This window comes from Myotis nattereri (genome assembly GCF_964212035.1).
Source record: "Myotis nattereri genome assembly, chromosome: 4".
Classification (NCBI taxonomy): Eukaryota; Metazoa; Chordata; class Mammalia; order Chiroptera; family Vespertilionidae; genus Myotis; species Myotis nattereri.
The window spans coordinates 36808645-36869592 of NC_138079.1; the positions used below are offsets into that span (position 1 = coordinate 36808645).

General features: G+C 39.5%; 2 protein-coding genes across 2 annotated transcripts; both read left to right on the forward strand.

Moving 5' to 3' along the window:
• Nucleotides 1–21170: 21170 nt before the first annotated feature.
• SLC30A5 (solute carrier family 30 member 5) lies at nucleotides 21171–47005 on the forward strand (the record flags this gene model as incomplete). Its single annotated transcript, XM_081090013.1, has 16 exons — nucleotides 21171–21265; nucleotides 27127–27249; nucleotides 29458–29524; nucleotides 30549–30634; nucleotides 31585–31672; nucleotides 34007–34094; nucleotides 35663–35739; nucleotides 35975–36145; nucleotides 36655–36943; nucleotides 37110–37318; nucleotides 38020–38177; nucleotides 39252–39381; nucleotides 42772–42973; nucleotides 43588–43814; nucleotides 44242–44370; nucleotides 45346–47005. 16 exons carry the CDS (start codon nucleotides 21171–21173, stop codon nucleotides 45514–45516), a joined length of 2310 nt encoding a protein of 769 aa, XP_080946139.1. The 3' UTR covers nucleotides 45517–47005.
• Nucleotides 47006–51648: 4643 nt separating this feature from the next.
• On the forward strand, nucleotides 51649–59661 carry CCNB1 (cyclin B1). Its single transcript, XM_081090014.1, has 9 exons — nucleotides 51649–51822; nucleotides 52488–52658; nucleotides 52754–52933; nucleotides 54803–54985; nucleotides 56118–56276; nucleotides 56401–56637; nucleotides 57004–57144; nucleotides 57794–57904; nucleotides 58384–59661. Exons 1-9 carry the CDS (start codon nucleotides 51802–51804, stop codon nucleotides 58489–58491), a joined length of 1311 nt encoding a protein of 436 aa, XP_080946140.1. The 5' UTR covers nucleotides 51649–51801; the 3' UTR covers nucleotides 58492–59661.
• Nucleotides 59662–60948: the final 1287 nt, after the last annotated feature.

Sequence of the window (60948 nt, forward strand, 5' to 3'; positions counted from 1 at the left end):
GGGCTGACATCCAACATGCATGAAAAATGTTAAATGCAAAGTAGAGACCAAGGTAAAGTATGTTTCCATTTCTTATGAAAAATGTATATATGTATATGTATGCATTTGTTTACCCAAATATAGCACATATCTGAAGGAGGGGAACTAGATGGCTGGGGGATAGGAGTATGAGGGAGACTTTCTTTCATGTTACACCCTTTGTACCTCTTGAATTTTATACCATGTGCTTTACTAATGAAGAACACACAAATAGCATTGCATTTTTTAATGCGTATGATTTTTTACTAGTGCATTGGATCCACAAGTATAGACACAGTGGGGCTCCGGACAGCTGGCCTAGCTATTTCCAAAGTCCCCTCCCATGCCCAAAAGCTGTGTTGTGCCCATCAAAAGGCATCATAGTAGGAATGAGGAAACCTGGCTTCAAGTCCAGACTCTCTATCTGACTCACTGGGCTAACCTGGGCCAGTCACCTCATCTCTGATCATCCCTTTCCTCTTCTGTAAAATGGAGTCAATAGTGCTTTTGAGTTATGTTATGTAAGATAAAATAATGTTACTGTTACTCTTAATGTCTCTGGGCCTCTTTCCTCATCTGCAAAATCAAAAAAGTTGGACAAAATGAGCCCTAGCCAGTTTGGCTCCGTGGATAGAGTGTCGGCCTGCAGACTGAAGGGTCCCAGGTTCAATTCCAGTCAAGGGCACATGCCTGGGTTGCAAGCTCAATCCCCAGTAAGGGGCGTGCAGGAGGCAGCCAATCAATGATTCTCTCTCATCATTGATGTTTCTATCTCTCTCTCCCTCCCCCTTCCTCTCTGAAATCAATAAAAATATATGCATTTTTTAATGCTCTTAATAATGGTTGAGTGTGGGGGTTTTTAAGTTGGACAAAATGAGCCTTTCAACTCTCAAATACATGATTTTGTTAATAAACAGTGTTCAATTACAAGACTTCAGGCAGAAGCACGTACTTGGCAAGCCAGTGAGGAGATCTTCTTGCTTATCTCAAGAAAGTGACTTCCAAGTCCAAAAAGAAAATAAGATATATGTTTGCACTTAGAAATTCAGTCCAACCTGGAGGTGGGAAGGGCTGCCTTCCTCCCAGGACACCACCTTTCCTTGGCCCCGTCAGCCCACCAGCAGCTGTCAGTAGGCAACTTTTTTTTTTTTAGCTGCCACTAAGTATAGAACAGGCCCTGTTGGAAAAAAATTAGGAAATGTCACTCATCAAGAGGATGCCCTAATAGTATCAAATAATAGACTCGTGAGGGCTGGCAGGACAAAGAAATAGACAGATCCAGGTCAGGGGGGCCAGGCAGGGAGGGCCTCCTGCCCCATCCTGACTTCTGGCCTCTGCTCAGAGCCATCAGTTGTATTATTTCAGGAACTCCAGGGAGATGACAGGATGGTGACAAGGAAGAGCAGTGTTGCACTATCCTCCTATTTCTGAGAATTTCTGGTTATTGTTAAACAAAAGTTTGGAGAAGTTAAACTGACAGGAAATCACACACATGTTGAGTTATTAGGTGGCAAATGTTGTGAAATTCGTTTTCAAGAAAGGCCAACTGGGTGAGAGTGTGCGGAGGTGATAAGGAGCAGAGCTCTCAACGCCTCGCAGCCGGTGGGAGACTCTTCCCTTTCCTTTCCTTCCTCAGTTCCACGGGCTTGGGAGCAAGCACTCAGATGCTTTGAAGAGAATGTGGCAAAGACTCTTCATGTCCCTGGCTTTAAAGAACGTTTAACTCTGGAATCAGCCATTTTTGTCCTTTCAATCTTAGGACCAAGGCGGCCAGTCAAATCTAAGAGGTTTTATCAAATCACAGACTCTCCCCAGAAATGCAGAGAGCACTGTGAGCTGGGACAGGGGAGAGGGACTACGGTGCAGAGAAAAAGGAGGGGGGGGTTTCCAGTGAGTTAGAGAATTGCACTTTCTCGCTGAGAGGCGGATCTTAGAGGGGGCTTACTTTTAACTTGCCCAAATAGCACTAAATTATTTTCCAAAGTGGTTATAGCAACTTATCCTCACACCCACGCCCCACAGGATATTATATGACTTTTCATTCCATTTTTGCCATTCTAATGTGAATGAAGTGCTTTCTTGTTTTAGTTGCAATTTCCAGATTACTAGTGAGGTTGAGCATCTTTATATATGCATTTGCAATCTGTGACTTTGCCCATTTTCCTACTTGTTTTGGTCTGTTTCACACTGATTTGTAGGAGTCTCTTATATATCCTAGGAGTCTCTTATATAAGGGGGGGGGATTTTTTACACAACAATTTGGAAAACAAAATATAAGTAATCTGTTCTATAGCATAAAATTCAATTAATGGATGTTCTTGTGAGAAAATAATCTCACTTGGCTTTCATTCTTTCTTTCTTTCTTTCGTTCTTTCTTGTATAATATCTGAGCATTTATTCCAATAATGCCGGCAGTATGGGAGAGCAGCAGGTCATCCACAAAAATCTGCTCTCTCACTTTCTGATCTAAAAAATTTATAAACTATTTTATATTTTTGACTGTGATGTGCCAAAAATTCTACAAAGAGCCAATTCCTAGCGTGTCCAATAATATTTCATCATATGATCCAATAAATCTGATACAATAGAGGAAACTTCCCTCAGCCTTGTTTTAAACTTTCTATATCAGTCACACACAAAAAATTGGAAACAGATGGTCCATTCAAGTTAGGAAAGTTTGAGGGACTAATTACAAAAGGGTGAGTGGACACTGGGAATCCATAAGAGATAGCAGCAGTGGAGCTGTCACAGTCCCCAAAGGGCCAGAAGCTAGAGAGAGAGAGTAGTATAGAGTGGGCTGCCTAGACAAGAGCAATGACCTTCTGTTGAGAGACACGCAGCCTATAGCAACCTCGAAGGAAAGAACCGGGAATATAAGTACCCCAACCCCATGCTCCCCTGCAGAAAGCCAGGGAACATAGGTGCCTTTGATGTGATCCATGCAGGACAGCCTTGCAGGGCAAAGAATAGAATGAAGAAAGATGGAGAATGGGTCCTGAGGGGAACAAGGAATAAATTCAACACCCTTGCCCAGCCAAATCACTTCAAATTCTATACCAGGTGTATGAAAGGCAGATAACGTAATGAAGCTATGAGGAATTTTGAAACGTTTTTCTTCATTCCTGAGTATGAGTTTAAATCATGAGTTGCACCCTAGCTGGTTTGGCTCAGTGGACAGAGCGTTGGTCTGCGGACCAAAGGGTCCCGGGTTCGATTCCAGTACAAGAGCACATACCTCGGTTGCAGGCCCTTTCTCCACCAGGTCCCTGTTCAGGGAGCTTGAAGGAGGCAACCAATCGATGTGTTTCTCTCACATCGATATTTCCCTCTCTCTTCCACTCTCTCTAAAAATCAATGGAAAAATATCCTTGGGTGAGGATAATAAATGAATGAATGAATGAATAAATAAATAAATAAATAAATAAATAAATAAATAAATAAATCATGAGTTGGTAAGGTAAGAGATCCACTTGAAACTGTACAAATCATAGGTTTGCAATATGGCAACCCAATAAAAAGCCATTTAATAAAGATCAGAAATGTTAAATAACACAGTTCCTTGTAAACCCAAGTGCTCTACATGTTCTTTTTACTTAAATGTTCAGGATAACTTTTTGAAATTATATAGAAGTAATAATAACAAGAAGGTGAAAGATTGATAATTGGGGTGGATACATAGTTCACGAATCCTTCATCTCCTATCTTCCATCTTCCATCTCTATCAAGGAGAAAGATGATTGGATAGAAAATAGTAGAGCACCCATTCAGATAAGACTTAAAAGTCTAAACTGGTGGAGAGAGTTAAGAGAGCACCTGGTTCACTACATTAGTGCAAACCTCCTGGTCCCAACGAACTCCATCCCTGCCTACTACTGGAAGTACATGGTGATCAACTGAGTTGCTATTTATTATCAAAAAACAATCTTAGAAACTAGGGCAGGGATGGGCACTGCAATTTTCAGGCAGGTTATCAAACATCACTTTAAACACAGAGAGAATAACAGGGAGCATTAAACATGCCTAGGAGTCAGGCATGATTTAATGAATTAACAGCACTTCCCCTCTTATCTATCCTCTGCCAGACGGGCAAATCAGAGGAAGCTGTCAACACTCTGCTAGAGCACATGATCTCAGCATTTGACAGAGACTCTCACCTTGTGAACGAGGTGGAGGAATGTGGCCCAGATGATCACAAAGATAGATGCTAATTATGAATCAGTGTCAGCCCAGAGTCTCTAATACCCCAGGATTCTGTCTTCAAACTTGTCCTGTTCATTAAGTAAGTAGCTGAGAAGACAGCTGGCTGGCTTTTCTCCTTCTTTAATGGGTAGGAGAGGTGGCCAATAACTTGAATGGCAGAGTGAAGATCCAAAGCCAGATTGAACAATAAAAATTTTAATTGGAATAAATGTAAATCTTATCCTATATAATAAAAGGATAATATGCAAATAGACCAAACGGCAGAACAACCAGAATGCCCACAGCACCTCCCCCCCAGCCAGCCCGCCCCCGATGGCCCCCATCAGGCAGGCTGGCTGGACCCCACCAGTGCATGAATTCATGCACCAGGCATCTAGTATAAATATAAAACCCTATACTTATTAATTCTCTCTTCTAAAATCTACCAAAATGACAGTAGATAGATTTTTCTTTAAATAAAAATGTAAGTCCACAAGGACAAAGAGAATGAGAGAGGAGAATTAGTAGATAGTGAAACAGGAATTTGGGGGGTAAAATAGAACAGGTTTAGGAAATATTAGACATTTTGGAAATTAGGGGCACCATGGAGGAAGCACAGGGCTGCAGAGCAGCAGAAGGTATATTTCCATAGAATGGGGGAGCTGGAAAGCTGGAACAGGTACATTTCCATAGAATGAGGGAGCAGGGAACAGCAAAAGGTCTATATTTAGAAAATAAAGAGAAGAAAGCCCTTCATTCAGAGGGAGAAAAAGAAAGCCCAAAGGGGATAGGAAAACAATAAGGAAGGATTTGGGGAAAACCTCACATGTCCCATGTAAGGTTCAACCTTTGAGCCCAGGAGTTACTATAGTAACCAGTCTGGGGGAATAGTGGCCAATCAGAGGGGATATCAAGGCAGGAAGATCTGCAGCCTTTATAAGCCATAGGAAAATGAACTCAGTGGGACCCTTTCCCCGTCCCTTCTTGGGAGCCCATTCTGTGGGACTCTTTCCCTCTCCCCATGTGGGAGTCTGTACTTGTTCTTCAATAAATCTCCACCTTTGCTATACCAGTTTCTGTCCGTGGACTCATTCTTCAATTCCGGTGGACAAAGAATCCGGGTTCCAGTCCAAAAATTCCGTATCAATAGGAGATATGAGCAACAATTAGAAAGATGGAAAGCAAATGGTAACAGATTTGGCAGAACCCACCACTAAAGTGTCTGCAAAGAGGGATGCCAATGAAATGAAACCAAGTCACCTGGAAAGACCTAAGATTAGGAGGTCCAGATTCTGCAGAGGGAATGGTGAAGCATGGAGTGAAAAGTAGAAATCTGTGAAAATATTAATAGAATGAACTGTTTAATGAGTGTTTCCATTCATTGAGGAGGCTCAACAGAAGTTAGACAACTGCTGATAAAATATGGTATAAAAGTGATTCAAGCATTGGGTAGAAACTTGGCTCAATGACTTTTAAAGTCCCATCATTTCTGTGATTCTAATTGTGGATGCCAAAGGACTTGGGTAACTTATGCATGTAGTTCCTACAAGAGTTCTATAGGTGGCGCTGCGGTACAAGATGAGACTCAGCAAAGGGCTATACTTACCTGATTCTCCTGGGTTATAGTAATGTCTGTGGTGATAGGTAAAAACTAGAATGTTTCTGGATTTTTTAAAAAATATATTTTATTTATTTTTTACAGAGAGGAAGGGAGAGAGATAGTTAGAAACATCGATGAGAGAGAAACATCGATCAGCTGCCTCCTGCACACCTCCTACAGGGGATGTGCCCGCAACCAAGGTACATGCCCTTGGCCGGAATCGAACCTGGGACCCTTGAGTCTGCAGGCCGATGCTCTATCCACTGAGCCAAACCGGTTACAGCATTGTTTCTGGATTTTTTAAATCAGAAACCTGACCAATAGATTCACAGCATCTAGGCACTACAGTGTCAATATCAGCCCAGTAGTAGGTACAGTAGTTCTAGTACCTAGTATGAGTCTTTATGCATTCATTTGTCATTCTTCTTAGCTCTGGCCTTCTGCCTTATGCATATCTCAGCTGTGACACGTCTCTTCAGTGTATCTGTCATTCTTGGGCAGCAAAATAAGTCACATGCCAAAGCAACTGCTCCTTCACATCCCAAGGGCCCTCCCTCATTGTGCATACCCTTCACCTAAGGACCCCTGGGAGCGTGAGGCTCTCCATAAGCCTTATCTCCCTCGATTTAAATAATAATAAGGGCTCGCTTGGACAGCACTTATACTACAACTGGAACGATACAGAGAATAGCATGGCCCCTGTGCAAGGAGGACACGAAAATTCGTAAAGCATTCCATGTTTTTTGTGGTACATATGCACAATGGAATACTACTCCTCCAGAAGGGAGGATGAAATAGCACCATTTGCAACATGGATGGACCTTGAGAATATTCTGCTAAGTTAAATAAGGCAGGCAGAAAAAGCTAAGAACTGTATGATTTCACTCATATGTGGGATATAAAACTGAAACTTGTGAACACAAACAGCAGTGAGATGACTGCCAGAGGGAAGGGGTGGAGGGAGAAGGGGGCCTAATATAAGGTGGCAGGACAAGATTTGACTTTGGGTGGTGGGCACACGGTACAATATGCAGATCTTGTAACATAGAAACCCACACCTGAAACCTATATGTTTATGTTGACCAATGTCACCCCAATCAATTTAATAAATAAATATTTTAAATAAAAAAATAAGAAAAACAAAACAAAACAAAAAACCATTTTTCCCCCATACAATGTTAGGCCAGTATCTCAAATATGATTGTCTCTGGCTCTCCTCCCTTTCCCACAGCTAAAGGAGATTTATATTTTGCTTCTTAAAAGCTAATTACTCAATAGCTAGCTCCTCCTGACAAATTTTGCCACTCATAGAAGCTGTAAATTCTGATTTATTTATTCCTCTTACTGGCTGTAGATTTATAAAGTCCATAGGAAATTTTTGCTCTGCACCAAGGAATACCTACATCAATTCCATAAATTCAGATAACCTTGCTTCTACATTCAGGTCCCAATTCCAGGAAAACTTTCTAACATTAGGAATTTATAAAACTGTCAAATCCACTGACTTTTGGTATAACTTGCCTCTTCCAGAACACACTGATTTTTTTTTTTTCCCTAATGCTATTAATCCGCCCAAAAACCCAGGTGACTTTTTTTATGTTGGGTATAGTCTAGCTGACAAGAAATCGTGAGTTGAGTGGGAAAAAACTCCACACTCATTCTTCCAGTGACTAGATTTTCAATAGTAATGGCATGCTTTCACCTAATTCCAAGTACATGTCCTAATTTGGCCCATTATACACTATTAAAGAACCAAAAACTCAACCAAGTAAATTTAAAGGTTTAATTGGCTTTATTAAACAATTCATGAATTGGGCAGAATCCCATCTAGTAAATAAAAGGTGCTCTTAGCAGCTGAACAAAGTAGAAGGTTTTTTATAGGCAGAAACTGGGACAAGAAAATTATTTCAGACAATGTTACCTCTCCTTAGAGGAAGGCAGGGTGTTTTATCGGGCAGATTACCAGGAAATCCCAAATGACTGGTTTAAAATTCCACTCCGGAAAAAAGGCTGAAACTCCACTTAAATTAGGTATTAAGTGGGACTTAGAACAAGTGATTCCTGTTTGGGGTCTGCTGTTTCTTATCAAGAAGGCACAGGTCCCCCAACATCTGACTGACTCTGGTTGTTTTGTCTGTTTGGGTTATTTTCTGAAGTAGCCTCTATACTAACTTGATCTGAACTGAAGAATAGGATGTAGTATCTCACATTTCCCATCTGTCCTAATTCTTATACCAAGTTTCTAGATTTGATCTTTCTGTCCTTTGAAGAAAACAGAAATAACTTACTGTATAATTAATTAATAAGCACTAATGGAAACATCTTTGAATTGTTTGCCCCACAGAAGAAACGGTAGCACCTGGCTAGTAAATCCTCCAACAAAATCATTTCTATGGTTTCAAAAATGTTCTCAGCACTTCCATCACTTGTGTAAGTGATCCATATCACAAAATAGAAAACTTTCAAAGACATACTATGCAATTCATTGGACATGTAGATTCTGAAATGTTTATTTTATATTTCATATATTAATAGTACATACTTCATTTCTTAAGGAGCTTATAAAAGCAGGGAGTGGTGCTCTAGTGATCCTTGTAATCTATAGCTACCAGGCAAATTACAGAGTTTATTTGTTGAAAAGGGGAAAATTTTAACTTTGTGGATTCAAATTCAGCATTCAAGCCCCTATTCAAGCCAAATTCATTAATACTGTATGATGAAACTGTGTGCTGGGAGACCCTACGGATAAAACAAATCAGTAACTCTATTTCTAATTCATATATTTTTTTACATGTGTGGGGAAGGGAGGCGGGGGTGGGGGAGCCGGGGGCCTTGGGGCATGCTCCCTGAAGAGAGAGCACCTAATTCATGCATTTTAAACATAGACACGGCTTGTATCACACCAGAGTTACAGATGAGATTAAGAGAAACTTCAAAGCTAATAAAAGAGCTGCTCAAAAAAAAAAAAAAAAAAGAAAAGAATTGATAACATTGAACAATGGCAAGGTCATAGGGACATCTGTGCTCTCTTCATTATAGGTGGGGATATGAGTGAAATAACTTTTCTTGGAGTAAAATTGACCAATTATTATTAAAATTCCAATTATAAGCACTGTATGACCCAATTGCCTAACTTCTCAGAAAATATTCAATGAGATTATTGAAGTTCATAAGCTCTATGTTCAAGATGTTCATTGTGCTTTGTTTGTGACAGAAAAAAAATAATAAAATAGAAGACTGGTTAAAAAAAAAAACATAAAAGTGTTTTGGTTTCAAAGGCATAAATAAATAAATACCTTGAGCCTAAACTTGCTTCAAGAAAATTTGCAATGAGATTTAAAACAAACAACCAACAAAAGCAGTACAACAGAGGCTCCAGAATTAGTTCCTCATTAGGGCACCAAGGGTGCTAGGTCTCTCCAAAGATCCATTCAAAGAGGCCTATGAAGAGTTCCCCAATTTGGGACTGTTACAGTGTTTATCTCCTGATGTTTATAGTAAAAATAAGGCCAAGATTATAAAGATAAGAGCTTTGACTGGGGTTCTATGAGATTATGTCATTTGAAGTATAATTTTATATAAAATTTTACTATGTTGACCAGCTTGGTCAACTGATAAACAATTTGGAAAGCTTAATACTGTACAAATATAGTTTTGGGGGGTCTCTCATTTAAAAAGAAATTAGCCCAAAGCAAAAATATCCCTAATTTATGGTTGTTCTATGATTCAGCTTGCCTTACTTCATCTTACAGAAACTCTTCCTCATTCACACCCATCACAAGAGGGATTTAACTCCTGTATGGTACATAAATAAAAACGTAATGCAAAGTGTAACAGAATATCTGTGCCTGTTTTTTGGTGTCAAGGCAATTTCAGGTTACTCTAGGTTACATATGAGATTAGGAAAAATCAGAATCTCGACTATATAGCCAGGTACCATGGGGCATAGTCAAGCTGAACAGCAGGTACTACAGAGCCTGGGATGCAATTCCCAGAACTGGAAAGCACCAATGCAGCTGCAGGGACAAGGGACCCAGGTTACCATGCTAACTCCTCAGCAGCTGTATTGATCAACCCTCCATCATTATCGTGATTCAGCAACTGTCTTTCTCTGTTTCCCAGCTCAGCTGCTAGCAACCAACCACCTCACTCTGAATATCTTTTCTCTACCTCCTGGCTTATGTTACTCATAGCTTCTACTAGTTCACACCCATCCTCTTGGCAGCTATGTGCCGAGCTCCGTCTGGGGAACCCAGATCTGCTTCCATTACCAATTGCCTGTCTCTTTCTCTTTGTTGCCACTATAAAGTCTTGAGAGAAAAAACCTGATTGATTTAACTAGTAACCTTAGGCCACCTCATTTGGCCTCTAGCCCAGTGGTTCTCAAACTTGGACAAGGAGTCACCTGGGCAGGTTTACTAAAACACAGATTGCTCCAAGCCACCCCAGAGTTTCTGACTCAGTGTAGCTCTAATAGGGTCCAATCGTTTGCATTTCTAACAAATCTCCAGGTGATTCTGATGCTTTTGATTTTGAGATCACACTTTGAAAACAACTGCTGTATCTCTAGGTTGGTGGTCTTTAGATAAGTTATAGGATTTAGGATATGGCCACCTATGAATAAGGAACTTTCAAGTGCCATTCCGCTCAGCAAGAGGCCCTGGGCATAAAACTTTTCGTATGGACTATGGACTATGGACAGGCAAACCATATTCTGGCATTTTCCCTGTCCACTCTTTTTCTAAGTGAGGTTCAACAGCATTTATTGAGTGCCTACCACGTGCCAAGCCTTTAATGTAATAAGCCCTGGAGATACAAAACCAGGTAATTTTAACTTGCAATAATCAAAGACTCAACTAAATTATTTTAATAAGTTGTGAAAATCAAGATAAATGTCTTGGTTCTCTTTTGAATATAAAGACACAGTAAAAGAAAACTACAGAGCCCTAGCTGTTTTAGCTCAATGGATAGAGTGTTGGTCTGGGGACTGAAGGATTCCAGGTTCAATTCCAGTCAAGAGCATATGCCTGGGGTTTCTGGCTCGATCCCCACTAGGGACGAGCTGGAAGCAGACGATCAATGATTCTCATTATTGATGTTTCTATCTCTCTCTTCCTCTCCCTTCCTCTCTGAAATCGATAAAAAAAAAAAAAAATTTTTTTAAAAAGAAAACTACAGAAATTCTCAAAAGTCTCCACTCAAATCATAATTGTGCTGGAGACAGAACAGCAAGCAAGAAAAGCACATTAAAAAATAATTAATATAAAAGAATTACTTATGAACTACTTAGAATTTCTAACTCTGAGAAAACAAGCAAAAATAAATAAAAATACAATAATGGAACACAGTAGGCTCTGTGCTCTCAAAATCCAGCTGCACGCAAAGGAGTAAAATAGGCTTATCTGAAAAGGAGGAGGTGTTCAGCAGATCTGCGGGAGGCAGGAAAAGGGGGAAAGCCAAGTATGCAGTGGCTTTAGGAAAGGTCATACATAACCAGCCTGTGAAGCGGGTTCTGTGAAGACAGTGTGCACTATTTTTCCTTGACTGTGGAACCCCAGAAGAGAAAGGCTACACACCTGCTCCGTCCCTAGTCATCCCAGCTTGCAGCACCCTACCTTTCCTTTTCTGGCTTTGGCCACAAGCTCTGTCCAAATTCACAGTGGATTGTGTTGTATTATACCGTCCTCTAGTGGTTTCAATGATGTCTTGTCTTCCTTTTTTAAAGGCAGTATTTATCAGAGGGCCACCCAAACACATGGTGCTCAACAAATGTCTGTTCAGTGAACTGGAATGAATGACAGAGACCCTATGGGAAGATTTTGACTACACAAGATGACCTTGCTCAGCTTCCCTAGGAAAATAGGTAGTTATTTTAGGCTCAGGCTACTTATGCCATCATTGACTTTTTCTTTAAAACAGATGATGCAATATAGTTTCCCACTGCCTCTTGTACAGTTTCAGGAAATCCAATGTAACTCTTTTGGGTACTATATTACCTGGGAGAACAAAAGTTCCCATGCACCGAAAGGTCGCCAGTTCGATTCCCAATCAGGGCACATGCCCAGGTTACAGGTTCTATCTCTGGTTGGGGTGCATGTGGGAGGCAACCAATTGATGTTTTTCTCTCACATTGATGTTTCTCTCTCCCTGCCCCTCTCCCTTCCTCTCTCTCTAAAATCAATAAAAACATATTTTTTCTATTTTTATTGGTTTCAGAGAGGAAAAGAGAGGGGGAGAGAGATAGAAACATCAATCATGAGAGAGAATCATTGATAGGCTGCCTCTTGCACACCCCACACTGGGGATGGAGACCACAACCAGGCATGTGCCCTGACTGGGAATAGAATTGTGACTTCCTGGTTCATAGGTCGACACTCAACCACTGAGCCACGCCAGCCGGCCAATAAAAACAAAATAAAAATTACAACTACAGCTGAAACCGGTTTGGTTCAGTGGATAGAGCGTCGACCTGCGGACTGAAAGGTCCCAGGTTCAATTCCGGTCAAGGGCATGTACCTGGGTTGTGGGCACATCCCCAGTCGGAGGTGTGCAGGAGGCAGCTGATCGATGTTTCTAACTATCTCTCTCCCTTCCTCTCTGTAAAAAATCAATAAAATATATTTTTTAAAAAAATTACAACTACAAATTCTCTATTTATAAAGACAAATATAGCGAGTTGAAGTGTTTAAAGCTGTTCTCTATTTCAGAGTATTGTGTGTAGTCCAATCTCAGTCATGTCCAAAATGCGAACATCTTACTTATTAAGTAAAAAAACTGTGTAAGCCCATGTTTCATTAGTCTTTCTTTTGTATTAACTTAGTATATTGTGTGTGGGGTTTTCTTCTATGTATTCATTCAACAAGTGTTTGTTGCTTCTGCTATATGCAAGGTACTGTGATGGTCAGTTTGGGAAGGGTGGGGAAAGAGGGATGAGACATATCTTTACTCTCAAAGTGCTCACCATGTAGGGAGAAACCAGAGTACACACAGTTTTTAAAAATATCTGCACGTAGCAAAAAAAAAAAAAAGTGTAAATACTGCAAAACATGTATAGTGAAAATCAAACCTCCTTCATCTTTGACTTTCTCTCACTGATACATCTTTATCATTTCAGACATGTTCTCTGTATACACATGAATCAATAAACCCTTATTTTCTTTGTGTAAAAAAGAAGCATAAAACAACACATTGTTCTGCCTCTTGTATTTCATTAACTACAAGTAAACCTACCTCATTTAATTGTATAGTATTCCATTGAATAAATATACCATTATTTATTAGGAATAATCTCACTAGCTGTGTAATATTGGGAAAGTTGCTTAAACTTTCTGTGCTTCCGTTTTCTTACAATAAAAAAAGAATAATAATAGTACTATCTCATAGAGTTGTTGTGAGGATTGAATTGTTACACAAAAAGTTGCTGAAAAGAGTGTTTTAGACCTTATAAAAGCTAAATAAATGTTATTCTTATTAGCACATATTACAGTCTTTTGCTAGCAATTATTACTACAATTAATATCCCTATATTTATATCTTTCCTAGATCATACACATACTACATTTTGATATATGCTGCCAAGTTGCCCTTGAAAGGGGTAATATGAATTTATAATTCTGCCAACAATGTAAGAATCCCTGTTTCCCCACACCCTTGACCATAGTCTATCAAGAATTTTATCATACAGCTTATTAAGTAAACTAGAGTCCCGGTGCATGAAAATTCATGCACTGGAGGGGGGCTCCCTCAGCCCGACCTGCCCCCTCTCACAGTCCGGGAGCCCTCAGGGGCGGGAGGCGACCCAGCAATCAGGGGAAGGCGATGCCCCATCATACCTTTGCTGCTGCCACTGCCGGCAGCGCAAGCCTCGGCCAGCCCTGGTTACCTGAGCCTCCGGTGGCCCTGGACAGCTGGGGGGCTGAGGGGACTGGGCGCCGCCATCTTGTGGTTGTAGTGCCGCCATCTTTGAGAGTGGGGCAGTCAATTAGCATATTCCCTCCTTATTGGCTGTGGGCGCCGCCATCTTTGCAATGGCATGAGGGTCAATTAGCATATCCCCTCTTTATTAGATAGGATGATATTAATTTTGTGGGTAGATGTGTCAAGAACTGTAAAGGGACAAAGATTTTTCCCTGCTTGCAAACTCACAATTAGCCTGCCACAGTTGCCTGGACTAACACAAGGTCATCGGAAAAGACCTCAGACTGTCCTGAAGACCTGAAGAAATGATTCATTACCCATACCTCACCTCCAATCAATCAGTTCTCACCCCAACCCCAAATCCTAACCCAGGTGTCTTGTGATTTTGCCCTATACAGTGGGGCCTTGACTTATGAGTGTCCTGACTAATGAGTTTTTCGAGATACGAGCCGTCTCTCAGCCGATTTTTTGCTTTGAGTTGCGAGCTAAAATTCGGGTTACGAGCCAGCTTCAGATACCCCACTGCTAGTTGGCGCAGCAAACGTCACAGTGAACACCACAACATAAGCCCAGCATCATGTGTCTCACTCGTTCACATTAAGATTTGACATACGAGTAATTTGAGTTAAAAGCTCCGTCACGAAACGAATTAAACTCGTAAGTCAAGGCCCCACTGTATAATCTGTAACCTACACGCCATCAGAAAGTTCAGACTTTTGTGAATCAGCTTCCTATCCTCCTGGTTTGCACCATTCATAATAAAATAGTCAACATTTCTCCACTGCAAGTCTCGATGTGCTTGGCTCTGCTATCAATGGGGGGTGAACTCTTTCTGTTCTGTAATGAGTTGAGTTTGAGGTAGCTTTCTCCACTAACGTGCAACATATTAGATTGTTTTAATGAGTATTGCACTTACTGCTCCTTATTCTGAAATAAAATATATTTACAAAGTCTATGAGCCACTTACTGTTATTCAAAGTTTGGTGCAATATCACCAGTACCATTCAGTGTTCTTAATTACCAACACTCTCCACTCTGACTAGCTCATGCAGAAATGTAGTAAGGGATATTGGGTAATTCACAGAATCTCTTGGAGGACAAGAGAGCCAGGCTCTGAAGCTAGACAGTCAGAAGCAAGACCCAAATACAATGGCGGCCACTCTGCCAAAAACGCATATGCCACTGCCACTCGGCACCAAAGATGCTCAGGAATGGACACCAGAAGCTCTGCCACTGCTACTCCCAAAGGACCGCATGCCTCCCTCACAGTGGAAAACCAGTCCCCACTTGCTGTCTCCTTTGCTGAAGTCACCCCTGGATATGTCTGATTGGTGAAACCCAGGTCACATGTCAGGACTCTAGCTACAAAAAAACTCTGGGCATGTGAACTTTCTGGTTTTAACCTTGAGAAGGTAGGGGACGTAATGTGGGAAATGACTAAAATATATGAAGCCTTGTAGTATACACTGTCAGTAGGTCCTTTGCCCATCTCCCCTTGGGTCCCTTTCCCACTTTTACACATCCCAGGAGCTCTCCTTCAGCCAGCACCTTCTTCTTTTTGTTAGAAAATTGTTCCCCAAATATCCAAATTCCCTAGTGCTATGGTCTGAGTGTTTGTGCCCTTCCCCACAAGATTCATATGTTGAGATTTTACCCTCCAAAGTATTGGTATTAAGTGATGGGTGATGGGCCTTAGGAACAGTATCAGATCATGGCAGACAGAGCTCTCATGACTGGGATTAGTGCCCTTATTTAATTTAAAAAAAAAAAAAAAAAGACCCCAGAGGGCTAGCTTGCCCCTTCTGCCATGTGAAGACACAGCAAAAAGCTGCTGTCTAAGAGCCAGGAAATAGGTCTTCCCCAGACACCAATTCTGCCGGCACCTTGATCCTAGACTCCCAGCCTTCAGAAATGTGAGAAATAAATATGTGTTGTTTATAAGTGACCAGTTTATGGTATTCTTTTACAGCAGCCCAGGTGGACTAAGACACCTTGCCATACCCTTCTTGCCTTTCCTGTCCCATCTTCCCATTCTCCTACCAGTTTTTCCTGAAACATTTACTAATCACTTTCACACAAATCCTTCTCTCAGAATTTGCTTCTGGGAAACCCAACAAGTACCTAAAGTTGGACCTAACACATGGTAAGCACTCAATAAATATTCTTTGGAAGGAAGGAAGCCGGCACTAAGTTGTCACTCATGACAATGTCCACCACACTCTCTGATCCAGACTCCTGGACATGGCTTAAGAAACAGCACCCGCCCCCAATCTGGTGCTCTTACATCATTGGAAGCAGTTGTTATTTATGCAGTCAGGAAGAACATTGCAAAACAGCTGACTCTGACGTGCACTTTGCCCATCTCAAGGGTGATCTTGTCTTACTAGTTATATTATACTAGAGGCCCGGTGCACGAAATTCATGCACGGGGGGGGGGGGGGGAGGTCCTCAGCCTGGCCTGCGCCCTCTCGCAATCCAGGACCCCTCGCAGCTTACCGCCTGCCTGCCACAGAGGCGGGAGAGGCTACCGCCACCCCCGCTGTGCTCGCCACTCCCACCTGGGCTCACTGCTCCTTAGCGCTGGCCCCGCCCCCCACCCACTGGTCATTCCAAGGTCATTCAGCCATCTGGTCTAATTAGCATATTAGCTCTATATTATATAGGATTATATTAATTATATTATATTATATTATATTATATTATATTATATTATATTATATTTATGATATAACCCTTTTGGGGGCTAAACTCTGTAACAGAAAATAATGGCAACCTTGAAAGGATTTTCTAAAATTAAATGAAACAAGAGAATTCCTGGTACATAGTAGCCTCTCTAAAAAGTCAGCTCCTTTTCTTGCTCCTCCAGCTGCCTGAAAGTTAAACTAAGAGAAAATGTTTCATCTCCATACTTGTCACTGTATGCAAATGAGTCAAAACTAGATTTTTATTTTGTTAATATATCTTCATTGATTTCAGAGCGGGAGAGAAAGAGATAGAAACATCAATGATGAGAATTATTGATCGGCTGCTTCCTGCAAGTCCCACGCTGGGGATCGAGCCTGCAACCTGGGTATGTGCCCTGACTGGGAATCAAACCGTGACCTCCTGGTTCATAGGTTGACGCTCAACCACTGAGCCACGCCTGGCTGGGCTCAAAACTAGATTTTACAATAATAACAGCTGTGGTATTCCTACCAAAAAAGCATATCCTAAAGTCAAACAGGAGGAAACATCAGACAAATCCAAACTGATGAACATTCTGCAAAGTAAGTGTCCTGTCCTCTACAAATATGTCAAGATTGTGAAAGAGAGAGAGACGACAGAACTAGAGAGACAGAACCTAGGCACAGAACCTACACAGAACGTTCTCTAGAGACAGAAGAACTTCGCTGGAGAGAACATGGCAAAAGATCCTGGACTGAACCTGACTACAGAAATTGGCAAGAGAACCTGACTAGAACCTGGTGACTGAACCTGGCTTGAGAACCTGGACAGAACGTGGCTGGAGAACCTAGCGAGGGAACTTGGCTACAGAACCTGGCTGGAGAACCTGGAGAACCTAGCAGGAGAGCATGGACACGGAACCTGGCTGGGGCTCTGGACCAGAACTTCGCTGGAGATCCAGACCAGAACTTGGCTGGAGATCCTGGCTGGAGATCCTGGCTAGGCTACTGATCAACTGAACGCTGTCTCTGTGTCATTCCTTCTTCGCCGACTCCGTCCGCACCTTTGGGGACCCCTGGACCCGCTGGGGCTGGACCCCGGCAACACCAGGTTCAGACTTTGTCCCAACACAAATCAAACTCCTGGTAATTTCAGATACTATAAGTCTCAGAAGTGTGCGAATAAGGTGTGTATCTCAAGCCAGCCACTATCATGGTTTTAAGAGGAAAAATTTATCTTTAATCCATTTAAGTTTTAAATGTCTTAAGCTTCAATTTTTGCAATGTTTACTGCATTCAGTTCTAAAAAAAAAAGTCTGAGATTGGTGTCAATTGGAAAGTATTTGTATATAAAAAAAATAAAATAAAAATAAATATATAAAAAATAAAAATAAAAAAAAAAGAGAGAGAGAGAGACCAGGACTGCTCCCAATAGGAGAAAACCAACAAGACATGACAATTAAATGCAACACATCATCCTGGACTGGATCCTGGAGCTATAAAGCACTTTATTGGGGAACATGTAAGGTATTTCTCAAGGACCATTGTAATCCAGAGATCTCCATGAGGTCCACGGAGGCTTTAGTTGGACCCCCCACTTCTCAACTCCTCTCGCGGCCCAGTTGTTTCCTTTCCCTCCCCTTCACAGCTGTTGCTCTCAGAAGCACTCCTTAATAAACATCCTGCACACTAACCTTCGTCTCAGAGTCTGCTTCTTGGAGAGCTCAACCTGTAACAAAAAGAGTGAATAGGATTTTTTTAAAATATTTTTTTATTGATTTCAGAAAGGAAGGGAGAGGGAGAGAGAGATAGAAACACCAATGATGAGAGAGAATCATTGATCAGCTGCCTCCTGCACGCCCCCTACTGGGGATCAAGCCTGCAACCTCAGCACATTTTCCTGACCAGAAAGGAATCCGGGATCCTTCAGTCCACAGGCCGATGCTCTATCCACTGAGCGACACCAGCCAGGGCTGAATAGGATTTTAACAAGTGGCAGTGGAGGTAGTGTATTCTGGGCATGAAAAAATAGTCCAAGCAAATTATTTTATTAGAAGATAAGCAGAACAACTGGATTGGGGGGAAGAGTGACTGGAACCCAGAGATCAGAAGGCAACTTGATGTGAGATGAAGCCCATATGGGATGTTGTTGGCCATGTTAATGATTCAAGTTTGTCTTAAATGTAATGGAAAGCCACTGGAAGGCTGGAGGGTGGAGGGTGGTGCATTATAAGATTTGCATTTGGAAAATATCACTATTACTGTAGCACATGTGAAACACAGATTGCTACCCAAAAACTGCTACAAAAAAGTCACTTGGTGACACAGTGAAGCAAGACTGTCACTCCCTTTCTGGTAAACTTGGGAAAACTAGTAAGGAGGGTACTGTAGTGGTCTAAACAAAAGATGGCAGTAACCTAGACTTTATGGTGGTGATGGAGATGAGAAATTTTGGATTGATTTAAGAAATACTGATAAGGTAAACAAAATTGACATGACTTGCTGATGGGCTGGATATATAGCATAAGGAAGGGGAGGTGTTAAGGATGCTGCCTACATTTTTGGTTTGCTTAAAGAAATAAATGGTGCCAGATTTAGGGGAAAGATCATGCATATACTTTTGGACATAAAGAACTTGAGCTTCCTTTGAGACAAGCAAATGTGGGGTTCTAGAAACCAAGGAAAGAGAAGGTTCCAAGAAGGAGGGAGAGATTAACTATGTTGAAAGCTATAGAGAGGTGAGATAGCATTCTGCTGAAAAATCTCCATGAGAGAGCTGCTTCAGAGGAGTGAGGAATGCAGAAGCTAAGCTGGAATGGGTTGATAAGTGAGTAGGAATAAGGAAACCAGAGACACTTTTCCTTCCAACACACACACACACACACACACACACACACACATCCCTCAGTTGTAGGAAATGTACTTATATTGGCATAAAAAAATAGTGTCACAATTCTAACCAAATCAGAAATATTAAGTGAACTCAAGCTCCACTTGGGATGAAATTGAACTTCAACTTACACATGTCATTTTACCTAGTTCTCTCTAGGAATGGCACTAGCTCCAGAAAAACATGATAGTTGATGCTACTGTCATTCCAATTAGAAAATAAGAATTCTACAAAGAAATTTGCTACCCAAAAATTGCTACCAAAGAAGTCACTTTGTGAGACAGTGAAGCAAGAATGTCACTCCCTTTCTGGTGAGAAGAATTCCCCCTGACGACATGCCTCTCGCTAAGAATCTCCTTCTTCCTCTCCAGAAGGGAAGAGGAGGGGCCTGGTGCAGAGCCCCAATTCCTACCTCACGAATGTGAAACGCCAAGGATGGCATAAAATCGCTACCATCCTTAGCCGCACAAACGATAGCTCTACGGTCCTCTCTAGGCCGACAGGAGGAAAAGCAAGGCTTCCATAGGACACTCCTTCAGAAGGAAGCAGCACTAAAAACACCGGAATCAAGGAGAGTGGGAACTGTCCCAATAAACACATTTTGGATAAAAATAAAAAAGAATGCTACTCTTTGGTGGGCTTTACTTGAACTATCCCACTCTGGGCCAACAAGTATCGCCTGGTGCCGGTAAAAGATAAGGACATTGTTGTACAATTCAATAAACAGACAATGCTATGAAACATTCTGAACTTAAAACCTCCCCACAGCCGAGGAGTATTGTCCATTTGCTCCCTCATTTGCCTCAGCTGGGAAGATATGCATCGCTAGCTTTAAGCGTCAGTCCTTCCTCTGTGTCCTACACAGCCTTCGGCTTCCCACGGTGCCATATCCACGTTTTGCCGGTTCCAGGTCAGGTGCTGCCTATCGGTGAGTCTTTTCTGGTTACACCCATATCACACATTGTTTGGGAAACCTTCAACACGAAAAGCCAAGAACATGAAATGTTGCCACCCAGGCCTTGCTCTCAAATGGCTAAATGTTGCAGAATAGATCATGGCGTTCCAGCAGGTAGAGGCTGTGATTCTCATTCTTCTGTATGTTACTCAGACTCGTTATGTGTATTCAAAATAAGTAGAGGATTGTGAACTAATCATAATGTACACCGCTCCAAACCCCCTTTTCCCCTCAAATTTCCCTGAGCAATAATAATGTATTGATTACTATATTCGGTTCACTGCTCTAGACAGTCTTCACATATTAACACATACAATCCTCCCAACAAACCTATGATACAGGTATTACTACGTCTATTTTACAGATAAGAAAATCGAGGTACAAAAAGCCCAAGTGACACAATTACTAAGTGGCAGGACTGGGGTTTGAACCAAGACACAGAAAACCACGTTCCTAGCCTTTTAGTAACAGAAAAATACGGCCTGGTCCTCCCTCTGCGCGACAAGACTCCGCTGTATCCCCGACGGCCCCTAGGCGGCGCTGCAGGGTAAGCGCGGGGGCCGGGGCGACCGAGAGGCGGAGCGGGACCCCAGTCCTCACCCCGCAGTGGGCGGAGCCTAAGGGAGGGCGGGGCAGCGAGGCTTCTGTACGCAGGCGCGGGGCCGGGCACTCCCCCGGGAGTGGAGGCTGCTGGGCCCGATGACGTGGCCTGGCAACGTCCGCGCCGGTGCACCTCCCGGGAACCCGGCGCCCCCGGAACTGCCCGCGGCCTAGTCCCGACGCGATCGCGCTGGTGAGGCGGCTCCGGGGCGGCGGTGGCCGGGCCTGCGGGAACCGACGAGGCCGCTGCCATGGGGGAGTGACGCGCTGCGCCCGCTGTTCCGCGGCAGCGGCGAGACATGAGGAGACCGCGCGGCGGGGGCAGCGGCGGCGGCTCCTGAGCTCGGGATGGAGGAGAAATACGGCGGGGACGTGCTAGCCGGCCCCGGCGGCGGCGGCGGCGGCGGCGGCCGCCTCGGGCCGGTGGACGCGCCCAGCGCTCGGTAAGGGACCGGCCCGCTCCAGGGCTGCCCACGTGCCTGCGCTCGCAGGCGCTCACTCGCGACCCCGGACGACAGCCTGGCCGCCCGGACACACCTTCCCCGCCGCTGCCCTGGCTCCCCGGGCGCGCGGGGACCGGCGCGCCTCCCGACCCTGACAGCCCGGAGCGCCTCCTGGGCTCGGCACGTGCCCAGCCCCCGGCCGGCCGGCGCCCATTGGCTCCTCGGTCCCCGCCGCGGAATGAATGGTCTGGAGTCAGGACGGCTCTCGGGCAGACCGTCTACCGGAGAACTGCCGGTCCGTCCACGGAGGTGTTTCTGATGCTGTTTCTCCCCAAAATAGTAGTTTAGTGACGGCTTAACCTTCCTGACATCTTCCTGTGTAAATTAGGGGAAGGTGTCACCATCGTGTCTTCAGGCGAAGAAACCAAAGTACAAACAGGTGAACTTCGGGAGTTCAGGTTAACACCACACGCCCGTCGCCTGGTTTTCTTTTCCTTTCGTGGTTTATTGTATTGTTAAATAAGATGTGTGCTCATTGTCAAAAAACCCACAGTGCAGACATTCAGAGTAAGAAGTGAATTTCCCCTCTTCACATCCCGCCAGTCCTCCCAGCGACCCCCTCCCTCCCCCACCCACCCAGGACGGACAGTGACCACTCTGGAGTGTGCCCGTGGCCCGTCCCGAGTCCTGAGTGTCAAAGATGACACTTCGTTTTCAATGAGGTTACGGTTTTCTCGTTCTTGAATACTTGCTTTGAGACTTAAAAGTTGGGTTGATAAATTCTTTGAAATCATAGAAATAGTATTACTAACAACTATTTTCTGTGAAAAGGAAAGAACACAAAATGCTGGAACAACTTAACTGCATTTCTGTAGTACAAGTTTAATTTTTTCATCTGTTTTGAGCAACTCACTTTATAAATGACAGATATCAGATGTTTACTCTGACATGACAACTAAATGCAATAGGCGGTTCCCGTCTGGATTTGGTACTAGGCAGGAAAAATGCTAAAAAGGACAGTATTAGGTCAATTGACAAAATTGGACTATGGACAATAGATTAAATTATATTAATGTTTAAGTTTCCTGAAGCTGGTAACTGCTGATTTTATAAGAGAATGTCTATATGTTTAGGAAATACAGGTATTTAGGGGTAAAGGAGCATAATGTATGTAACTTAAATAAATACTTCAGAAAAAAATTAAGTCTGTGTATTTAGGGAGAGAGATAAGGCAAATAGGACAATACATTAACAATTAGAGAATCTAGCTAGGTAAAGGTGTACTATTCTTGCAACTTTTCTGTAAACTTGAAGTTATTTTTAAATAACAGTTTAACCTTGTTATTTACTCAAGAGCTTATTGTCTTAGGTTGATGTTGGAAATAGTCCTTTGCTTCATTTGCATTATTTACTTAGCAGAGCTGCCCTCCTATTGATGTCTGCAGACAGTCATCTCTCTTGCAATCCAGGACCGCTGGCTCCTAACTGCTCGCCTGCCTGATCGCCCCTAACTGCCTCTGCCTGCCTGCTGGCCTGATCACCCCTACCTTGCCCCCCTGCAGGCCTGATTGCCCCTAACCACCTCTGCCTCAGTCCCTAGCCTAAGCCACAGTATGGCCTCCCTCAGCCGGAGGCAACCTGGCGGATCAGGGAAGGCACTGCCCCCATCACCTTGCTGCTGCTGCCACTGGTGGCCACCATGGCTGCCTGAGCCTCAGGCCAGCCTTGGGCAGCAGCAGCCACCATCCACGGCTTGCCTGAGCTTCAGGCAGCTGCTGCAGCTTTGTCCGGATGGTCGTCCGTAAGAGGTCCACCCTAATTAGCATATTACCCTTTTATTAGTATAGATATTTTTTATTGATTTCAGAGAAGAAGGGAGAGAGAGAGAGAGAAACATTGATGAGACAGAGAATCATTGATTGGCTGCCTTCTGCATGTCCCCTGCTAGGGATCAAGCCCACAACCTGGGCATGTGCCCTTGACTCGAATAGAACCTGGGACTCTTCAGTCCACAGGTTGATGCTCTATCCATTGAGCCAAACCAGCTAGGGCTTTGTTTGTTTTTTAAACTGAAGAATTGTGAGCTGTTGCAGTGGTCAAAGCCTAAGAAACAGGTTTGAACCCAAAACCCAAATTTCAGTAATTCCAGGTTTACAGAACCAGAGATTTTTCTAATCCTTCACAGAAAAGGCCAGTGATATGTTTGATGAGACAGTTAAAGGCAAATAATGATTTTAATTTGGGGAGGTGGATTGGCTCCCCCTCAGTTGCCCAGAGAGTCAGTGTCTCAAGGGTCACTGCCCTTGTTCAAGAGCCCTTCCCCTCCCCCCCATCTTTCCTTTTAGTAAATGAAGCTGTTCATTATTTCCCTCTGCAATATAAACTAGGAATGTCTACTCAGCTAGTGTGTCATCTTTAGCCCAACAAGACTTCATTAATTGAGACTTTAAAAATCAAATTATCCAACTTTTAAAATTGGAAAATAAATTTTCTCTTTTTTTTACCCCCCTCCTTTTTTTTTTTTTTTTTTTTTTTTTCAGTAGGGAAAGCTGGGACTGGGTGGGACCACTGTCCTCTGATGGAGAGACAGGGGCCCAGAGCCAATATAGCACGTTCATGTTATACAAAAATGAATTTTCTAATTTAATATGGTAACAAAAGATCTTCAATATTTACTTTTAAAGTCATATTGCAATATCAAAAAATATGTACATTCTGGATATATGAATGTATCTAAAAGACGTGTATTAATTTATGGAGATGCAAAGTAAAAGGTTTGGAAGGATATACAAACCCAGTTGGTCACCTATGAGGGGGAAATTGGGAATGACTTTCTTTAAAACTTTTATAACAACCAGCTAGCTACTTAGGTGTGCTTTTGTAATCTCTGGTGTGTTTTTTGCTTTGTTTTGTTTTTTATTAAAAAGGAAATAAAAAATGGAATAAAGAAAATTAGTATCAGAAAGATCATAATAGTAACATATTATCAAGAAGTATTTAATGTTCCATATGACTAAATCTTGCCATTAAAGTGCCAAATTTTTATTTTCATTTTTTTAAAATATATTCTTATTGATTTCAAAGCGGGAGAGGGAGAGAGAAACATCAATGATAAGAGAGAATCATTGATTGGCTGCCACCTGCACGCCCCACACTCGGGACCGAGCCTGCAACCTGAGCATGTACCCTGATGGGGAATCGAACTGTGACCTGGTTCATAGGTCGATGCTTAAACACTGAGCCATGCCAACCTGGCTGAAAGTGCCAATATTTTTACGTTTTGTTAATACATTAAACAAAAATTATTTAGAAATAATTTCATATTGCTCCCATCTTCTTAAAACTAATGTATTAAATATAATTTCCTTAGTGACTTCAGGTCATTTTGAGCATAATCTGATGAACTGGGCTTAAATACAATCATTTCTTCAATGGCTCCTTCGTAGTGCCAGCGTTTTGCATATGTTGTTCTCTGTACTTTGAAATACCCTTCCCTTTTTCTTGCTTCAGGATTCCTCCTTTGCCCTCGTATGCACATTTGTACATCTCAAACTCTGAAGATGATCTTTGCTTTCCTTGTTAACAATTACATAGTTGCTTCCACATCTAGCCCTTTAAATTCTGTTATTTCTTGGGTCACATAAATACTTGTTTTTCTGCCTACCTAAGATCTTAACTCCTGGAAGACAGGGTCTCTTTATTATTTAGTGTCTTGGATAGTACCTAGAAATGTGTTTAGATGTAAGTAACCAAAGTAAGAGTTTTCTAAACAAATAGAGACATAACCTTATGTCTAAGAAACCATTGGTTGCCTGGCCGGGTAGCTCAGTTGGTTCTGGTGTCCTGGGCACCAAAAAGGTTCCAAGGTCAGGCACTTACGGGAGGCAACAGATTGATGTTTCTCTCTTCTCTCTCTCTCTCTCTCTCTCTCTCATCAATAAAAACATATCCTTTGGTGAGGATTTTTTTTTTTTTTTAAAGAAACCATGGAACCAGATTCTTTATCTTTGCTCTCTGCCTGCCTAAGTGTGGCTTTCATATTCAGGCTTGTAAAATGTGTTACATTTTTTTAGGTAAGTTTTAGACAGAAGCCCTCCCTGGAAGGCAGAAAAAAAAAGGTAAAAGGATTCCTAGCTATATCTTGCCCTTTTATCAGGAAGAGGGTAGGTTGTACCTGAAGCCACCCTGTCAGGTTTCTCTTGGGTCTCGTTGGCCACATACGGCACCTAACATATAGTAAAGTATGCAAGCAATATTTGAAGAATGGCTAAATAGCCCCATGAGGAATGTATAAGGCTCTTGGCTGACATCAATATTTCCCAGACTGCTGTGGTTTTTAATGTAACTGTTTTTCCTGGTCTTTGTTTTTTTTTTCTTTTAAATAGAACATGGTTATACTTAATATATAAGTTTGCTACAACCAAAAAGTGAAACACCAGAATAAAATAATAATAAAAAAACAGGATGTTTCATTTGCAATGTATGAGAAATGCTTAACATCTTTAGTCATAAACAAGCTCTTAAAAACCAGTAACAGAGACACTATAATGCAAGGAAACTTTTTTCTTTTTAAATATTTTTTTCATTGATTTCAGAGAGAAGAAAGGAGAGGAAGAGAGAGATAGAAAAATCAATGATGAGAGAGAAACATCCATCGCCTGCCTCCTGCACGGTAGGGGGTTGAGCCAACAACCCAGGCATGTGCCCTGACGGAAATGAAAACGTGACCTCCTAGTTCAGGGGTCGATGCTCAACCACTGAGCCACACCGGCTGGGCTCTTTGGTTTTTTTTCTCTATCTTGTCGACGGTTGTTTTTTATGTCCGTGTTTCTATCATGTTACCTTATTTTTACACCTAGTTAAGAGTTTTAGGAGGTTTTGACCTTCCTTCTACTTGATTTCGTTCTTTTATTTTGAATTTATGGCTGAGTTGCTGGTAGTTTAAATTGCCAGAAGCTTGAATCCCTCTTATGTACTGTATTACTGCACTATATATATTACTGTACTAAATATTACTGTATCACATAAGTATAATTGTAGAGTTATCACTTTTTCATTTGGTAAATGTTTACTGAACATATGTTATGCAAGTCCCTGTGTTAGGAGCTGAATAAACAAAGGATTTCTAGCTCAACTATTATTTTTATTGGCTAATTATGAATTGCTACCACGACAAGAGTATTTAAATAGCATTAGTATAGCCCTAACCGGTTTGACTCAATGGATAGAGCATCGGCCTGCGAACTGAAGGGTCCCAGGTTTGATTCCGGTCAAGGGCAATGTGCCTGGGTTGAGGGCACATCCCCAGTGGGGGCTGTGCAGGAGGCAACTGATCGATGTTTCTCTCTCATCGATGTTTCTAATTCTCTATCCCTCTCCCTTCCTCTCTGTAAAAAATCAATAAAATATATTTTAAATAAATAAATAAAATGGCATTAGTATAGTTAATTTACTTACATCTCTGATATTTTCCTCTAGTTTAATTAATTACTAAATTAATCTTAGATTTTAATATGCATTTTATTTCATATTTAAGATGATTTTATTGTTCATGTGGACCAGTGTGATTGTGTAATTGGAAACAGTTTAGAGGATGGGAACTTTCAAAATCTTTTGGATGAACTTTGATTTTCTGTGTGACATATCACAAAGAGCATAAAAGAGACATGGGCTTGACCATAGCTACCTCTGTGGATTTCAGCTTCCCTTCTTTGGGTTTTTGTTTGTTTCATTTTTGGTTTATGTATGTTTATGCTTTTTATAATGATCCCTACTACTTATATAGAATAAGAAAAAACAAAGATTACAGAATCATTGTGATTTCAGTGATACTGAAACTTGTTTCTGCTTTTATTTTTCAGATTCACAAAATATATTGTGTTACTATGTTTCACTAAATTCTTGAAGGCAGTGGGACTTTTTGAATCATATGATCTCCTAAAAGCAGTTCACATTGTTCAGTTCATTTTTATATTAAAGCTTGGGTGAGTGTATATGGTTCTTTTTTTCCTTAATGTTTTTTATTTCTTTGAAAATCCTGTTTTAACTGAGTATATTTAGGAAATTTTATGTGGAATATTTTGAAATAGAATATCTAAGGTTAGCAGTACAAGGAGATTGATTAAAACAATAAGTAAATAAAAAGCCCTGGCCAGTGTGGCTTCATTAGTTAAAGCGTTGTCCTGTATACCAAAAGGTTTCCGGTTCAATTTCCAGTCTGGACACATACCTGGTTTTCAGGTTCGATCCCCAGTCGGAGCACATTGATGTTTCTCTCTCTCTCTTTTGCCCTTCCCCTCTCTCTAAAATCAATAAGCATATCCCTAGGTGAAAATTTTTTTTACAAAAGGGATTGTCTAATAGCTTGCCAAAAACATAGACTTTTACCTTCATTTGTGTTAAGGAGGGTTTGGCAAATTTCTGCTTAATTGAAGACAGCTAGATTCTCATTCTGTTTCAGCAACAATTTGTTGCAGTATCTTAATGTCAGCTAGCCTCTGAAAGCTCCCTGTACACCCCTGAGGGAATAAGAGGCAAGCAAATAATGTATTAGTTTGTATAGAGATAGACGCCCTAAAAGGGTCTTGGGGGCCCTAGGGATTCCCAGGCCATACCACCAGTATAGTCCAATCTTCCAGCAGGCATAGAATGTTACCTGAGACTTGTCTTGGCACAGATGTTCCTTATTTTCTAAGATAAACTATGCTGGGCTGTTTTTACTACATGTTTCCTTCACAGTACAGGGTCCTTATCCTATATAATAAAAAGCTAGTATGCAAATTGACCAAATGGCAGAATGACCAGTCGCTATGATGCACACTGACCACCAGGGGGCAGACGCTCAATGCCGGAGCTACCCACTGGTGGTCAGAAGCCCTGAGCTGGGCTCATGGCTGGCGAACGCAGCGGCAGTGGCAGGAGACTCTCCCACCTCTGCGGCAGCACTAAGGATGTCCTGGAGTGGGCCTAAGCCATCAATCCGACATCCCCCGAGGGCTCCATACTGCGAGAGGGCGCAGGCCGGGCTGAGGGACCACCCCCGAGTGCACAAATTTTGTGCACCGGGCCTCTAGTATAGTATAAATTTAACATTATTCTGCATATAATAAGAAATTCTTTCTAAATAAAGATTCTCTGGACCTTGAGATTGATAGTGATCACCCTCTGTGTTACTAAAAATATGTTAAAAACTCATGGGAGTATAATTTTAGTAATAATTATGGGAAGTGATACTTGACTAGGAAATTTTAATCAATATTGTATGCATTTTTATATAACTACTAGAGGCCCGGTGCATGAAATTCGTGCACTTGGGGGGGTGTCCCTCAGCACGGCCTGCACCCTCTCACAGTACGGGAGCCCTCGGGGGATGTCCAGCTGCTGGCTTAGGCCCGCTGGCCCATTCCCTGGGGAGTGGGCCTAAACTGGCAGTCAGACATCCTTAGCGCTGCCGTGGAGGCAGGAGAGGCCATGAGCCCAGCTTCTGGCTGAGCAGCGCTCCCCCTGTGGGAGTGCACTGAGCACCAGGGGGCAGCTCCTGCATTGAGCATCTGCCCTCTGGTGGTCAGTGCGCATCAGCGACCGGTAGTTCTGCCGTTTGGTCGATTTGCATATTAGCCTTTTATTATATAGGATTTTGGGAAAGTGAAAGGTAAGGATATATAATTAATACTTTATTCATTTCTATTAAGATTTGTTATTACTAAATTTTGGATAAGATTGGGATTATTTTCTTTCGTATTTCAAGTATAAAATAATATCCTTTTCTTTTGTGGCTTTTGAACTGGTTCAGAAGGCAACTGCAAAAAAAAGAGTCCCAAAATGTTGCAGTGGCTGCCTTATTGAAATTAGTATTGTCTGGCCAGTGTGGCTCACTGGTTGAGCATGAACCAGGAGTCAATTCTGGGTCAGGGTACATGCCTGGGTTTCAGGCTTAATCACCAGTAGTGGGCCTGTAGGAAGCAGCTACTGGTGATTCTCTCTAATCATTGATGTTTTTCTCTCTCCCTCTCTCTGAAATTAAACACACACACACACAGTATTGTGCTTTAGTATAATTTCTTTAGAGGTTTACGTACCTCTAAAGAACGTTCAAGTTCTAGTGTACGAATTTATCTAAAATAAGTGTCTTTACTTAAAACCAAACCTTGTACTTAAGATTGATTAATATATTAATGTTTCAATATTCACAGAACTGCATTTCTTATGGTTTTGTTTCAAAAGCCATTTTCTTCTGGAAAAAGTATTACCAGACACCAGGTGAGTTTTTTGCTGAATCCTTTTCCCTAGCTGCTTCCCAGTCAGTAGGCCAGATGACAGTGCTCTTTCCTTGATCAGGGTTACTTAACGAATAATTTAGTGCAAAGCAGAACATTCCCAAAGTTAGCTTGTCTATTTGGAATTGGAGCGTCAAGAATGAACTATGAAGTTGTAAGATAATGGAATTTTTAAAAATGCAGAAAAGGGTAGAACATTTTTAAAACGTGCATATAATTATATTTTTTAGTGCAGAATCTTTATTCTGAAAGGTTTACAAGTCAGACATGGAGACATGACCCAGAGCCTATTACAAATGTCATTTGACTTAAGTGGAAATAATAATACCTCCCTTCCATAGGAATAAATGAGTTTATACATATAAATTCTTAAAATAGTGCCTAACATATAGAGTATGCAATACATACTATGTCTCCCTCATCATCATCATCATTATTCCCTTTAGACATTTGAGATTCAATATGCATACCAGAAATGTCCTTCATTCTGCATAATCTCATATTACCACCTGTTTGGATAGTAGTTATCCCCTATTACATGTTTGCTTTTGGAAATCTGTGCCATGATTTTTTATTAGAATGGCAAATTTAAGTACCTCTGTTTTAGAGACCAAGGTTATTTTTAAAAATAGGATTAATATTTTAAACCACATCTTAACTTTTCTTCTCTCTCTTCAAATTATTGAAGCACTTACTATTCCTGATGGAAAAGGATTTAAAGACTAAAATATTAAATGTTCCTAGTACATTAGTGATAAACTAATTGGGAGGGGACGGAAAAATTGTACTGTATAGAAAAAGATTTCAAGATACAACAGACTCCTGGAAACCAGAATACTGTCTTCAAATTCAAATTTAGTTAAAGGCTCTTAACATTTTCTATTTAATTTCAAAATATGTAATTAGCCTTTAAAATATTTGTATTACCATTATTATATTTCCCTATGTGTATTAAGATTTTCAGATATTTATGACTGAAATTTTTAATGTTTTGTTTCCATTTATAGTGGATCAAAATATTTAAACATGCAGTTGCTGGGTGTATCATTTCACTCTTATGGTTTTTTGGCCTCACTCTTTGTGGACCACTAAGGTAAATAAAAAAATATATTTTGAATGCTTTTTTATATCTCTTCATTTTGAATATTAGTTTTGTTCCGTTAGATTTTATGTCAAATGTTTGTGTCAAAATGCATACAAATGCTTCTATGACTTCTATAGCATTGGGTACAACTCAACAAATATATAGGGCTTGCTTTTCTTTATAGTTTTACCAAATATGTACATATTTCTTCTTTTTAATGGTTAACTTTGCAAGTTTTTTACTTGCATGTATTTTTCTGCAGCATACTTTTTCCATTGGGCTGCTATAACCAAATACCACAGATTGAGTGTCTTATAAACAACACTTTATTTCTCATAGTTCTGGAAGCTGACAAATTCACGATCAAGGTGAGATATATTCAGTATTTGGTAGAAGGAGCAAGGGAGCTCTCTGTGGTCTCTTTTATAAGGGCACTAATCCCATCCATGAGGACTCTACCTTTAAGATACATTAGGGATTGGGTTCAACATATGAATAGGTTGGGGGAGGGCACACAAACAATCAGTCTATAGGACTTCTAAAGTGTACAATTCTGTATTAGTATATTCATGGAATTTCATTCATTCTTACTGCTGTATAATATAGTCCACTAAATGGATATATTCTAATTTACATCATCTATCTTATCAGTGGGCATTTCGGTTATTTCCAATATTAGGCTACTGCAAACAATGCTGGTGTCTTTATAAATGTTCCCAAGTACACAAATACAAGAAATCTGTATGATAAAATTCTATGAGTAGTACTGTTGAGTATTTATAGCTTCAGCCTTTTTAAAGTAGATAATGCCAAAATATTTTCCAGAGCCACTATTCCTATTTTTCTCATAATGTTTTATGAATCAAGGGGAAATATTTCTTTTCTTTCACTCTAGTTGAATTAATGCTTTTTTATAAAGATCAGATATATTTCACGAATGATATGTTTTATTCTTGTAGGACTTTGCTGCTATTTGAACACAGTGATATTGTTGTCATCTCCCTACTCAGTGTTTTGTTCACTGGCTCTGGAGGAGGACCAGCAAAGGTAGAATTTTCCATTATTAGCTACTTGAAAATTGAAAGTATACATTTGAAATGTTATCCAAAGCAACAGAATAGTATATTTTAACATTTGAAAGAATGTAGGGGCTTTTTCTATTAATTTTACATTTTTTTTATAACGTTTCTGGCATCATTATATATTCCTAGGAAGTTGCATAAATAGTAGAGCAGTCTTTGTGCCCTTCACTCAGTTTCAGTAGTAACTTCTTACCCAACTCAGTTATACTGTCAAAACCAGGAAATTGACATTGGTACAATCCATAGACCTTATTCAGTTTTCACCAATTTTAAATACACTCATATGTGTGTTTATATGTATAGATTCGGGTAACTACTGCCACAATCAAGATACAGAACTGATTGATCACCACAAACATCTCCTTTATGCTGGACCTGAACCCTTTCCCACCTCATTTTTAATCCCTAGACATCATTTTTGGAAAATACCTAAGAACTTTATTTAAAGTTTGATGAACATTTTTATGAATATTTATACAACATTTTGCCAACTAGGCATCCCTATTCAACTTATAATTTTAAGTATTATTTGTTTTTAGTAAATGAGTCATCCATCTGTAATTCCAGTTCTTACAACTGCAATATTGCTATTTATCATATTAAATGTTTCCTATGCATGGTACACTATTCTGGTTATAGGGAAAAGGAAAAATAAAATATAATAGTCCCCTTAGACTTTCAGGCTAAGTACTGGAGACAAGCTGAATAAAATAAAGTAATGTGCCAAGTACAGAGTGAGAGACTGTAGATTCCACATTGGGTCATTAATATTAAAGCATATGCCACTGTATAAGCTTCTCCCCTAACTTACAGAGTACTCCAAAATAAATGTCAAGTGAATTGAAGAGTTTGGTGGGAGATATTTGTAAAAGCATAAAAGCCGTAGGGAAAATATCACAAAGTCACTTTGTAAGGTATATAACTGTCTAATCACTTTGTTGTACACCTGAAACTAATATAATACTTTATGTCAACTGTAATTGAAAAGTAAATAATTTAAAAAATCACAAAGGGAAAATTCAATACATTTAAATTTAACTTCATAATGATTACAGGCTTTTATATAATAGAAATCATTTTGCAAACAAACTAACAGCAGCAAATTGCCACCAAAAAAAAGCTTTACACGTCTTTAAAATATAAGTCAGTTAATAAAAATACTTAAGATCCTCAACAGAAATGAGCAAACAGGGGAAAACAACTCACAAAAGAAATACAAAGGATTCAAAACATTAAAAAAAACAAAACACAAATTTTGCTGCACCAATAATCAGAAATGAGAGTATAGATCTTGCATATCCTCTCATTAGTGTCAGTAATGAATCTCAGCATTTATCCAGGACTCAGTGGGTTTTTTCCTTAGTTATGACTAAAGCACTACAAAATTCTCAGTTGTCCTCTTTGTTAATAAAAGATTAGATTAAATTCTCCATATTTGAGTGTTGTTGATGTTGCAATATTCTGATTCAATAAAAATTACAAAATTTTAAATTGTGCGGTTTATGTATACTGACTTTTGTCAAAATATCTACCACAGTAATAATTTATCAAGTGTAGTAGTAAACATGTAATAAGTAAAATAGGATCCTCACTTTTCATTTAAAATTTTTATTTAATGAAAGTATCTGGTATTATACCTGTAAATTTGTAAATAAAGAATGTATAATAATGCTATTTAAATTGCTTTTGTATAAACTGAAGTATTTGTAAAAACTAAGTTAGTATGTCCTTTCTATAATTTTCTTCTGTCAAAATCCTTTCCCTGGAATGAGAACATAAAAAGTTTGTCAGCTTTTAAGTGCCTTATACCTTTACTAGATATTAAAAATACTTTGCTAGTTTTCTTAATATAGCTTTTTAATTCTTTCCCCTAGAGGAGTGGTACCTAGAATATTGATATTATTATAAATTAACTGTTAAGTCCTTAATAATTATTCTTTACCTACTTGGGCTTTTCAATCAAAAGCAAAGTAACATTTTCAAAGATTAATTCTGTGAACAATAATTGTTTGTGTATGGTAACATGGCTAGCCATATTAGTAAGTAGACAATTGAAGTTGTCATTATTATGTGTCTTAAGTACCCTTAAAATATCCTGCAGAATTTATTAGAGCTCTTTACTTTTACCTTACTGTTAATACTGTAAATGTATATTGTACAGTATAAGGGCTCTAATGTCAGGTGTTATTTTACCTTAAATGTTTATTTGCAAAAAATATTTTTTCATGTTTGTGTAATCATGGTCTTAAAAATCAATTCTTGAAAAAGCCATTCTTAAGATTATTCTCTTCATTTCCAGACAAGGGGGGCCGCTTTTTTTATTATTGCTGTGATCTGCCTATTGCTTTTCGACAATGATGATCTCATGGCTAAAATGGCTGAACACCGTATCCTTTTGCAACAGATCAGAGTTATTTATTGTTGTAAAAAAATAAAAGACTGGCAGAATGGGAAATGGAGTGACTGAATTAAACTGTCAGAAATTTAGGGACAGTAAAAGTATTTTACATTGACCTCATGCTAAATAAATGATTTGACACTCAACAAAATCAATCTATTTGCTCCCTTGTAATTTAATAATTTAAACGGTTGTTTTAGAAGTCACTGGCAATTATCTATATATATAAAAGCCTAAGCAACACACTGGTCACCAGGGGGCAGATGCTCAATGCACAGGCATGGAAACATGGAATAGACTGATGAATCTCAGAGGGATTCGTTGCACCAATGGAGTCCCTCGGCCTGGCCTGCAGCGATCGGGTCGAAACTGGCAGTCCAACATCCCCCAAGAGGTCCCTGATTGGAAGAGGGCGCTGGCCAGGCTGAGGGACCCCACCAGTGCATGGGGCCTCTAGTTAAATATAAATTTCTTTTAGATGAAAAATGTTTGGCATCTTGCCAGTAAAAAAATGTTCAAGTTTTTAAATTTGATATTCACTCTCTTGCTCTAAATTATTATCTCTGATTCAACTCCCAATTTTCTCTTATGTGAACACAACTTTTGAGTCAAATATGTCTACTCACTTTCCTCTACAGACATAATTTGTTTTCTTTCTTATCCATACATCTTTTTTTGCCCACTCTATTTATCAGAACTTAGGACACCATTTTTTTATTCTCCTGGTTACAGCTACTCACTGCCCAAAAACTTAGTTGTATCAGTTTACTTTGTTACAGTAAAAGAGGGTGCCATGACTTTGAAAAACAACTGTTGCTTGCAGTACAGCTATCTCACACACCCTTGATATTCACTCGCTTGCTCTAAAGCAACAGGAGTTTGTTTTTTGCTTGCTTTGATGAGGGCATGTGGTCAATGACTTAAAAACAGATTTAGGACTGATTTTAAAAGTTATTCTAGCCCCACTGGTGTGACTCAGTGGTTGAGTGTCAACCCATGACCATGAAGTCACGGTACGATTCCTGGTCAGGGCACATGCCTGGGTTGCAGGCTCAATCTCCAGTAGTGGGTGTGCAGGAGATAGCCGATGAATGATTCTCTCTTATCATTGATGTTTCTCTCTCTCGCCCTCTCCAGGACTTCCTCTCTGAAATCAATAAAAATGTATATAATTAATAAAGTCATTCTAAAAGAGCAAGTCCATTGGATAGGAGTGGTCCAGGGAGGGTCCTTGCTCTTGTCCCTTTGTTCTACTTACAGTATATATGTATATGTCTCCTGGAGGTTAAGAACTAAAATTTAACACCTATATCTTAGGCACTATTATAATTGTTTTGGAAACGACAAAAGGAATACAGATCAGCCAACTTATTAGTAATATCCCAGAATTAATTTTTAAATTATTTTTGTTTTAAGGGAAACTATTGAGGGTAGTCAGGTTTGGGGCCCCGGACTAGACTAGTCTATCAACCTAAAATAATGTACCAAAAATTCCAGGAGGACTTCAGGGCAGTGAGTTAATATTTGCAATTTTTTCCTTTACTCCAAATCACTTAGCTGAAGGACATCATGACAGCGCTCTAACTCACATGCTTTACACAGCCATTGCCTTCTTAGGTGTGGCAGATCACAAGGTATGTTCTTTTCTTTGTTACTAATGTGATCAAAGATTCTGAAAATTTACAGCAACTGTAACTTTAAAAGTGTTTAAAATAAGTTACCAATAATTTACAATACTGCCTGCCATTTAAGTAGTTCAGGAATTTGGGATATGGAAAAACTAGTTCATATCTTCAAATGTTATGTATTTAAGGATTGAATATTGGACTGTGTATATTTCTAATGAGAATTATCTAATTTTGCTCATAGGGAGGAGTATTATTGCTAGTACTGGCTTTGTGTTGTAAAGTTGGCTTTCATACAGCTTCCAGAAAGCTCTCTCTAGATGTTGGTGGAGCCAAACGCCTTCAAGCTTTATCCCATCTTGTTTCTGTGCTTCTCTTGTGTCCATGGGTCATTGTTCTTTCTGTGACAACTGAGGTAAGATCAGGAATTTATTGGTAATAAATAAAATTAATTGCTATTACTTATAAATTTTAGTTTGGTACATTGTATTTTATTTCAATTTGAGGTTGCAAGCGGCTTAAATTATCTTTGCTTTTTCTTTGTAGTTTTTGAAATATTTTTAATTTTATTGTTTATAGAGAAATCAAATCAAGTACCATTATATTTATATACCTTCCCATGCCTATGGCTCAAAGGAATCAGTTGAAACAATTTAATACCCACCATGAGTTAGGCACAAGGATTATGGGTCACCTATTATTTTAAAAAGTATTGAACCCAACTGCTTTTGTTTTTAATACTTTGGGGAATATTGGGGAAATGTGCCAGTATCTTATAGGTCTTTATTTGGGCATTTTACAAATCATACTGAATCACAAGAACATTTGTTATACACAAAGGGATTAACTTAAACATCTTAAGAGATACGAGCTTACACCGTTATAATATTGACCTCCCCCCCCCCAAATTTTTTTTATTTCTAGAGTAAAGTCGAGTCTTGGTTTTCTCTCATTATGCCTTTCACAACGGTTATCTTTTTAATCATGATCCTGGATTTCTATGTTGATGCCATTTGTTCAGTCAAAATAGAAGTTAACAAATGTGCCCGCTATGGATCCTTCACCATTTTCGTTAGTGCTCTACTTTTTGGAAATTTTTGGACGCATCCAATAACAGACCAGCTCCGGGCTATGAACAGAGCAGCACACCAGGAGAGCACTGAACACGTCCTGTCTGGAGGAGTGGTAGTGAGCGCTATATTCTTTATTTTGTGTAAGCGTTTTTCTCCTTAGAAAATTTCTTCTTTTGGATTCTGATGATTACATTATTTACTCAATTTGGAAATTTATTCAGTGCTTGCACTTTGTGCTGACAAATACTGTGTTAGGTTTTGGTAGCTCAAACTTTTATAATATTCTTTTTCTCTCTCTCTTTTTAGCTGCTAACATCTTATCATCTCCCTCTAAAAGAGGACAGAAAGGTACCCTAATTGGATATTCTCCTGAAGGAACACCTCTTTATAACTTCATGGGTGATGCTTTTCAGCATAGCTCCCAATCCATTCCTAGGTTTATTAAGGAATCACTAAAACAAATTCTCGAGGAGAATGACTCTAGGCAGATATTTTACTTCTTGTGTTTGAATCTGGTAAGATTTTAAAATATAAGTGGTATATCTTAAAAGCTTAATCTTTTAATCCTGACAATTCTGGTATAATTTTAGTAATTCCCAAATTTCTGGTAATTACAAATGGGTTAAAATTACATTTTCTCAAGCATTATCTCAATTCGTTGAGGTTCTGTTTCCCGGCATATGTCAACAGTTTGGCTCAAATAAACTCACAGAAATTGAAAAAAAATTACATTTTCTCTAAGTAGTAGGACGATTACAGGGTTATATTCAGACTACTTAGGCAAACAGTTTTTGAGGCATTTTAGAAACGGTTTAGTGTAGTGTTTCAAATCAATAAATATAGTAGCTTTTAAAGAAGTTATCTATTCCTTATAGGATCTCACTACAGACCAGATGCTAACATGTTAAAGCTTAGTTTATTGCATTCTACAGACCTATAAATAAAACTATAAAACCATCTCCTTTTAAATAATTTATGAGATGGACATATCTGATTAGCGTAGTTTTTTACAATTTATATGACATGCAGTTTTAGTAGAAATACCAGTTAAATAACTAGAGGCAGTTATATCTTCAAGTAAAGATTAGGTATAATTAAGGTTATAATGTGGGTTAATTGGGGTAAAATCCTCTTGACTAAATTCTGGTGAGTCTCGAAACAGTATTTCCCAACACACTCCCCTATTTTTTTTTTATTTTTTTTTTTTATATTTTAGCTTTTTACCTTTGTGGAATTATTTTATGGCGTGTTGACCAATAGTCTGGGTCTAATCTCAGATGGATTTCACATGCTCTTTGACTGCTCTGCTTTGGTCATGGGACTTTTTGCTGCCCTAATGAGTAGATGGAAAGCAACTCGGATTTTCTCCTATGGGTAGGTACACTATCAAGGTAATGTAGTACAATGAAAGAGTCTTAAGTGCAAATTCCATCTTAGGGACATGAAATTTTATTATTCTTTTTTTTTTTTTTTTTTTTTTAATATATTTTATTGATTTTTTACAGAAAGGAAGGGAGAGAGACAGAGAGCCAGAAACATCGATGAGAGAGAAACACCGATCAGCTGCCTCCTGCACATCTCCCACTGGGGATGTGCCCGCAACCCAGGCACATGCCCCTGACCGGAATCGAACCTGGGACCTCTCAGTCCACAGACCAACGCTCTATCCACTGAGCCAAACCGGTTTCGGCTATTATTCTTAATAATAATAATTTTTCAGAGTTTTGTTTTTCTTTAATTTGAATTATGTAAGAGGAAATGAACCAAACATTTAATAAATACTAATTGGCAGTAAGCTCAAGATTGTACTCCCTGGCAAATCCCTCTTATAGGCAGAGAGCAAATAGTTAAACATTGAGCTCTTTGCTCAACATGTTTCTTTGAGGCAATGGAATGTACATGATCATTCACATCTTTGCTGTTAAGAGTATTAAAAATGAAGGGGCTGTATATTAAATATCCTTTCATTAAATGAATAATTCAGTTCAACAAATATTAGAATCCCCTGTTGGTACAAGGTATTTTGATAAGACCTACTCTAAATAGATTAATAAATTCAGTTCTTATTTTCAACTGTTTATATTTTGAAAGATAAATGAGCCAAAAATACGAATGATTTTGGTATAAAGCAGAATCTATGTGCTGTGACAGAGATACAGAGCACCTTAAGGGCTTAAAGGAAAAATAACTTCTTGCTAAGAAATTAGGAAAGGCTTTGTGTAAAAGAGGGGACATTTATATATTGATAAATATATAAAATTTCAACAGATATATGTCCAGAAAGTACCTTGGAACATACTAGTATGATGTTTAAAATCTTGGTAACTTTCTAATATTACTATTTATGTAGTTGAAAATTTGGATTGTTTTCTCATTTGGAAAGTAATAATGTTATACTTTTAAACTATTTGTCATTTCCTTTTCTAAAAATATATCCTACATTTTTAGGTATGGCCGAATAGAAATTCTCTCTGGCTTTATTAATGGACTTTTTCTAATGGTAATAGCTTTCTTTGTGTTTATGGAGTCAGTGGCTAGATTAATTGATCCTCCGGAACTAGACACACACATGTTAACAGTAAGTCTTTATTTTTCTATTTTAATTATTGCTCATACTCACATAGTTTTTTCATGCTAAAGTATAACTATTTGTAATTATTGATCTTAGAAGGTTTTCATTTTTTACTTAAATCAATGTAACTTCCTGTTATTTACACTGCTGACTCTTACAAAAAATTTTTCCCCTCAGGCTGTGCTAGAATTCTAGGAGCCTGGCAGATTCTTAGCAAATTCACCAATCCCTGATAAATACCCTGCCACCCTTCCCTCCACTGCCCTAGGGAAGATCCATATCTTTGGCCCTGCCCTCTGGGCTGCTGAAATACTCTTCTGGGCCCCATCATTTTTGGAATGAGCCTTCCCCCCATCCCTTCTCCTCCTCCTTCCACCCACCAGTGCTCAGATGCCTCACTGGTGTTCAGAGGAACGTTTTTTAATTTCCTTTTCTCTTTTTAAAATTTTTTTTCTCTTAGAATTAATCCTTTTTCTAATATTTTAGTAGGCAAAATATTAGATGACATTCTAAAACATAGAGATCTCTTTCTGACTTATTAAATGTTTTTGTTTGGCCCTGGCTGGTGTTCTCAGTGGTTAGAGTGTCAGGCCCAGAACCCAAGGGTCACGGGTTCGATTCCAGTCAAGGGTATGTACCTGGGTTGCAGGTTCCCTGCCCCAGGTGGGACATGTGTAGGAGGCGGCCAGTTGATGTAGCTCTCTCACATGATGTTTCTCTCTCTCTTTTCTCTCCCCCCCACTCCCTTCTACTCTGTCTAAAATCAATGGAAAAAATATCCTCCAGTGAGGATTAACCAAAATAAATAAATAAAATAAAATGCCTTCCAATATTAAAAGCTGATTCAACTTCCTTTTTTTTTTTTTTAATATATTTTATTGAGTTTTTACAGAGAGGAAAGGAGAGAGATGGAGAGTTAGAAACATCGATGAGAGAGAAACATCGACCAGCTGCCTCCTGCACACCTCCCCACTGGGGATGTGCCCGCAACCAAGGTACATGCCCCTGACCGGAATCGAACCTGGGACCTTTCAGTCCGCAGGCCGACGCTCTATCCACTGAGCCAAACTGGTTTCGGCTATTTTTTATTTCTTTAAGGAAGTTGAGCCAAAACCGGTTTGGCTCAGTGGATAGAGCGTCGGCCTGTGGACTGAAAGATCCCAGGTTCGATTCCGGTCAAGGGCATGTACCTGGGTTGCAGGCATATCCCCAGTAGTAGATGTGCAGGAGGCAGCTGATCGATGTTTCTCTCTCATCTATGTTTCTAACTCTCTATCTCTCTCCCTTCCTCTCTGTAAAAAATCAATAAAATATATTATAAAAAAAAAAGAAATAAAAAATAAATGTTTTTGTTTGAAAGTGTGTTTTTAAGTACCTGAAAAAATTTGTTAGAATCAGAAAAAAAAAATTTTTTTCCAATATGTTTGTATTAATTTCAGAGAGGCAGGCAGAGGGAGAGATAGAAACATCAATGATGAGAGAGAATCATTGATTGGCTGCTTCCTGCATGCCCACCACTGAGGATCAAGCCTGCAACCCGGGCATGCCCTGACCAGGAATTGAACTGTGACCTCCTGGTTCATAGGTCAGTGCTCAACTATTGAGCCACACTGGTTGGACAGAAAAATATTAATTTTACTCCACAGATTATAGGAACACTATAGCAACTTTTAATGTTCTACCTATACCTAAAGACTACCTTTATATGTGCTTTCTTGTAGTTGGCCTGCCCTTCCCTTACTTCTGACATTCAGACTTCCTTAAGACTTTGCTTATATGTCTCCTCCGGTGGCATACTTTCCCCTAACCCCTCTCTTTTCTCTGGAAAGTTTGTTAGATATCCCTTTCTCAATATTCCCATAGCAGTGTTGAGTTATAACTATTGTTTAATTTGTCATTATTCCACAATTAAGATATAAGTGAAGTGTTTTCAGGACCTGAATTGTATATCATTAACTCTTAAATTGTAGCACCTGGCTTGTAGGAACTCAGCAATTAATTGGTGAATGACTAAAAACAATAATGGCCGAAACCAGTTTGGCTCAGTGGATAGAGCGTCGGTCTGCGGACTGAGGGGTCCCAGGTTCGATTCCAATCAAGGGCATGTACCTTGGTTGTGGGCACATCTCCAGTGGGAGATGTGCAGGAGGCGGCTGATCGATGTTTCTCTCCCATCGATGTTTCTCGCTCTCTATCTCTCTCCCTTCCTCTCTGTAAAAAATCAATAAAATATATTTTTAAAAAAACAAAAACAATTATGAGTCTTGTTGGTAGAAGCATATATTAGTAAAATGTTTTTGGATTACAGTTTGGAAATATATTTTGAATTTTAAGTGCTCATATCCTTTGAACTTTAATATTTAATACAGAAATATTCACACAAGTGTGTAGAGATGCATGATTCATTATATCATTATTTATAACTAGAGGCCTGATGCACGAAATACATGCAAGGGCCTTGGCCCCGGCCCCCACCCGCTGCCGCCATGGCCGGGGGGCCTCTGCTGCCACTGCCTCAGCACCTGCCTGCTGTGGCTTTGTCCAGAAGGAAGGACGTCCGGGAGGACGTCTGGTCTAATTAGCATATTACACTTTTATCATTTATACTAATAAAAGGGTAATATGCAAATTAACCATCACTCCACGACAAAGATGGCTGCGCCCATAGCCACAAAGATGGCAGCGCCGGCTGGAGCCACAGAGCTGGCCGGAGTGGGCGGGACACTTGGATTCCTTCGTCGCCCCAGCAACAAAGGAAGCCAAGCCTCCTGCAAGCCCCGGCCCGGCCACCAAGGGCCGGCCTCTGGGTGGCAACCATGGAGCTGGCCAGAGCAGGCGGGAGGCAGCTCCGGCCCAGGGCGAAGGCAGGAGGTGGCGGCCAGAGCAAAGGCCCGGGTCCCAGGTGCCGGAGGGAAACCAGGGGAAGGAAGGCCTATTCTTGAACGAATTTTCGTGCATCGGGCCTCTAGTTATTTATAATGGTTGTGGGGGGTGGACAATGGCCACTAATGAAAGGACTAGTTAAAGGGATTGTCACTCATAGAATACTATGCAGCTATTAAGAAAAATGAGTTATACCTATAAATACATACTATTGAAATTTACCTAGTAATGTAAACAAGATTTCAGGTAGAGTGTATACTTACGAATTAGTATTTTCAAACTGTTTATTTAAATAAAAGAAAACTTCAGTATCATTTATTTATTCATAAGTCATGAATCGTACATATTCTTAATCACTTAAAATTTGGATTTACTTAATGAATGTAATGAGGTTTTGCTATGAATACCTTCAAAACTATAAACAGAAAACCTATAGCTGTATACTAACTCTTAAGCAACAAGCTTATTTCTTAAATTACAAATTTAAAGGTTTTCTTTTCTCCCTCTTGCTAGCCAGTCTCAGTTGGAGGACTGATAGTAAACCTTATTGGTATCTGTGCCTTTAGCCATGCCCATAACCATACCCATGGAGCTTCTCAAGGAAGCTGTCACTCATCTGATCACAGCCATTCACACCATATGCACAGCCACAGTGACCATGGGCACGGTCACAGCCATGGATCTGCAGGCGGAGGCATGAATGCTAACATGAGGGGTGAGTCTTTGCCAAATATTGACCTACTTTTCAACCATGTTGTGATTTGACACTGTTCATTTGTATTAAATATTGGGCTCTGGTACAATTTTATTTTGGAAAAACAATCTGTGGCTAAAAAAAAGGTTGAAGTAAATAAATATCAATTACTGTATAATTATAGAGTTCTTTTCATAGTGACAATTGCATAAATATTATTTCCAGGGGAAATACTGAGTATGCCATTATGAACTCTCACTACAAAAAAAAAAACAACAGATTTTTTTGTACTATAAAAAAAAATGAGAGAAGTATTTATCACTGTATTGAATTATTCTAAATGTTTAATATAAATTATTTGGGTAATGTTAAGACTTGGCTCATACACGATTTCTAGGAAGCCTTCCCAAGGTAAACCACACCATCATAAAACTCGCCACACTGTGGTACAGTAGCCCACATCATACCGTCTTACTCCTGGGTTGTGAATTCCTTGAGGGTAGTAACCATGTTTTAGTCATTTTGAGTGACAGGTGCATAGTAGGTATCCAGTAATACTTATAGATATTTTATGGATAAAAGAACTAAATTAGATGTGATTTAATTTTTAATGTTTTTATATATTTTACTTACAGGTGTATTTCTACATGTTTTGGCAGACACACTTGGCAGTGTTGGTGTGATTGTATCCACAATTCTTATAGAGCAGTTTGGATGGTTCATTGCTGATCCCCTCTGCTCTCTTTTTATTGCTGTATTAATATTTCTCAGTGTTGTTCCACTGATTAAAGATGCTTGTCAGGTTCTACTTCTGAGACTGCCGCCAGAATATGAAAAAGAATTACATCTTGCTTTAGAAAAGGTAGTGTGTGTAATTTCTTCACTATTTTCTTCCTCTTAAAGTAGCATTTGAAATTAAGTTGACCTAACACGAAATGTCCAATATATGAATGAACAAAATACAGTTTTATTTAAAGGACATAAAATAGGAACTGAATAAATGGAGATACTTTCTTGGATAGGAAACTATATTATGAAGATGCTGATTTTCTTTAATTTAAATCCCAATGTAGTTGCCTCTCGTTTGGATTTGTTTGTTTTTGTTTTGGGAGAGCATAGATAATCCAATATTATTTGGAAGCTTATTGGAAAGAGTTAATGCTTGAGAATAAACAAAAAATACATAAATAATTAGTTTAATAGTGGTTCCTGGACCAAAAAGATTGCTTTGTGTTAAGTAAATTATAACCTTTAAGTCCATTTATATTACTTCAGCTTTTATTTGACAGATACAAAAAATTGAAGGATTAATATCATACCGAGACCCTCATTTTTGGCGTCATTCTGCCAGTATTGTGGCAGGAACAATTCATATACAGGTGACATCTGATGTGCTGGAACAAAGAATAGTACAGCAGGTAATAATCTTTTGTTTTTAAAGTAATTTCAGTTGAGGTAATTCTTGCATATAATTGAGGTAATTCTTGCATTATAACTTATACAGTTCGATAGTAATTTAACTGTTTGAAAATATCAGTCTTTCATCTGAGGATAACATTTTGTACACCTAGGTTTCCTTTATATCCAAAACTGGTTAAAATAAAATCAAGTTTTAGGATTTAGAGGATCAGCTTAAGTTAATGTAAAATAAAATTAATTTATGATCAACCTTAATTCCCAATAGATGATCAAGAAATAAGTTATTGCCGAAACCGGTTTGGCTCAGTGGATAGAGCGTCAGCCTGCGGACTGAGAGGTCCTGGGTTCGATTCCGGTCAAGGGCATGTACCTGGGTTGCGGGCACATCCCCAGTGGGGGATGTGCAAGAGGCAGCTGATCGATGTTTCTCTCTCATTGATGTTTCTAACTCTCTCTATCTCTCTCCCTTATCTCTGTGAAAAATCAATAAAATATATAAAAAAAAAAAAAAGAAATAAGTTATAAATGTAGCCCTAAATTAATTATAATAATATTAACATTGGCAGGGTATATGCTATGGTTGAAGATAGGGATCAAAACAGTTCTTGTATCCCTATTCTGGACATCCTGAATTGGAAGCAATAGCTGTTTTCTTTTACTACTTTTAAAGTGAGATCAGAATTTACTCGTCGTCTAAAATCCTATTTTGTGCTCCCTTCGGCAGCACATATACAGAGAAGATTAGCATGGCCCCTACACAAGAATGACATGCAGATTTGTCAAGTGTTCCATATTTTAAACAAAAACTAATAAAATCCTATCTAACATTTGCCCAAATAAATAATAAACATTATTTTGAGGATGTATCTTTGACTATCTGTAGCTATAAAAAAATGAAATATCAATTATTTAAGACATATACATTAAATGCATTAACCTAAAAGCTTTAAAATGTATGGATTTTTTTATAACAGGTTACAGGAATACTTAAAGATGCTGGAGTAAATAATTTAACAATTCAAGTGGAAAAAGAGGCATACTTTCAACATATGTCTGGCCTAAGTACCGGATTTCATGATGTCCTGGCTATGACAAAACAAATGGAGTCCATGAAATACTACAAAGATGGCACTTACATCATGTGAGATAACTGGGAATTATCTCTGGAGTGTAAACAATGAAGATTAAATGACTAAGTATTTAGAATATTGCCAGAAGGAAGAAAATTGCACACAATTGTACGAACAGTTTGCCATATTTGAAAAACAAAATTAAAGTTCCCTACTATTGGATCAAGGGATCTTAAAGGAAATTTAAATACAGAATGGAGCATTCATTGTTCAAGTAAAATCATTATTTGAATTATGTGTATAACAAGAACCTTGAAATTTGAGTGAACATGATATATCACATCATCTTTAAAGATGAACATATAATGACGGAATCAAGTGAAGACCAAAATTACTTCTGTGTTTACTTTGTGCCAGAAAGCATCTCCATTGTAAATAATGTATGTACATGTTTATTACAAAGACCCAAATGAAAGATTTTAGTCGATTTTTTTGCATAGCCCTAGGATAAAAAAAGGATAAAAGTTCTATATTTATGGATTTTCTGTATATAAAACTAGTTTCTAATTAAAACTTAAATCCGTTAAGTAAAATCTGTATTGCCACTTTTAATGTAAAGTAAATTATTTGGGAGAAACTTCAACCACTGATGATGAGACAAGCAGTGAGAATAGGGAAGTATAACTACAGTTTTTGATGTATTACAAAAACCAACCACTCTGTAAAATAAATTTTTTTTTACTTTTGGTAATATTTGCAAATGAATATTACTTTATTAAGGTGAAGAACTTATACTAAGTTGTGTCCATGTTGTTCACTCACTTGTCTTCTGCCTCTAAAGTAGAATACTACATTTCTTATTATGCATCTGGCATTCCTAGTTGTTTATCAAGCTGGTATCCAAGCAATGCTAGGCTTTTCATCTTTTCATTTAGCTCTGTATGTTGTGGAATAGCCATTTGAGAGAGTCATAAATTATTGTCAACTCAGTTTAATTTTCTGCCCATAAATGTCATTTTTTTGGTACATGTAGATATATAAGAAATATCAAAGTATAGGTAGTCATTTAAAGTTTAATAATATGGTCTATAAACACTAGGGCACCATGAAATCAAAATATCCTATAACTATTTTCTATAAATATATCTAACTTATATTTTTTAATTTCCAATTTAAAATGAATGTACAGTCTGAAAAGACTGTAAAATAGATATATAATAATATGTGCAGTTTTATAAACACCAAAGAATGTTGTCCAAAAGAAACTTTTGAATACCTGTCTATTTATAAGAATCTGAATATTTTCATTCTTATACTAGAAATTTTGATAAGTAGGATGAATTAATTTTAGTATGGGTACTATTTTCTTATCTAACATAATGGCAAATGTGTACTGTAAATCATATTTTTGTCTTACTAATTTTAATATGTGAGAGGTTTAGAAATTTGTTATAACTTATTTGGATAATCCTTGTCTTCTCTTTACATATTATCTGGTCCAGAATCTTCAAAATTAAAAATTTATGAATGGTGGGGAAATAAATGCATATTGGCGTTTCAATGCAACTTTTGTACAATAAAAATTTTTAAGTAGATAGGTACAATGAATATTGCACCATTACTAAACTTACCATTTTCCTTAGAAGACATATAAACAACAGGAAAATAAAATTAATGTGACTGAGAGAGAAGGCAGGGGCTGAAGATTAAGGGGAGTGCAAGAAGAAAGCAGGGAAACTCCACATTGAAGAGCACCTGGGTACTGGTTCCAGCTCATACAAACCATGTGACTTTAGACAAATCAGCCTCTCCGAGTATCTTTTTCTCTCTCATACATAAAATCAAAACCAAATCTCAAATTCACAGGAGTATGAGGAGCAAAAGGAATAATGTGAAAATAAATTGAAAGTTGAAAAGGGCTAAGTAAAGTTAAAGGATTTTTAATATTTTAAACCTCACTTCAGAGGTAGCTTTTATTTGTCATTTTTTCCTATTGAAATCAGCATCTGAGAGATTAATATATTAAGTGAACAAACAAGCTTAAAATAATGCCCCAAACAAGTCTATTTATAGTTCGTTTGCCCCAAGAAGGGTGGTGGTGGTTGCTTAACAAAACTATTGATTTCTCTTTTATCCCTCCCCATTTCTCTCCTTTCCCTTTCTTTCCAACTATTGTTTTCCCTTCTTACCAATTTAGGCACTGGTGATTTCCACTTAGAATAAATGTTACATCTGTTAAGACACAGATTTATTGTTTCTATTACATGATAATTGATCAAACTTTAAACTTTTCTCATTACAGTAGAAGAATGAGGCTATACTAGTATATAGTTAAATATCTCTAAAGAATCCTGGCTTTAATTTAAATTTAGATTATGATTCTCCCCTAAAATACCCACTATATTAATTCAGAGATGGTCAGGCCAGCGTGGCTCAGTGGTTGAACATCGACCTATGAACTAGGAGGTCACGGTTTGATTCCCAGTCAGGGCACAGCTCGATCCCCAATCATGCAGGAGGCATCCAAATAATGATTCTCATCGATGTTTTTATCTCTCCCTCTCCCTTCCTCTCTGAAATCAATAAAGATACATTTTTTAAAAATACTCATGATAGCTAAAAACTGGAAACAATCCAGTGTCCATCAGGAGGTGTAGTGTATTCATAATGGAATACTACTTAACCGTTGTTTTTTTTAATTACTGTTACAAACAATATAGGTGATTCTCAAAAACATGTTAAGTGAAAGAAGCCAACAGCATGGAAGGGACCTGGAGAGTATCATTTTAAGTGAAAATAAGTCAGAGAAAGACAAGTATCACATGCTCTCACTCATATGTGGAATCTAATTAACAAAGTAAACTGATGAACGAAGTGGATCCAGAGACATGGAAGCATGGGACAGAGTGCAGAATCTCAGAGGGAAGATGGGAGAGGGAAGGTGGGTGGGAGGTAATAAGCTAAAGACCTTGTATGCATATATGCATAACCCATGGACGCAGACAGTGGGGTGGTGAGGGCCTGGAGCAGGGGGTTGGGGTGGGCTGGATGAGGTCGATAGGGGGGAAAGGGGGACATATGTAATACTTTCATCAAGATTTTTAAAAATAATAGAAGCCAAACACAAGAATTCATACCGTATGATTCTCTGTATATGAAATTCAAAGGCAGAGAAGACTATAGTGATCAAGCACAGAAAATGGTTTGTATTAACTATTGCTGTCATAACAAATTACCACAAATTTAGTGGCTTAACACAAACTTACAGTTCTGAAGATCAAACATCCAGTATGGGTCTCATGGGGCTAAAATCAAGGTGCTGCAGAGCTGCATTTCCTTCTAGAGCAGTGGTTCTCAACCTTCCTAATGCTGTGACCCTTAAATACAGTTCCTTATGTTGTGGTGACCCCCAACCATAAAATTATTTTCATTGCTACTTCATAACTGCAATTTTGCTACTGTTATGAATCGTAATGTAAATATCTGATATGCAGGATGTATTTTCATTGTTACAAATTGAACATAATTAAAGCATAGTGATTAATCACAAAAACAATATGTATTATATATGTGTTTTCTGATGGTCTTAGGCGACCCCTGTGAAAGGGTCGTTCGACCCCCAAAGGGATTGCGACCCACAGGTTGAGAACCGTGGTTCTAGGGAAGAAGCCATTTCCTTGTTCATTCAGGCTAATTGAATTCAGTCCTTGTGGATGTAGGACTGAGGTCCCTGTTTGCTGGTGTTCCCAGCTTCTACCGGCCACCTACATTCCTTGTCTTGTGACCTCCTTCCTCTATCTTCAAGGTCGGCAACAGTTGGACATATGCTTCTCCCATTTCAGATCTCTCTTGCCTCTTTTTCCCCTGTTGCATCTTTCTCTGACCACCTCTTCTCCCATCCTCTCCTACCTTTAAGGCCTCATGTGGCTGCAGTGGACCCACCCAGGTAATCAGGGTAATTCCTATCTCAAGGTCTTCCAAGCCTCTTTTGTCAGGTAAATTAATCTGGTCTTTTCATATTCACAGGTCTAGGCATTAGAGCAAGAACATTTTTAAAAAACATACTTCAATTGATTTCAGAGAGGAAGGGAAAGGGAGAGAAACATCAATGATGAGAGAATCATTGGCTACCTCCTGCTTTCCCCACACTGGGTACTGAGCCCATAACCTGGGTATATGCCCTGACTAGGGAATCACACTGTGACTTCCTGGTTTATAGGTCAATGCTCAACCACTGACCCACATCTGCCTGGCTATTATTCTTAATATTATATGCCAGCACAGTGTGCCATGGAATAAGTTTTTGTTCACTTATTATACACGACACTCAGGCATGAATTAATGAAATTCATGTCCTCCAGGTTTGGGAAGTTTTCTTGTATTATTTCTGTAATTTCCTCCCTGTATTTTCTCAGTCTTTTTTTTTTCTCCTTATTTTCATTTTAATATTTTTTTATTTTTCAATTACAGTTGACATACAATATTATATTCGTTTCAGTTGTACAATATAGTGGCTAGACCTTTATATAACTTACAAAATTATCACCCCATAAATCTAGTACCCATCTGACACCATACATAGTTATTAAAATATTGGCTATATTCCCTATTCTATATTTTGCATTTCCGTGACTTTTTTATAACTGGCGATTTGTACATCTTAATCCCTTTTCCCTCTTCCCCTCAACTCCCATTTGGCAACCATTGATTTAGTCTCTGAATCTATAAGCTTGTTCCTGTTTTTTTTTGTTCATTTATTTTGTTTGTTTTTTTAGCTTCCACATATAAGTGAAATCATATGGTATTTACCTTTCTCTGTCTGACTTATTTCACTTAGCATAATACTACCTTCTAGGTCCATCCTTGCTTTTGCAAGTGGCAAGATTTCATTCTCTTTTTATGGCTAATATTCCATTGTATACATATATACCACATCTTTATCCATTTGTCTATCGGTGGAAGATGGACACAGGTTGCTTCCGCAGTTTGGCTATTGTAAATCATGCTGAATGATGTCTTTTTTAATTAATGTTTTGGTTACTGCTTCAATTTCATTGGTTGTTATCTTAATCTTCTACCCCAAACTTGCTATCCCTTAAAAGCTGCTCATCTTTTAGTCTTCTTTGTTTCAGTTACTTAGGCCAGAACTTGTCATCCTTGATTCCTTTTTCTCTCACTCTAACCGTGCAAGCCATCAGGCCCCGGCAAGTCTATCTCTAAACTATTTCTAGCACCCAGCCCTTTCTGTCTAGCCCTACCAGAACCATCCAAGCCATCGTCTCTAGCCTGGCCTCTTACAATAGCCTCCTCATGGCTCCCCTTCACTTTCTCTTCTGTTTCTCCTCCTCCTTCTCACTTACATACATTACCTTACAGTGATTAAGGTTATCTTTTTGAAAGATAGACTATGCCACACCTTGGTTTAAAACCCTCCAGCCTGGCCACGGTGGCTCAGTGGTTGAGCATCGACCTATGAACCAGGAGGTCATGGTTCAATTCCCGGTCAGGGCACATGCCCAGATTGCGGGCTCGTCCCCAGTGGGGAGTGTGTAGGAGGCAGCCCATTGATGTTTCTCTCTCATTGATTTTTTCCACCTCTCGATTCTTCTCCTTTACTCTTTCTCTAAAAACAAAAAATCAGTAAAAACATTTAAACAAATTTATGTCAATAAAAAAAAACACCTGTAAAGGCTTCCACTTCACATATAGTCCAGATTCCTTATCTCGGTTTACAGGACTTGTGTAATTTTACCCTTTCCAATTTCTTTCATCTCATCTGCACTGCTGCACACCACTATATATATGAGAGAGAGGGGAGAGAGAGAGAGAGAGAGAGAGAGAGAGAGAGAGAGAGAGAGAGAGAGAGAGAGAGAGGCGGTATACATTATATTGAAAGTGTGTTAACAATAAGTAGGATTAGAAACATACTGTTTCTCTTGCTTCTCAAACTGCGGCTGCTCCACTGTCACTTTTCCGAGGCCACACGGCCGGCCCCTCCGCGACACCTGGTGGCGCACAAGCTTCGCCTCGCCTCGCCTGGCCGCAGAGCGCAGGCGCAGAGCCCGACCGAGCGACGCCGCACGCTCGCTCTGGCCCCGCCCCGTCTCGAACTCCGTCGCGGGATCGCCGTGGAAACGCATTCTCGGGAACCGGCATCCGCCAATGGGAAGGGAGCGAGTGCCACGAACTGGCCAATGAGGAGAGAGCGGTGCGGAGTTTAAATCCGCGGCTGGGCCCGGCGTCGCCGGCGTGCTGCGGCGGAACGGCTGTTGGCCTGTGTTGGGTACCGGTCCCCCGCTCCTGGGGGCTCTCCCGTCTTCTGCTTCTCCCGCTGAGCTGCGGCCTGGTGAAGAGGAAGCCATGGCGCTCCGGGTCACCAGGGTGAGTGAGCTGCTGCGGACGGCGAGAGGGAGGGCGCGGCCTTTCTCGCTGCGTGCTCCCTTCCTATCTTGTCTGCCGGAGCCCCCCGGGCGGGAGCGGACCACGCAGGGATTTGGGGAGGAGGATAGGGGTGTCGGTGGGCCCCTGGTGGGGAGCTTGGAGATCCGACCGACGGAGAGAGGAAGGTGACAAAGATCTGGATGAGCCTTGGATAAACACTGGGGGAGGGGGCGGCTGTTGGAGGGTCGACGGGAAACCTTCCCTAAAAGGTGATGGAGGGGGGAAATACTACCAACAATAAAAAACATAGTTAAAAAAACAAAGTAAAAGGTGATGAGGCTCCCTGTGTGGGCTCCCACCGACTGTGTTGACTCCCTTCCCGGAGAGAGAGAAGGTGCCGGCATTTGGAGACCTTTTTTCTTTCCTTTCAAATGCAAAGCCGTGGTATCTTAGGGCCAGCCGGGACTCATCGGCAATCCCTCTGTACGAGAGTGAAGGGATCTGGGAGGAAACGGGCTTGTCACAGCCTTAGCCAGACCCTGCAACCCGGTTTCCTCTGGCTCTCAGCCGACTTCCGTCCTAAGGGCCTCTCTTTGGGCTCCTCTTAACCCCCGACTTACTCTAACCTGTCTGGGCCAGCTCTCCAATTGTCTTGCTTCTTTCAGAACACGAAAATTAATGCCGAAAATAAGGCGAAGATCACTATAGCAGGCGCAAAGCGCGTGCCCGTGGCCACTACTGCAACCTCCAAGGCCGGGCTGAGGCCGAGAACAGCCCTTGGAGACATCGCTAACAATGTCAGTGAACAGCCCCAGGCCAAGCTGCCTCTGAAAAAGGTACCTATCTTCCCAGTTCAACGTGTCTGTAAAAGTCCACTTTCCAGCTGTGACCCTGGATAGAAAAACATTCATTCTCTCCCATTCATCTACAGGAGGCAAAAACATTAGCTGCTGGAAAAGTTATTGCTAAAAAACTACCGAAACCTATGGAAAAGGCCCTGGAGCCTGCATCTGTGCCTGTGCCCGCGCCTGCGCCGGAACCAGCGGAACCAGCGCGGGAGCCCGAGCCTGAGCCTGTTAAAGAAGAAAAACTTTCGCCTGAGCCTATTCTGGTAAACCTATTTTACTATTTTAGAGTCTGTTGATTGTTTCTTTCAAACCTCACTTGATATTCTAATGCATGGAATAGCAATTGGGTAAATAATAATAGTAACATTTATAGAGTACTGTGCTAAACATTAAATGCGCTAATTCTATTAGCTAGTATTCTGCTTTATAGATAAGCATGTTCTAGAGTCATGTCTAATCAGTGGCACATAATTGGATTCAAACCCAGGCTTGTCTGGCTTCACAACTTGTGCTTTTTTTATTGTTGTTAATCCTCACTACAGAGTATTTTTTTCCATTGATTTTTAGAGAGTAGAAAGGAAGGAGAGAGTGGGGGAGAAGGGGAAAAAGAGAGAGAAAGAAACATTGATGTGAAAGAGATGCACCTGACCATGCCAGGATCAAACCTGCAACCAGATACCTGCCCTTGAATCCAACTGCAACCCTTCCCATGCTTTATGAGCATCACGGGCCAGGGCATAACCTATGCTTTTTATATATTTTTGTTGTTTTTAATTGATTTCAGAGAGGAAGGTAGAGGGAGGGAGAGAGATAGAAAAAGCAATGATAAGAGAGAATCACTGTGCCCTTGACCAGAATTGAACCCTTAACCCTTCAGTCTGCAGGCCGGTGCTCTATCCATTGAGCCAAACCTGCTAGGGCACAACCTATGCTTTTAATCGGTTTGTTTATGGTATTGAGTAGTAACTGCCTGGACCAGATTGAGCTGTCTTTGATACAAGTCATTTCTGACCAAAATTTGTTGACTGAAACATAGATTGTTCTCTTGAATCTTTTTTTTTCACTCACTAGTTAAATATTAATAAGCCTGTAATATATAATAGTGTAAAGCAGAAAGAAAATGTAGCTCTCCAAAAGTAGGTAAAAAGATGAGTTAGCCTCAAAAACCAAGAATTAAATAAATGTATTTACTGTGAGGGGAAAACAGGTCATCTGGAAGAGGCTACTTTGCTGAAATTACAATGAACTGCATTCTGAAGCTCTTATTTTTAAAAAAAATTAGTAAAACCGGTTGGGAAAATCTGTAAATGTCATTCAGCCTGACTTCTTATATCTAAGGGTATAAGACTTAGTATTGACCTTCTGGACCTAGCTCATGAAACCTGAAGCATGCACAATCTTTAATTGGCAGTACCAAACTACCTGAGGTTTCCTTGAGTCCCATACTGATTCTTTCCTTTCCCGCTCCCTTTCATTTAGCTAGTAATCTTTTCAGCCTTCAAAACATCTCAAATATTAACTCCTGAAGCTTTAACTAACCTCCCCCACCCCAATTACTGTTCCTAGAATAACTCTCCTTGCTTCATTTACTTCTCTCTTCTAAATTTAAAGCCCCACTAGGACATCATAAAGTCAGTGCCTACCACAGAGCTTGGCTTGAAGAAAGTGCTCAATAAATGAACAGTGAGGTAACGGATTTGAAGGAAATCATTAATAAAGTCAATTAATAATTAGTAGTCAGGACAGAACTCCTGTTCCAGTGACAAGAAGTCTATATTTTGAGACAAACAGGAAAAGACTGACTTGTCATTCATTTGGATTAACTTCACAGACATTGATAAAGAGATTTGTGACATCCATTTCCTTTGGAGGAAGGTCCAGAATGAATTTGCTTTCTGTTTTACCTGTTAGCATTTAGGCTCTGCTAATTTCAAATTGGCTCACTTTTCATATTAATCACTTCCTAACAAGATATTGAATAAATGTAAAAAGATGGTATTTTTCCTTTAAGGAAATGAATTACATGACTATTCAGCAAATGATCTCTTGAGTTGGTACCAATAATCTGTTCTTTATTCCCAGATTTTAAGCTCCTCTTTGCTATTAATTTTAAAAGTCTTTCTCTTTTCAAGGTTGATACTCCCTCTCCAAGCCCAATGGAAACATCTGGGTGTGCCCCTGCAGAAGAATATCTGTGCCAGGCTTTCTCTGATGTGATGCTTGCAGTGAATGATGTGGATGCAGAGGATGGAGCTGATCCAAACCTTTGTAGTGAATATGTGAAAGATATCTATACTTATCTGAGACAAGTTGAGGTCAGTATTATGATTAGAATCTTTGAATCTTTGGGGTTTTTTTTTCTAAACTGCATCTAAATTTATTAGGTATTTTCTATTAATAGTTTAAAATAATTTAAGTTGGATGTGAGAAAAACATTTAACAAATTCCACTTTCGAATTCTCCTTCCTTGAATAAAAAAAAGTCACTAAACAAACTTAGGAAGTCTGTATTTGCCATTTTGAACAGGGATAGTTTGAAGTAAAAGTAGATACTACCATGGCTCTTTCTAACAAATTCCACAGATTGGATGATATATTTATATCTATCACAGTTAGAAACTGGCAAGTCCCAAACTCTGGGTTTAAGGAGGATAACAGGAGGTAGATGGATATTAGTGGCATCACCCTTATCCCTTCCCCCACCCCAAAAAGGGGAAACATTCTGTATGCTAACATAGGCTATGCATTACCAGATTTTTCCAGTTTTTGGTAATGCATGCTCTTCCCTTAGCATCATTAACATCTTTAATCTCTTGCCTGTTTCTTTGAGGCATCTCCATTTCCTACATGATTGTCCTGCAAGATGACTTCCTTGCTAGGACTAGCTTTCTGCTTTGGGTTTCTTCTCCCTTCTTAAAGTTCGTGTTCTAACTTTGGAGGAGTGGATTTAGCAAATGTATGCGCCGTACCTTGATGATTCATTCTTCACCTTATCGATGGGTGTTTTGGGGGTTTAAACCCTGGGGCAGGAGAATGGTAGCACCAGGGTTCCAGCTGATCTGAGAGTTGCTGCTATTTTTCTCTACTTGATAAAGCTCAGGTTCTGGGTTTTAGAGTCTTAGGTGAAAAGATTGGAGATGATAGTAAAGTATCTTTATTTGGGAACAAGTAGGTACAGGGTATGGGACGATGGTGAATTGAACTCAGATCTGCCAATACAAATTGTCACACTGTTCTACTTAATGTTTGTGTGCTTTTTCTCTTCAGTGATAGAGCTGTGCTTTTTCTCTTCAGTGATAGAGCTGTTTGTAGTGGCCATATGAATAATTGAGCTAAGGACTGCTAGAGATTCTAAATGCTCCAGAGCTATTATGTGGTGACTAATATTTCTGGTCAGAAATGTCACATGGAGTCTTGCTTCTGATAATGATCAGCATTTCTTTTGCAGGAAGAGCAAGCAGTCAGACCAAAATACCTACTAGGTCGTGAAGTCACTGGAAATATGAGAGCCATCCTAATTGATTGGCTGGTGCAGGTTCAGATGAAATTCAGGTTACTGCAGGAGACCATGTACATGACTGTTTCCATTATTGACCGATTCATGCAGGTGAGCATAATTCAATAATTGAGAGTTCTCACCTCCAGGTGTCTGTCTTCCCCACCTTTTTCATACCTCTGTCTTCTTTTCAAATACATATTACTTATTCATCCAGTTGAAATTCCCATTGCAGAATAATTCTGTGCCCAAGAAGATGCTGCAGCTGGTTGGTGTCACTGCCATGTTTATTGCGAGCAAATATGAAGAAATGTACCCTCCAGAAATCGGTGACTTTGCCTTTGTGACTGACAACACTTACACTAAGCTCCAAATCAGACAGATGGAAATGAAGATTCTGAGAGCTTTAAATTTTTGCCTGGGTCGCCCTCTACCCCTGCACTTCCTTCGGAGAGCATCTAAGATTGGAGAGGTATAGATCTCTTGAGAAACCTTTGGTGTGGTATATTAGAGAATATTGCCGACCAAGCAGATCTAATTCAACTAACTTAGACCTAACTACATGGGGAAGGGATAAACATATTCTTTATTTCCAGTCAGGCTGTATATTAACATGTTAGGCGCCCAGCCTATATTGTCTTCTGGACAGAAAGTATAGTGTCAGTCACCGGTGACTGACAGGGCGCTTAACATGTTCATATTATTAAGGCCTTCCATGGGTAATCGCACTTAAGAGTTTACAGGCAAATATTTGTAGTTATGGTTATGTATATACTGGTTATTGCCAAGGCAAATTTTTCTGGCAGAAGCTCAGTGATCTGTGTGGATTTTGTTCCAGGTTGATGTGGAGCAACATACCTTGGCCAAGTACCTGATGGAACTAACTATGTTAGACTATGATATGGTGCATTTTCCTCCTTCTCAGATTGCAGCTGGAGCTTTTTGCCTAGCTCTGAAAATTCTCGATAATGGTGAATGGGTAAGCTCTGTCCCACAGACCTAGGTTGCCCTAGGCTTTTATACTGTAAATAGTATTTGCCTGAATGCAGAACTGTTTTCATTAAAGGACAATTCAGATGGTTCCTAAATGTGGCATCTACGGAGGGAATGATTAAAAATGATATCCTGTTTGTGAAGTCTTCATAGAATGCTTTCATTTAATTACCTAATTTCATCTTTCTATATCCCCTTGAGAAAGGCAGAACAGCTGCTACTCCTTATAGATGGAGAAGTACAAGCAGGAAAAATGACATACTAGAAGTTTATTCATATTGGTTGATTCAACAAGTATTTCTGTGTGCCATGTGCTACCCTCAGCCTAGGAATAGAATTGTGAATGAGAAAGTGGGCCTCAAGGAGTTTGAAGTCTAGGTTTGGGGTGGATACGTCAACAATTTAAAAAGTGTATCAGTTTGAGCATGTTAGTGTATGATAGGTTTAAGGACAGGATCTTAGAGAAGCATGAAAGAAGAGTGCCTAGGGAAGAAGGGGTCTTAAGCTTGTCTTAAATTTCAGTGATAAGCAGACATACAGTATCAGTCTTCCTACCATCCTCTTGAATAACATCTAGAAATTTTATGAAAACCATTGTTGATGAGCATTATTAACATTAACTCTTATTATCATAGACACCAGTTCTACAGCATTACCTGTCATACACTGAAGAATCACTTCTCCTTGTTATGCAACACCTCGCTAAGAACATAGTCATGGTGAATTGTGGGCTTACAAAGCACATGGTAAGTCAATCAGTGGCACTGTAGGATATTGTGGGGAAAGTGAAAATAAGAATTCATGGCCTGTCCAGTGTGGCTCAGTGGTTGGGCATTAACCCATGAACCAAGAGGTCAGGGTTTAATTCCCTGTCAGAGTACATGCATGAAAAGACTTAATGCCTGCAAATGCATAGCTTATTTTTAAGGACTTGATGTTTTATGTCAGTGATGGGAAATGTCCAGCCATTGAGCCCTATAAGGCCCACAAAATCATTTGGTCTGGCCCTGCCAAGGCATTAGGAGTAAGTTAATTAAATGTTTGCCTAAATAGAGCAGGCTAATTTTTAAGTTGATTTAGTGTGGTCCACAAATGATGTTATAAATTTCCAAATGGCCCTTGGCAGAGAAAGGGTTCCCGACCCGTTTTACATGAATACCTGTACCACTGCATTTTTTATGTTTTCCTCTTTTCCTTCATTAATTACTATGCTTTTCTCTTCCAGACTATCAAGAACAAGTATGCCACATCTAAGCATGCTAAGATCAGCACTCTAGCACAGCTAAATTCTGCACTAGTTAAAGATTTAGCCAAGGCTGTGGCAAAGGTGTAACTTGTGAACTTGAGTTGGAGTACTGTAATACCTGCAAATACAATTGGCACCATGTGCTATCTGTATATATTATATGTTACATTTACTTTTAATAAAGCTGTGGTCCTTTTTACTTCTTATACCTTAATTCATTTGAATGTGGCTACTTTCTACTCTAGGGTACCTTAAAAGGTGTGGTAAATATATGGTGGGGAATATAAAAAGTGCTTTCGATTAACTTGGGGACCCAACTAATATATATATAACTGTCGCTTACATTGTTTTTGTTTTATGTATCTGGTTTTTACTTGAAGGCATTCAAAATTTACTTCCATAGAGCATACTGCATGTAAGCCCAGTGATCATGGAGCATCTGCTGCCTGCCTGGTTCTACTTAAAAGTCTGCCACCTCATTCCTAGGCCCCCTGTTTTCTGCTCTTCTGGTGGTTGCTTCCAGTAATTCTAATCTACTTTTACCACTATTTCTTAGATTACCAAATTTAGTGTCAGCTCTTTAACTAGAAAAAATAACTTTAATCTATATTCTAAACCTAACCTGCTTGACTTTTTGTTTGTTGGTTTTATTGGTTGAGAAAATAAATGGGGCTCCTCAAACATACAAAAGTATCTTTAAAATTTTATTTTACCCCTCCCCCAACTTTCCTACATCTCAGTCCATCCACCTGAAGGATGTCAACAGTTGGGATGTATCCTTTCATGATTTCTATAAACATAATCATGCATGTAAATTGTTGATGTTTTAAAAAATAGGACTGTTGTACATACTCAGCAATGTTCAACATGTATAGACCTTACCCTGTATTTGCGTATTATATTCCATAGTATACTATAATGTATTCGATCATTCTGCTGTTGACATTCAGATTGTTTTTTTTCTTTGTCTCTATAAGCAATACTGTTTAAATGTTATTAAATACCATGTTTTTTTAAATGTACACTGGGTTCTCCAAAGTGTATGTGTAATCTCATTTCCAGTGGGTGCTGCCAGGGGACTTTCTCAATGTCATCAGCAATGTGCAAAAGTGTTTGTTTTCTTTGCAATCTTGCCAGAACTAAAGGTAATCATCCTCATCAATTTCTGTGAAGTTGGCAAAAAAAATATTCTACCTTGCTTGCTGTTTTAATTTATACTGCTAATGGCTACTTGAATAAATTTTTGTTGTCTACTAACTTAAAATTTGTAAGGCTTTCCCAGTTTGTCATTTGCCCTTTAACTTTCTCGTTTGCCATGCACACACTTAAAAGTTATATTATTAAATTTTTTTTTTCTCTTGTTGCTTTTGGATTTTCAATGTTAAGGTCAACTCCATCTCCAAGCCATAATATCTAAAATTTTAAAAATTTCCCATTTAGATCTTTAATCATCGTGGTCTGAGGTAGGATTCTTTAGATGGGTTCCTATTCATGCCATTAGCATATGATTAAAATCCTGTCCAACTGAACTGAAACATCAATGTCTGTCTGTTGCTTCCTGATCTTGTTTTTTCCTGCAACAAACAATGTAAAACTATAGTCTAGACTACCACTATTTTTCAAATATGTGGGGGCAATTTTCAAATACATACACTTAAATATGTTGTTACTAAAGTGTTAGAATTTAATTAACTGGAGGCAGGGTGCACAACATTCCTGCACTGGGGTGTTGGGGGGGTCCCTCAGCCTGGCCTGTGCCTTCTCGCAGTCCAAGACCCCTTGGGGAGATGTCAGCCTGCCGGCTTAGGCCTGCTCCCCACAGGGAACCTAAACCAGCAGTCTGATATCCCCCCGAGGGACCCTTAGCGGGGAGGAGAGGCTCCTACCACCACCTCTGTGGTAGCCAGTAGTGAGCTCGGCTTCTGCCTGAGTGGTGCTCCCCCAGTGGGAGCAGGCTAACCACCAGGGGTCAGCTCCTGCATTGAGCGTCTGCCCCCTGGTGGTCATTGTGACCAGTAGTTCCGCTGTTCGGTAGATTTCCATATTAGGGTTTTATATAGGATTGCTGCACTTATCAAGGTTTTTTGTTTTGTTTTTTTTGTCTATGAATGCTTTAGCACCAGGTTCCCTACAAAAACATTGCGTGATGAGTTGTCAAGTTTATTATTGAGTTTAGAAGAGTGTTTTCTGTCACTAGTATGAACAGAATCTAATTTTCACTTTATTTCTAGTTGTATTTTTCTTATCCAGCTGACATCAGTTTTCTTGTTTTTAGTGTTTTCTAGGCCTCAAATGCAAGAGTTTTATTTATTTCTTTATAGTTAATTTCAGGTTATGCATTTTGACAAGAATATAGGTGATCTGCACAACAAATGCATCATTTTGGAATCACATATCAGATTGCTAAACTACTGGTAGTACCAGGTTTGATCAGCTGGTTAAGGTGCTAACTGCCAGATATAGCTCAGCTGTAAAGGTGTTCTTTTTAGTTTTAGTATCCATAAATTATACTTGCTTTGAATCATTTATCACTGGGAGTGGCAT

What these genes read in the sequence shown, in the direction of transcription:
- CCNB1 (XM_081090014.1), top strand. Translation starts at nt 51,802, where the DNA reads ATGGCGCTCCGGGTCACCAGG. An exon ending in CTTATCTGAGACAAGTTGAG is followed by an intron (nt 54,986 to 56,117) that starts GTCAGTATTATG and finishes TTTCTTTTGCAG; the next exon opens with GAAGAGCAAGCAGTCAGACC. An exon ending in GAGCATCTAAGATTGGAGAG is followed by an intron (nt 56,638 to 57,003) that starts GTATAGATCTCT and finishes ATTTTGTTCCAG; the next exon opens with GTTGATGTGGAGCAACATAC.